The 72,089-nt window shown below is 42.7% G+C and overlaps 1 protein-coding gene and 1 pseudogene across 2 annotated transcripts in view; both read right to left on the bottom strand.

Annotated features, from left to right (window-relative positions):
• Positions 1-375: 375 nt before the first annotated feature.
• Positions 376-38,735, bottom strand: LOC137444756 (arylsulfatase D-like; annotated as a pseudogene).
• Positions 38,736-52,628: 13,893 nt separating this feature from the next.
• LOC137442651 (arylsulfatase H-like) overlaps positions 52,629-72,089 on the bottom strand; it is a 21,220-nt gene continuing 1,759 nt past the window's right edge. Inside the window, exons 2-11 of one of the 2 annotated variants that reach the window (XM_068141649.1) lie at positions 68,797-68,846; positions 68,139-68,288; positions 67,174-67,295; positions 65,793-65,915; positions 61,880-62,303; positions 60,893-61,029; positions 55,287-55,421; positions 54,511-54,673; positions 54,097-54,218; positions 52,629-53,465 (exon numbers count right to left, since the gene is read on the bottom strand). In XM_068141649.1, the coding sequence (XP_067997750.1) occupies positions 53,095-53,465; positions 54,097-54,218; positions 54,511-54,673; positions 55,287-55,421; positions 60,893-61,029; positions 61,880-62,303; positions 65,793-65,915; positions 67,174-67,295; positions 68,139-68,288; positions 68,797-68,822 (1,773 nt within the window). In that variant the 5' untranslated portion in view covers positions 68,823-68,846 and the 3' untranslated portion in view covers positions 52,629-53,094. Of the gene's footprint in view, positions 53,466-54,096; positions 54,219-54,510; positions 54,674-55,286; positions 55,422-60,892; positions 61,030-61,879; positions 62,304-65,792; positions 65,916-67,173; positions 67,296-68,138; positions 68,289-68,796; positions 68,895-72,089 lie in introns of both variants that reach the window. The other variant, XM_068141656.1, reaches the window with a different exon arrangement.

Below are 72,089 nucleotides of genomic sequence, written 5' to 3' on the forward strand. Positions count from 1 at the left end.
TCACTTAAATGTGCAATTGTGCCTTTAAACACAGGACAGCTTTTCCATTAAATGTAATAGGTCCGAATAGAGGTGCCCTCTTGGGCTCAGTTCTGTTGCCTCAACAAGCATATTACTTGTACAAACACCTGTAATTAAAGTTTGTTTTTTTAGAATTCATAATTTGCTTGAAAATTGGTCAGGAAAGAAAATTTGTTTTATTTGGGTATTGATTCTAGAATTATGTACTTGGATAAAGGAGAAGGTTGAATAAAAACAGCAATAGTGTCCATTTCAGTTATTCCAGTGTCATTTGACCCATATCTCTAGGACTGTGGTCATGTAAATGTGAAAACTGTAAGCTCTTTTAAAGAGAATTCTACTTTGATTTTGGTATTAAACAATGACATCTGCTTTGTTTTCTTCATCACATCAACAAAATGGGAATGTGCCACAGCATGGCTGCAGCCATGGCTTCCATATATTATTGTAAGGAGATAGCTGCTGTGAGACTGGAGTCGGTGTCTTGTGATGCTCTTCTACAGCTTTTCCTATTCTCCTCATTATAGTGTTGAACAAGGGCTCAATGTCAGCTGATGGAGAATTCTCCTCAGGTCAAACAGCAATGGAGGATCATGATGGGTTACACCATCCCTGAAACATGTGCAAATTCCTCTTCCAAAACAGGCCCCAGAGGCTTCTGGTTGGAATACTGGAGTAGCATAATGAGCTTTTGATATGGTGCCACCTGTCACAGAAGAGCCATGTTTGAACAGCTAAAGAGCAGTAGAAATCAGGGGAGACCCCTACAAGTTTGGTTCATATTTTAAGTGATCTGCTTTGTTGTTCCTATGTTGTGGTTGCCACACAGAGGGGAAAGCTCTTGGGAGCTGACAGAGATTCAGAATGGCTTTTGTGGCACATGGGTGTAGCTGGGCTCTGGATACATGCAGGTTCATACATGTTATGTGGATGATGAGGTGTAATATTCTGGGTGAAGAGGGAATCTCTGCTACTTTCTTGTGTCCCTTTAGAATTCTACATATCTTTTAGGGTGAAAAACAGAGTATGCAGCCCCCAGTTTCTGGGTGCAGGTTCTGGTAGGTTGTTCTTCTGTTGGCTCTGTACATCTGGGCCAAAAGCACCTGGGAAAAACCCATCACAGCTCATTTCCATGCTCACTCTCCAGCACACTTTCAAATAGAGTTGTGATAGCAGGCCATGAACACTGAAATCTGAAGTCTAGTTTTTAAATCATTATTATAAATTTTGCATCTTTAGCACTTGTAACTCTATCAAGCTCTCATACTGACCACTGGATAAGCACAGATATTTAACTTTCAATGAAGAAATGACAAATGACTATGACTAAATCTGAATGCAGTCCAACAGGAAATTGTCCTTCTTCCTCCCGCCCCCTTTTTCCCCTACTCCTGACTCCGTATTTACAAATCACTACACTGAACTTGGAGACAAGGATGTGCCCAACAAGAAGACAGCAATTAGATACTATGTCTGACAAAGGGAGAGAAGAAGAAAGGGAGCATTAAACACTTGGAGTCACTTCTGCAATACTGAACATAAATAACTGAAAACTGCATTGTCCTTACGTGACATTTTCTTTTTGGTTCAATGGAATCTGCTTAATAGTCTTTCCTTCTATTGCCCATGGAGCTGTTCTTCACAACTGGGAGTTTGAAGCTTTATTCTTCTGTCTTTATGTCACTATTGCTAGAATATATTTTGGTAATTAAAAAAAAGTAATTAAAATTTCTTAAAAGGTGAGGAGGAACAATAATCTTTTAGCTTAAATTCTTCAGTTGCTAGGTGGCTGGCTACGTATCTATTTCCACCTCAAGGTTTCCATGTCCCGCTAAGCCATGATACTGCATTTCTGTGGAGGGACGATGTCTCAATGTTCTGAAATGTTTTTGAATAATACATGTAGAAATGTTACCGATTTTAGATAACTCAGTTTCTGAAATTGTGAGATAAAAGATGCAGGAGGTGGATTTACTAAAGGAAATGGGCTCACTTCATGATAGCTTGCTAAGGGCAAGTATGCTTTAGCTCTGTTTGGATGTGTGCTTTGCTGCCGGTTGGGATGTGCTCCACATTCTTCTACATTTTCCTGTCTTGTGACTAAACCAGCATTTATCTCATGACAAAAACATAAACATTGTCTGTAACATCAGGGTCCACTGAGCATGGAATTTGGGTCTTAGGTCCGTTGGTTGGGGAGTATGGGTACTTGGTAGGAGTTAAATAAGTACTCTTTGGGCCATGTGCATTTTTCAGATTATCCGGCTTTAGTCAGAATGTTATTCTGACAGTGCTAAAATGACCGTTTAACAGATAAATATGAGGTGAGCAGGTAGATTTACCTAGCTATACATAAGAGTTTTTTGTGCGATTAGTGTTCAGAAAAAAAGGAACTAAATAGTCATTTTTTTCCATAAATGGTTGAGCTGAACTCCCCATAACTTTCACACTACAGGGCAGCTCAAGGAAGTAAATGCTGAGTGTCTGAGGAGGATTTGTTTTGATTCTGCAAAATTTTAACATTTGCGTTTTACAGCTGCAGATAGTAACTGTGATTGCAGAGAGCCAGCTCCTTACTTGTTCACTGGGAAGGATACAGTGAGGTTAATGGCAATTAACCTGTGTTGGTGAGCTGAGTAGACAGCCAGGTTATAGTGATCAAAAAATACAAAGGTGGTAGGAATCAGTGCTGATGGAAGCAGCAGGGGTTTCAGTCATCTCCACGAGGCAAAGAAGGATATGCAATTTGCTGCTGAAGCTGCTCTGACAGAATTTGAAAGATGTGTGTGAATTTTAGGGAAAGATGTTAATATAGTATGTCCAAAGGAAAGGGAACTGTTTCTTCAATCCAAACATCTCTCAAACCCACCTGGTAACAATCAATCAATTTAACAAGCTGAAATAAATGAACTGTTACTAATAAACTGTGGTAGAGGAAGGGACTGACATACAGACAGAGGATTCTTCTGGCTTCAGTGAAAGGCTTAATTGATGAGTCCTGCCTGGATGACATCAAGACAAAACAGCTTCGTATCTAGCCTGTCCAATAGATAGAAGTAAATAGATAATAAATATGTAATATGAATGTGATAGACTTCTCTTAAAAGTCTGTCAGCCCAGTCAGAATTAATGGCTTGGCTGAAAGTTGAGCATACTGTAATATTTGATTAGCCAGTCTTTCATGGGCTATGTCTCCAATGGTTTCTAATCCCCCTGCCATAAGCAGTTGTGGTTCAATGGACCAAAAAAAAAAAAAAAGTAAAAAAAGTAGAAAGGCAGACATAGGAGATCTGCTGTGCATTTGGCTTCACAGGAACACAAAATACAACAAAATACACTTTGCATGTTGTATCTCTGTCTCCCTGTCACTGTATAGGGAGAAAGGTGATGGCCAAAGCGATGAAAATAAATGCAAGCAGAGTATAGAGACAAAAGACTCTGTTTATTCTAGCAAGCAACACATATTTGTATGTATGTTAGGTTAGTGTGGCTGTGTCTGATTGGTTAACTAACTTTTCTCAAGATTCTTATTGGTTAGTGATAGCATTGCTACAGTTACTTGCTGAGCTAAGTCCTGGTTTCTTCTTGCAGTTTCTTAGCCTCAAACAAACTACACATTCATTTCAGGGACTTTCCAGATATTCTAAGGTACATGACAATGTATTCATTCACGGGTACATAACAATACTTTCTCATGGATACACAGCAATACAGTATCACAGTATCACAGTATAACTTAGGTTGGAAAGGACCTCGAGGATCATCGAGTCCAACCTATAAACACAGACCCCATGATGATTAACTTTAGAGGTTAATCTCTTCTTGGCACATCAAAGGGTTCACAGATTCATCACAGTTTCCCACAATTCCCCCTTTCTGTTTTTGTGCTAAAAATGTGGCTTTGATCATCTGCTGCAAAGGGCAACATGAGTAACATTAAAATCACAATTACCAAAATTAACAACCCAGTTTTAACAATCAAAAGAAGCCCACCAGAGAATCCCCATTCTTTAAACAATCCTTCAAACCATCCTTCATTATCAATCTGCAAATGCATTACTCCCTGTACCAGTTCTTGAATATGCCCTTCAGCCAGTTCCTAACCCAGCAGAGAGTGTTGCAGTCCAAGCCTCGAGCTGACAGCTTAGACAGCAGTTTACTGTGGGGGACGATGTCAAAGGCCTTGCTGAAGTCCAGGTAGACCACATCCACAGGCCTCCCCATGTCCACCAGATGGGTCACCTGATCATAGAAGGAGATCAGGTTGGAGAGGCAGGACCTGCCCTTCCTAAATCCATGTTGGCTGGACCTGAGCCCTTGGCCGTCCTTCAGGTGCGCAGTTATTGCCGCCAGGATAATCTGCTCCATCACTTTCCCTGGCACTGAGGTCAGGCTGACTGGCCTGTAGTTTCCAGGTTCCTCCATCCGACCCTTCTTGTGGATGGGGACCACATTGGCCAGTTTCCAGTCATCTGGGACCTCTCCAGTGAGCCAGGACTGGAGGAAAATGATGGAGAGTGGCTTGGCCAGCACATCTGCCAGCTCTCTCAGCACCCTAGCATGGATCCCATTTGGTCCCATGGACTTGTGAGTGTCCAAGTGGCTCAGCAGGTCCCGAACTAATTCCTCATGGATTTCCGGGGCATTACACTGCTCCCCGACCCCATCGCCTAGCTCAGGAGGCCACTCGTCCTGAACTCCTACCTTGCTCTTAAACATTGAGGCAAAGAAGGTATTCAGGACCTCAGCCTTTTCCTCGTCTTCAGTCATAGTGTTCCCCTCCAGGTCCAATAAGGAGTGGAGGTTCTTCTTGCCCTTCTTTTTACTGTTAATGTATTTGTAAAAATGCTTTTTATTGTCTTTGACAGAGGTGGCCAGCTTCAGTTCCAACTGGGTCTTTGCCTCTCTAATTTTGTTCCTACGTAATCTAACAATTTCCTTGAACATACCTCGAGAAGCCTTCCCCTCCTTCCAAAGGTGATACAGCCTCTTTTTTCCCCTTAAATCCTCCAGGAGATGCTTGCTCATCCAGACCAATCACCTTCCCCGCCGGCTCATCTTTTGGCACGTGGGAACTGCCAGTTCCTGTGCCTTCAGGAGCTCCTGTTTGAAGTAGGTCCAACCCTCCTGAACCCCTTGGTTCATGAGGGCTGGTACTCAGGGAACTTTACAAACAAGTTTCTTAAACAGGCTGAAGTTTGCCCTCTGGAAGTCCAAGGTGAGGGTTCTGTTGGTGCTCCTCCCTATCTCCCTGCATATTGAAAACTTCACTATCTCGTGGTCACTGCACCCTAGGCAGCCTCCCACGATCACATCTCCCACCAGCCCTTCCCTATTGGAGAACAGCAGGTCAAGCAGAGCCTGTCCCCTGGTAGGCTCGCTTAACAGCTGCATCAGGAAGCTGTCCTCCATGTGCTCCAGGAATTTTCTGGACTGCCTCCTCTCTGCTGAATTAAATTCCCAGCAGATATCTGGCAGGTTGAAGTCGCCGACAAGGACAAGATCTGATGATCTTGAGACAGCCTCCAATTGCTTATAGAATAATTCATCTGCCTCCTCATCCTGGTTGGGTGGTCTATAACAGACTCCAACCAGGATGTCAAATTTGTTAAGCTGCTCTCTGATTTTAACCCACAGGCTCTCAATCCCTTCATCTTCCACCTCAAGTTCTGTGGCAGAGAGTGACTCTCTAATATATAGAGCCACCCCTCCTCCTCTCCTCTCTCGCCTGTCTCTCCTAAAGAGCCTGTAAGCCCGCAGTGTAGCACTCCAATCATACATGTTATCCCACCATGTTTCTGAGATGGCGACTATATCATAGTCACCCTGGTGGACCAGGACTTCCAGCTCCTCTTGCTTATTGCCCATGCTGCATGCATTGGTGTACATGCACTTCAGCTGGGCTCACGACTTCCCAATTAACCCTAATTTGTGTTCCACTCTTTCCTCTTCAGAGGGACTGATTTCCTCACTCACCCCCATCAGACCTTGTTTAAAGCCCTCCTAATGAGCCCTGCCAACTCTAGTGCTAGGACTCTCTCACCCTTTCTAGATAAATGCACCCCATCAGGACCCAGCAGGTCGGGTGCAGTAAAAGTTGCCCCATGATCAAAGAAACCAAAATTCTGCTGCTGGCACCATCCCCTGAGCCAATTGTTGATGTCATGAGTTCTCCTGTTCCTCTCAGTGTACACCCCTGCCACTGAGGGAACTGAACAGAACACCACTTGAGCTCCTGCCCCATCAATCAATTGTCCCAGGGCCTTGAATTCTCTTTTAATTGCCCTGGTGCCTTTCTTGTCAATTTCGTCACTCCCTGCTTGTATTACCAGCATAGGGTAATAGTCAGTGGGCTGGATTAACTTTGGGAGTTTCCTTGTGATGTCCCTAACCCGCGCCCCGGGTACGGAGCAGACCTCCCTGTGGGATGGGTCGGGGCGACATATGGGTCCCTCCGTACCCTCCAGGAAAGAGTCCCCAACAACTATAACTCTTCTCCTTTTCTTTGTGGAGCTGGTCGTTATAGCTGGTGGGAACCACTTGGCCTTAGGCTCCTCTCCAGATGGCTGCTCCTCGGCCTTCTCAACCCCACTGCCCTTGGCCTGCAGGACCTCATACTTATTATGCAAGGACAGTGGAAGAGGATGAGAGGGCTGGCATGGATTTCCCTTGCCAACCCTGGCAAGGACCTGTATCCATCCCTCCCTGTTTCCAGGGACCCTTCTCTCAGTAGGGAAGATCTCCCTTTTGCTTCCCCTTATTGACCTGAGCCTAGATACCTCATCCTTCAGCTCGGCCACTTCATCCTTCAGCTCCGCCACCAGACTGGGGAGAAAGTTCACCTGGTCACACTTGACACAGGTGTTCTCTCCTTCCCCCTCTATTCCAACTGCCAGGCTGAAGCTCTCACTGCAGCTGGCAGCCTGGACTCCTGCATGCTGATACAGCAAGTCTGTCTGGGTAGATGCTGTTTTTCTACCCTTCATCTGACTGACAACCATGGTTCAACGTTTGACTGAAAAAAATTATTGTAATTTTTTTTTTAATGTGAGCTGCAGGAAGGCTAGCTCTCAAGCCAAAATGGCATCGTGCGCGCAGCCCGGGCTCAATTTAAACCTCCTGCGGCTGACATCACGCTCCGGATCCCAAGCAGGCTCATGAGAGGATGATCCTGCCAGACCTCCCTGCCAGCCAGGGGTCCTCCCGACCTGCAAAGCCCCAAAAGGAAAGCAAAAAGCCAAGCAGAAAGCTCACGATTCAAGCGGAGCAGTCCCAAATGCTGGTTCCGGTCGGCTCTCAAGCCAAAACGGCCTCTCGTACATGTGTGTGTAGTACATGTGTGTAGGTTGGACTTGATAATCTCTGAGGTCTTTTCCAACCTTATTGGTTCTATGATTCTATGATACTAGAGAGTGGACATTCACAGACATGACAATCAATGCAAAATATGGATCAGAATATCAGAGGATGGAATTGTTCCTCTTCTGCCAAAAATCCTTCATAGTGGGTTGCTGCATATACCACCCTAGAAAGGAGTGTAAAATAAAAATGTTAATAATACTTTCTTTTGAAGAACAGAATTTGCATTGTAGTCATTCTACTGATTTCCAGTTTTCTGTTTTAAAAGTTTTTAAATCTTTTATTATACATGCATAATAAGGATCTAATTTTTTTAAAAAAAAACCTTTTTCTCCCCTTTCTCAAACAGGTGGAAAAGGAATGGGAGGCTGGGAAGGAGGGATTCATGTCCCAGGAATAGTTAGAGTGCCAGGAGTGTTGCCTGCAGAGACAGTTATCAATGAATTGACAAGCCTCACGGACATTTTCCCAACAATGGTTCACCTGGCTGGAGAGGCAATTCCTAAGGACAGATACAAAGGTGGCTTCATAAACCATACTTGCTTCCCTTGCTTAGATAGATACTGACTATGTATGTCATGCATCCCAACAGCCACATGTAAAATTCTGTTTGTTTCTTAACTAGGGAATTTTCTAGCTTTGTGTGTAGCATTCCCCATCTTGTCTGCTTATGTGGAGAAGATAAAAGACAGCAGTATGTTTTAGCAAGCGTCTTTCATCTAATTCAATTTTTTTATCACTAAAAGGCCACCTGGTTCACTTGGGATACTGGGATTACTCAAAAAAAACCCAAACCAAAACAAAAGCCACACAAACAAAACCACCTATTTCAATCTTACCTTTTATAAAAAATCCACAGATATTTGCAAAGCTGGTTGGTCCTGTCAGAGTACTAGGGGCCCTTTCCAAGACTAGGAAGCCTGATTCTTCATGAGTAATAAGACGGAACAAATGGCATATGGACTGCATTTGGCTGCCAGTAAGGGAGAAGAAGCTTCTTCAATAGTAAACAATTTCTAGCATCTATATTAGACTCCTCTAAAGAACACAAGAAAGCATGAGTGTCTAAGGCATTTGAACAAAAAGCATAGAAGCACCAGTGACATGTAACTAAAACTAGCTGTTAGTCAATGCAGTTAGTTGCATTTCTTTTTCTGTATGAAGTCTTGAGCTCACAGGGCTCTTGGCAACTTCCATTTCAGGGAACAAAATCACAAACACTCAGGTTGTGTGCTGGGTTGAGGCAGCCCCCTTTTCCACCACTGGCAACAATAAACACTCAGACAAACGGATTGCAAAAGTGATAGAAAGTGGTGAACTTTCACAGAAAGCCAAAAGCGCAGTGACAAAGAAAGATCCCAAAACAGACCCAGAGAGATCCCATCCCCACCTGAGGGTACACCCAAGACCCCCAGGGCTCCTTCTTCCCCCTCTCACTGCTAGGCTAGTCTCAGCTGGCCAGATCTGAGACTGCCCATCCCCCCATGGCCTTGGGCCTAGCCAGGCCCAAAGCCAGGAGACATCTCCCCCAGTTACTGGCTGACGGAGGAGGAAGAAAAGAGAAAGTGCTAGACTCGGCACTGGATCTTATAGTGGTGCAAAGGATTGTGGTATGAAATACTACATAATTTCCTGTGTCCACCCCTCTGGGCTGGACTTCTGGACACAGGAAGTAAACATTGCAGGGGGGCACCCAGCTCAAACTGCAACAGGTTGGAAAAGACCCTCAGGATCACTAAGTCCAACTGATAAATCTAGTCTACAAGGCTCTCCCCTAAACCATATCCGAAGTACCACATCCAAATGACCTTTAAACACATCCAGGATTGGTGACACAACCCAAACTGGATAAAATACCCAAGGTGTGGCCTCACCAGAGCTGAGTACAACGGGGTGTTCATCTCTCTACTCCTTCCAGACACAGCACTTCTAATACAAGCCAGGATGCCATCGGCTTTCTTGGCCACCTGGGCACACTGCTTGATCATATTCAGTTGCTTCTCCATTAGAACCCCCAGGTCCCTTTCTGACAGACAGCTTTCCAGCCACACTTCTTGAAGCCTTTAGCACTTCTTGGGGTTGTTGTGACCCTCATGCAGGACCTGGAATTCACATTGGCCCATGTATCTAATCTATCCAAGTCCCTCTGTAGAGCCTCCCTACCCTCATGCAGATTAACACTCCCATCTAATTTGGTGTCATCTGCAAACTTACTGCTGACACACTCTGTCTTTATCAAGGTCATCAATAAAGATGTTAAACAGAAGTAGTCCCAACACTAAGCCCTCAGGAACACCACTTGTGACTGGCCACCAGCTGGATTTAAATCCATTGACCACCACTCTTTGGGCCTCTTTGCCCAGCCAGTGCTTTATCCAGCAGAGCCTGTGCTCATCCAAGCCATGAGCAGCCAGTTTGGCCATGAGAATTCTGTGGGAAACAGTGTCAAAGGCTTTTTGGAAGTCTAGGTAGACAATATCCAGTCTTTCCCTCATCCAGTAGTTGGGTCATCTTCTCATAGAAAGAAATGAAAAGCTGTGAACCATGCCTTCACTATGGTTATTGTTTACTTCCAGGAGAATTACAAGAATGGTACCTCAGGATGTCTGAACTACCTGTAATTGAAAATAACTGCTAATAACTGCTAATCACTGGTCTCCACACATCCATAAAATTAAAAATCCCAGGTCTCATTTTCTAAACATTAGCTTGGTTCAGAAATAACATTTGAAATCCTAATGCTACATACATGGAGAGTGAGTGCTGCTCATGCTCCAGCTGCAGTCTGAAATTCTTCAGCAGTCTGACAACTCCCATCCTGTCCACCAGGGTAATTGACAGGCACAACTTGCTGCCTTGCATTCAATCCTTTCATCCTCTACCTCACGTTCTGTGGCACAAGAGATTTCCTAATATACAGGGTCACCCCTCCTCCTCTTCTCCCTTGCCTGTCTCTCCTAAAGAGCTTGTAACCATCCAATGCAGTACTCCAATTGTGTGAATTGTCCCACCATGTTTCTGTAACGGCAACTACAAGAACCAAGACTTCCAGTCCCTCTTGTTTGTTACCTAGACTGCCTGCATTGGTGTACATGCTGCTGATTTCTCAACTAACTCTAGTTATGTCCCTCTCAATTGACAGATAAGGAAAGCAAACCAAAATTTAAAGCGGCTCATTCTAGTTTCTAAAATATGAGGAGATAAGTTGGCATAGCCTGCTCCATCAACTTCTGTTGTTGTATAGATGTTCAAATCACCCCGAGCATAGCTTCCAGGACAAAACATAAGCAGGTGAAGATGTTTATTATGTTATACAGCAAAATTATATAGTCTATCAGAAGGCACATCTTAATTGCTTATTTTCTACTGGCATGTGTGTAATTAAGACACACAAAAGGCTAAAATAACAAAACAATATTTTAACACATCCAACCAAATTCTGCCTAATTTCTCTCCTTCAGTTACAAGATGTTTACATTCTTTTCTGAGTCAAAGACTAATCATAGCCTTCTCTAATTCAAGCAAAGGCAAATCTTCCCCATAGCCTTCCAAAGCTATCCGAAAACAGACTTCTCCTACAGACTTCTGCTTTTTTTTCAGCTGTGTGGAATGAAAAATACTGAACAACTGAGCCCTGCAGCACCACAAATCCATCAACTTTACAGTTACTGTCACATATCTGGTCACAGAATGTGCAATTAATCTCAACTAACTATGAGAGTGATTTTTGTATTCAAGGTGATCTGTCTCAGCTCTCTTTTCAAGTTAGTGAAGTGAAACAGGTATGGTTGATCTAGTCCATTTGTGCTCATTAGAAGGAGGTGAATCTGCATTTCTTTAGTGACTATAGAAAAAACAGCTCAGCTCCAGGCACCTGAGTTTGGTCACACACATGCTGTCCCCCATTATCAGCAGACACAGGGACACAGCTATCTATCACTGGCTTGTTCTTTTTTATGCTGCAATTGAGCATGACATCAGCAATGATGGGGTGCTTGTTGAAAGCTCAGGAAAGCATTAGAGCTGCAGTCAGCTTGCCTGATACTGCAGCTTGGATTACCATCAATGGGTAATAGAGGGCTGGATTAGCTTGGGTAGTCTGCTGGTGATGTCCTTTACCTGGGCCCCAGGTAGGCAGCAGACTTCTCTGTGAGATGGGTGAGGATGACAGATAGGGCCCTCTGTTTCCCTCATGATAGAGTCACCAACAACAATTACCCTTCTCTTTTTCTTTATGGCACTAGTCCTGATGGTTTGTGGGGACTGATTTGCTTTAGGCATCCCCTCAGATGGTTTGTCTTCTGTCTTCTCATCCACATTGCCCTCAATCTGCAGGGCCTCATACTTACTATGCAAGGGCAATGGGGGAGGCAAAGAAGGCCGGGATAGATTCCCCATGCTTCTCCTAACAGGGACCTGTACCCACGCCCCCTGTTTCCAGGGGTGCCTCCCTCAACAGGGGAGGTCTGTAAAGCCTGCTCCCACATATCTAACTCCCTTTCGCATTCTCTTATAGTCCTGAGTCTTGATGCTTTGTCCTTTAGCTCGGCCACCGGATTGAGAAGATAATTCACTTGGTCACACCTCACACAGGTGTTGTCTCTTTCACCCTTCATTCCAAGTGCCAGGCTCCAGCACTCTCTGCATCTAGCCGCCTGGACACCTGTGTGCTTGTGCACTGGCTCTGTCTGGGTATCTACTGTTTTTCTAACAGCCTTTGGCTGAGTCATTACCATGGCTGGATCTCTTCAGGTAGGTGAGACATACTGCCGTCACCATACCAAGGCCGCCACCATACTGACAGGAAAAAAAAATCAGTTATTAATAATGAGCAAAATCCGACTTTGTGGTTGCAGCCCTACTTGGTGCCAGAGGAAGTATCAAAGGGCAGCTTGGTGGTCAGAAAGCTCATAAACAGGAGCAGCAGGGTCATTGTCAAATTATTTGCAGCCCTGGAGGGTAAGTGAGGAGAATTAGGATAATGTTTGATTGTCCTTTCAAAGTTTACAGTCCCAGGGATGCTCTGAGGTGGTCCCAAATAGAAGAGTGCAGAATTAATGCAGTAAATCAAGGAGTACTCTGAAAATGGTACAGTGATAAAGACTTCCCACCTACATTTCTGCTGAAGTTGTCATGAGGCAATCAAGTGAGTGTTTCTTAACTTGGTTTCTCTTGCATTCCTCCAGTCTTCTTCTAAGTTATCTCCTCCATGCATTGTCTCTCTTACAATTCATTATTATGAATAGTGTTTCAAAGTGAGAACCATTTATTAATTAAAGATATGAATTCTAGATGTCAAGGATGGGGATATTAATGAAACTCCAATTTGAGGGTCCAGTCAGAAAACAAAAATTTCAAAATGTTGAAGCTCTGGTACCTGTATGACCTTTGTTCTGTTGTTCCTCCTATCAAGGGCAGAAACAAGGCTTTGCTGGAAAGTGCTGTAGGAAAACTGGCAAACAGAACATGAAACTAGCTCATCAGCTCAGCAGTAAATCAGCAGCTGAATTGTAGTTTATAGTAGCCTCTGACTTTGCTAAGTAATGCCAGGTTTTGCTATGTAGGAGCTGTGGTCCTAGTTACAGCTGAGAGCCAAGGTTCCAGAGGCTGGTTTTAAAGGCTGACAGGGTGGCATGGCAGATTATAAGGACAAGTCCAACTGCTTGTGCAATAATCTGTGCTAGGTAAGACAATGGTATCTTGTGCTTTGTTATTCACTCACAGCTGTTTTAATGATTCATATGTGTAATTTACCCATCTTACTGTTTTTAACAACAGTGGTGAGTTCTCGAGATATTAATGAACAGACAAACAAACAAAAAAAACTAAAAAAAAAAAATTGAGCCATTGCTAGTTAGTTTCACTGGGATATCCCCTGTCTGCTCTGTGTGGACTTGAATGGGAATGCCTTTCTGTTATTACTATCTAAATTGATACTCTGTCCCCTCTTTCCTCCTCTCTAGGCAGGCATGATTTCTTCATTGTCCCCTCATGCTGAAATATCTGCTTAATCACATCCACCTTTCCTCTCCAGACTCTGCTGTTACTAACATACTTACGTTCGCCTAGTAGAAATGAATTTCCTAGGTTAGGTTTTGAGCTATTTATGTGAGCCTCTTGTGTTTTTTGCTTCTGTTACTGGTATAGAAAATTAATATTCAGAACTGAAGGCTAATTTAGCATTTAGGCCTGTTCCTGAATGAGATCCCAGCCATATCAAACATTGCTTGTGTAGCTCATTAAGTAACTTATTACTAGGCAATGCACATTTTGATGACGAGTAAAGGTCAAGGCACCTGAATCTTATTCTATAATTTCCTGTTAGTCATGGGGGCAGTTCTCAGGCTTCATTACACGATAAGTGCCAAGCTGCCCAAGCTGTCACAGTAACTTTTGAATCCTGAGAGTCTGCAGGGAGCACATACAAGAGATACTACAGAATTAAGATTTGTAGACTTTTGACACTGTGTTCCAAGACAGCCACATAAAAGGTCTAGAAGCATGTATATGATAAATGAGAAACTGGAAAACTCTATCAAGAAAAGAGTAATCATGATATCTGCCAGTCCTGACATAAATAATTGTCTAGTGTGAAAAGGGGAAGTGTTTCAAGTAAGACTCCAAACAGGGCATTCTGGATCGGTGTCAGTGAAACTCAGTTTGGACATAAGGAAAAGGCCCTTCACTGAGAGTGGCTGATCACTGGTAACAGTCTTCCCAGTGAAGTGACCATGGCACCCAGCCTGTCAGAGTTCAAGGCACTTCTGGATGATGCTCTTAGTCATAGGATTTAGTTTTAGGTAATTCTGCAAGGAACAGGGAGTTGGACTTCCTTATCCTTATGGGTGCCTTCCCACTTAAGATATTCAATGATTCTATGATGCTGCAACATTTTAAATAGTGCTTTGGTTTATGGATTAGATTAGATAAATTAGAATATTTAAAGACAAAATGAAACTAGAAGGGAGTAAAAGTATATTGGAGGAGTCTGCAGAAAGGATGAACAGGCTGTTGCAAACAGGAAAGGAAGAATCTTTGCTCTGTGGATTGGTGAATAGGGCAAGATCTGTTGCTTAAACTGCAGCAAGGAAGTTCAAACTAAGTACAAGGAAAAAGCCTTCAGTGAAATAAAAATGGAATATTTGAGTAATCACTGAAGGTCTTTAAGAATAGGTTAGCCAATATAGCTATGAGGGGTAGTTTTAGTGAAACTGATCCTGTCTGGGGGGGATGAAAACTGCCCTGAATTTACTCCAGACCTCAATCCAAGATTATCAACCCAGACTATATTTACTAAGATATATGCTATCTGGATATATTTTGTTTCATAATTTTCTTTTTAGGAAGTCTGCTACTGGAATTTTACCTTTATAGATCCCATTCCATCCACCCAATTGAGCATTTCCTCAACAAGCCTCCAAGAAGCCTCCATGATCAGATGCAAAATAAATGAATGTGTTATTCTTCAAGCCTTCTTTCACAATAACATCCAGACGCCTGCCTATATATAAAGGAAAACAACATAATTATGCCCAGAGTTGCAGTCATACTTTTTAGGTCTTCACTGAAAATTCAGCAAAGATGGAGTCTTTCCATTTAGCTAAACGAGTTCTGCATTACCAAAACAATGCAAGAGTAATCCCACATTATAGAAATAAGAGCCCAATGGAAAGCTCCTGAATGTGTCCAAAATTTTTGTGGTGTCTATAAATCAGGAAAATAAAAAATAAAACCATTTGAAAAATCATTTACATATATGATAGTTCAATTCAAGCTACTCAGAATACTCTGTCAGGTTTATCTGTAAATTCTCCAAGTTAAGGATTATCTCACTCCGTATTTAAGCTTTTGAAGCATCTTCAAATAATAGTGCTGCCTAGTTTTCTAATCATAGAAAATTGCTATGTCTCATCATAAATTGAGCAGAGGCTCTGAGAAACAGGCTGCATATATCAATGAAAAGTCATCTCCCAATGTCAATGGTGAAAGCTTCATGGATTGTAATTCAAACCTAACTTCATAAGGAATATTTTTGATACTGATAGCATATTTGATTGCTTGTCCTCATCACCTTCTGCATCGAATAAAATTTGCCAAGAACAGCATCCATAGTTACATAAGCAGCAGTGAAAGCTGAAGTATGTGAGGATAAAACATAAGCCACTGCTCAGCTCTTTAGATCAATCTCTTCTCTCATCCTGTTTGGCCTATACAGAGCACGTTCCTTTCACCGTTGGACTGTTATTCAGCTCTGCTTGCGCAGCCTGTGCCTGAAGGCTACTGGTGCCAAAAAATTGCAAAGAGAGCATGGCAGTCTTTTGGTTCAACTGGACCTTGCAGTAGTCCTTACTAACAGAAGCAAGCAGGCTCCCCTCAAAATATAATTTTACAAACATGGTTATTGGAAAAAGAAAAGGTTCAGGGGATCAGTTCTTGGCCTGAATAGGAGGTGAATGCTTTGTCAATAGGGTCTTCACTTTTGACTAAATACAAAGAGCAGCTATGTTCTGCCTCTACTGAAGCTGAAAGAAAGGACTAAGCAAGGGTTAGGTCTAAATCTAGACTCTTGAGTGTCAGTTTAGTTTAAAGACATAACTGGCACTCAGAGCTGAGATTTAGACCTAAGTCAGTCTTCATGACATCCTGGCTTTATACAATTTATTAAGTGAAAATCCACACCTTTTAACCTGGGCCTTTTGGCTGGAAAGGAATTCTAGTTTCTGCTCCAAGGATTATTCTTTGATATAAATCAACAAGTGCAAAAAACAACCACCATCTAATGTAATGTAATATTCGGGAGCAGCACTACTCAATCTTCTGAGACTAGACAGAGGTAGAGAATGTCACACATTGTAATTACCATGATCAAGCACATATCCGATTATTTGATTGCATTTAACAATGCGGCACAGAAGTGTGTCAATTAAAGAACAAATAAAAGTTTGATGTTTCACATAAAGAAAAGATCCTGTGGTGATGGTATGGCAATCTCTGTAGCTAACTGTGTATTTAAGACAAGTTCACTGATTTCTGACATGCGAAAAGGGAGTTCCTGCATTCAGCCCTTTAATTTTCTTTCTGTATTCAAACAAATTAATTTTTTCAAGAAGTCCACTTACCCACCATCCAGTCCATTTCCTCTGCATTATCTCCATATAGGTCATGCCTACTTCTTCCCTGAAACTTCTCTGTAGTAACGAGAGGGGTGTGAACATGTAAAAGGGAAACAAAGAAACTGGCTATGCTTGTTTCTGAAATAAATGAAAACAATAGTCACTTCTCTGCAAACTGTCACTCAGTCCAAATGTAACAGTGGTATTGTAGTCTCTATCTCAAAATTAATATTTTGGTCTAATTTTGGTGCTGTGGTTTTGGGTTTTGTTTTGTTTTTACATCTTTGCATTTTCAAGGTTTTGGGAGACAGAGGGGATGAAAACATCTCTGAAAGATTTTGTGGGGTTTTGGTTTGTGTTGTTTTTTTGGTTTTTTTTTTTCCCCATAAAGACCAGAATGGGCCCTTTCTTTTTCTGGTTCTAAAGTTCACAGCCAAAAGATTGACACACTCTCAAGGGCAAGGAGAACAGGACTTGTTTAAAGCTTAGCATGGATGCCACTGAGCATCTGAGATGTCCTCATGGAAGACACAGATATGACACTGCACCCACAAGGAAACCATATCCCTTTAACATCAGGTCAGGCAGGATATTCCATGAACCTGAGATTAGCTATATTCCAAGTTTTACAGAAGATATTTATTTTAGCTTCAATTTCCCTTAATAACCAAACAAGTAACCCCTAAATGCTGACAGAAAGTCTAACCTCATTCAAGAATGTGCCAGACTCGACACATGAACACTTATAAAAACTTAGTGGCTTGTTCAATTCCAGCTAAGGCTACTGATTGTAAATGAAAAACACCTCTGTAAAAACAATACTAAAATTCATGATCACCCTCTTCCTGTTTACAAAATGTTAATGTCAGATGACACTTTTTATGGCAGTTGATACATCAGGCTAAGATAATTTTTCTGTTCAAACTGGCAGGAGGCTGAGCCCTTGGCCAGCACCCCTTTTATTGGAAGAAGACAAACACACAAAATAATCAACCTCCTTTTCCTGAGGAACTGACTAGCTATGTACAAGATGAAGCATAGGCAACAGAATGCCAGAAAATAAATTACTGGCCAGTACCAGGATGGATAATTCAGCATGCCAGCCAGCTAATTTAGTGGTCTCTGACACAGTAAACACATTAAAATGCAGTATGATTTGTTTGTTACCTGGCAGTGAATGAAACTGCCTCTTTCGGCACATTAGTTTTTTCTAGATTCATCAGTTGTTCAGTGATACCATAGTTTCTCATTAAGATACTGTGGTGGTTTGAGCCTTAACTGGGACTTAAGAGCTCAGATGGGGGCAAGGCTGAGAATCCCTCCCCTGCTCCCCCCTCCTCTTTCCCAATAGAGAGGAAAAGAAAGGAAAGGAGCAAATCCATCAAGAAATAATTTGGATTCAGCTTGGAAGTAGAGAGGTAAAGAATTTTCTTTAAACAGTGTGTGTGTGTGTGTATATATATATATATATATATATATATATGTAACAATAAGATGTAGGGTTCACAAGGGTAAGAAACAAGGACAGATGGGAAAAAAGAAATACAAAACCAGTCCTTTGCAAAGGTGTGTGTGTAGCAAGGAGGACCATGTGGCAGAGAAGCAGGGAGCCAGCGGCAGTCCTCATACAGGCAAAGGCAGGGGCCAAGAGAGCTAATGGCTGCAGTATCCTCCTTCTTATAGGCTTGCTGGACAGTGGGACAGACTAACTTAGTTTCCCAGGAGGAAAACCCCCTGCAGGGAGGGCAATGCTCTCACAAGCCCTCTCCCCACTGCTTCCAGGATGGGCGTAACCCATCACAGATACAGTTCCAGTACTTGGTGAAGCCATACCTGGAGAACCAGGAGATGAAATACAGGAGACCACAGATAGCCAGACTGTGACAGTTTTAGGCGGTACCTTTAAGAAAGGGACAGTTACTGGAACACTCTGGCTGAATGTTTTGGTGTAAAATGAAAAGAAAGATATTCTAAACGAATTTCATTGATAGATTGGTAGAATGCAACTTTAAATTTTTAGCTTTAGTTCAGTTTGAATTTCAGTCATTTCAGTCTGTCTGTTTCAATCTCTCTGAGCAGCTGCTGTTTTTCCTCTGTGCTGGACAGAGTTGACCTTGAACTAACTGAGCTAACCAGATAAGAAACTAATTCTTGCATACGCTTTAAGCTAACAGAATTTCCTCCTTAATAATTACCTTTTTCTCGCTCTAACCCTTTTTGGGAAAAAAAGGGAGGTAGGGAAAGAAGGGGGTACAGATGGGGGGGACCCTCCTCTCTGGAAGAGGGAAAGATTTGCTGTGTTACATTCTTTGCTGTATATTTCTGTATATATTGTGAATACTGTATATTGTGTATATAATCACCTGCACTTCATCCTGCTTGTAAATATAGCTTATCCATTTTGCTTCTCTGAGTTAGCCGTGGTTTCTTTGTGTGTGGGGGGAGAACTGAACTTTCTCTCACCACCACACAGACACATGATTATTTTCCATTTTACTGAGAACAAATTGGTAAGTTTTCCAATCAAAAGAGTAAGCACTGCAAGGACGATGACCTGTGTGTAAAGCCAATATGTATCTTGTAAGGACTTGGCCAGTTCAGGGTCACCTGTGCCTTGACACTCGTTCAAAAGGGTGGAAAGCATGCCATAAAAATAATCAAATCCATGATTTAAAGGATGGTGGCAGTGATCAGTGACAGGATCTACAGTTCACACCTATATGCCACTTCCCTGAAAATATAAACCAAAGATTTTTAAACCCAGATTTTTAAACTTGCCTATTCGCACCTGTATTTCTAATAGGTTGGCTGCATTCCTCAGTTGAGGCCCAGCCAAGGGAGGAGCTGGTGTGGAATGGGGGCAGACTCTTAGGGAGCAATTATGCATTGGCATTTTATCTGCCTAGAACAGCTGGTTTTCCTCACCTATCTGTTAAAATTCCATAGAGGGCAATGGGTAAGCTCAGGTGCTTCCCTGAATAGTAACAAATAGGGTTCCAATGTTTGTTGCTTATTATTTTTCACATGATAAAGTTGCCATTCATTAATGGGTTGGCTTATGTGGAGAAACTCTTGTGACAGAAGAAACAGCTAAGCAAAAATAGGAACTAATTTACATACAAGTTCTAACTGACCTTTACAGTCCAAGAACAAATTTGAAGAAGGTGTACATATTGGCTCTGTGTGTCTAAGTTCATCCTAAAATGAGTAGTAAAATTAGATAATTCCAATTATCCAGTACAACTAGACACATCATAATGCCATACCCTGAAAATGAACCTTAGTGAAGTCATAGGACAGAGCAATGTAATTAACCTGACATTGATGGACAGTCAGTCTGTAACCATGGGCTTAGGGACTGTTAGTTAGACAAATAACTTACGAGAACAGCCAGACAGCTCTGTACTCATGTGTATGAATATAGTTTACACTACAAGCTATGCCAGACTGCACTGAGCTAGAGAAAGTTCATGCCTTTGCACAGGCTTGTGTGCAGTAAGTACATCACTGAGACTCACATCAGTTTAGGAAACCAGCAATACCTCAGTGTGCTAGAGCCAGGCAGATGTGTCAAACTCACAGTAATTACAATGAAGCACATGATGCCTTTGACCTCATCAAAGGGAGTTTAAAAATGAGAGGTGTTTGAAAGACATATCCTTTAATCAGTGTTCAGGCTAAAAGATAGCCAAGTTAATAGAATTTTCTTTCTTGAATGTATATTCTGATCCAAAATCCACTGAAGTCAATGGGACTCTCTCAGCTTTTTTTGCAGAGTTGCTCAGAGTTTTAACTGTGGTAGTAAGCAGGATGCATAACTAACAGAAAACCTAGCCATCAGGTATAACTAAGACTATCATAGTGCCTGGGTACCAACAGACAACATTTTACTGTTTTAATAGATAAGTGAATATCTCTGTTGGTTCTTCCTAAAACAGTCTGTACTGGGTAAACAGGATTCTTTCCTTTGTGGTTACTTCTGTTTGCCATGTACATCTATGCATTCCATACATCCTCATTTTGGATTTATCAGGTATGTTGCACTGACATTGAGGTTTGTGGGTGACATTCTAAAAGCTCTGTTGATTCAGATAGTTGTGCATGTAAGAAACTCTAACTAATCCTAGATGTTTTGACAAACAAAAATATGTACAGAAGTAGCCTTATTTGAATAACATGCAATGGAAGGGTGGCAGGTTGCTATGTCTCATACCTACAAGTGCTGTAGAATAACCTTGCTGCTGCGGTATTTTGGCAAAAGTAGTTTCATTTAGTGGGAGCCCACCAGCACACCCATTCCAAAACAGAACCTGCTGTTGAGTGCTGAATGCCATGCCTGGGGAAAAATAATAGTCTTTAAAATAAAACAAGCCAGATTTTCAAAAATCTTCATACAAGATTTTCAGTCTTCTCAGATTGTTCTTTCTAATGAATGGGAGTCAATTGCCTAACCTGGTCAGTTTCTAACCCGGTTAATTCTGTAAAAGCTAAGGTGGCCAGTGATGGTTATCCACCTGCATCTGGCTGCTGGTAAACTCCCACACTCAGGCCTTCCTGTGCACTTTGGTCTTGATGGATCAAATGCACCTCTGATGGTGGGTTGAGCTCTGCAGTCCTTCTGGAATTACTGCTTTGAGCTTTTGCTCAGGAAAGATTTTTGTGTCACTTCTCTCTTTTCTCCCCTTTCCCACAGAGGAAGAGAGAATGATCTCTTCTCATTTTGGGTTGCAATCACCAAACTGTGGCTGTCCTCCCCACTGCTGGACCTCTGAAGATAATCTAGCCAAATTCTCCTAGAGTATACTTCCTCCCCCCTTTCTGAATCAAAATTTATTTAGTCAGGCCACAAAATTAGACATGGATTACAGAATTTTCTTTCTAGAATCACAGAATCCACCAGGTTGGGAAAAACCTCAGAGATCAAGTCCAACCTATTCCCTAAGGCCTAACACCTCATGGCTCCAAGTGCAACATCCAATCATTTTTTTGAACACCAAGTCATCTAGGCCAACCCCCTTGCAGTAACCAGGAACAGCCCCAAATAAAATCATAGACTCAGTCAGGGTTGGAAGGGACCACAAATATCATCTAGTTCCAACCCCCCTGCCATGGGCAGGGACACCCCACACTATATCAGGCTGGACAGAGCCTCATGCAGCCTGCTCTTAAACACCCCCAGGGACGGGGCCTCGACCACCTCCCTGGACAACACATTCCAGGGCTTCACCACTCTCATGGGAAAGAACCTCCTCCTCACATCTAGCCTGAATCTCCCCACCTCCAGCTTCATTCCATTCCCCCTAGTCCTATCACTACCTGAGATCCTGAGAAGTCCTTCCCCAGCCTTCCTGTAGGCCCCCTTCAGATACTGGAAGGCCACAATTAGGTCACCTCGGAGCCTTCTCTTCTGCAGACTGAACAGCCCCAACTCCTTCAGTCTGCCCTCATAGGAGAGGTGCTCCAGCCCTCTGATCATCCTCATAGCCCTTCTCTGGACACGCTCCAGCACCTCCACATCCCCCTTGTAATAGGGGTTCCAGAACTGGACACAGTACTCCAGGTGGGGTCTGACCAGGACTGAGTAGAGGGGGAGGAACACCTCCCTCGACCTGCTAGCCACACTTCTCCTCATGCAGCCCAGGATCTGGTTAGCTTTGCAGGCTGCAAGAGCACACTGAGAGCTCATGTTGAGCTTTTTGTCCACCAGCACCCCCAAGTGTCTCTGCTCAGGGCTGCTTTCCAGCCAGTCACTCCCCAGCCTGGATTTGTGCCTGGGATTGCCTCGACCCAGATGCAGGACCCTGCACTTGCTCTTATTGAACTTCATGAGGTTGGCTTGTGCCCACCTCTCCAGCCTGTCAAGGTCCCTCTGGATGGCCTCCCTTCCCTCCAGCATGTCTGCTGCACCACACAGCTTGGTGTCATCAGCAAACCTGCTGAGGGTGCACTCAATGCCACTGTCCATGTCACCCACAAAGATGTTGAATAAGACAGGTCCCAGGACTGATCCCTGAGGGACTCTGCTTGTCACTGGCCTCCACTGGGACATGGAGCCATTGACAGCCACTCTTTGGGTGCGGCCCTGAAAGTCTCCATAGGAGACTCCACATCTCTGGGGAGCCTGTTTCAGTGGTCTGTAACCCCTACAGTAAAGAATTTCCCCCTTGTGTTGAGGTGGAACCTCCTGTGCTGGAGCTTACATCTATTGCTCCTTGTCCTATCACAAGGAACAAGAAAGGAGAGCCTGACCCCTCCCTCCTGATACCCAGACCTCAGATATTTATAAACATTTATTAAATCCCCTCTAAGTCTTCTCTTTTCCAGACTAAAAAGTCCCAGGTCCCTCAGCCTCTCCTCATAGAGCAGTGCTCCACTCCCCTAATCATCCTCATAGCCTTCCACTATGAGGACATCCCTGTCCCTGTTAAACTAGGGAGCCCAAAACTGAATGCAGTACTCAAGATGAGGTCTCACCAGGGGAGAGTAGAGAGGAAGGAGAACCTCCCCTGATCTGCTGGACACACTCTTCTTAATACATCCCAGGATCTCATTTGCCTTCTTGGCCACCAGGGCACACTGCTGTCCCATAGACATAGTAGAATGACATAAATACGTTGGTAAGACAACTGGTCTTTGAGTTATAAATTTACTTCAGTGTTTCCACTACTTACACTTCAGAGAGCTCCTGCTCCACACCCCACCCCCCTTCATCTTCCCAAAACAGCTCCTGCTCCCTCTACACCATCCTCCACCTTGCCTAAACAGCTCCTGCTCCACCACCATCATTTTTGCACCCACCCCAGAGACAGAGGCAAGACCCTCAACCAGCCAAAATATCACACAGAGGAGCTCAGCCCCAGTAAGGAGGCCCAGCCAGCATCTATGAATGATATTGAAGTGACCATCAACACTCTACCTACCTAAACCAGGGGGCCACCAGAGCCCCCAGCCTTTGTTGCCACCATCACCCAGCATGCACCATAGGGACTCACCAATGGTGAGAGGAGGATCCTCCAGCCCAGATGGGCTCAGCTTAGGGCTTCTGCCTTTCCTGGGGGGGGGGGTGGGGGGGGTGGGGGGGATTAAAAAGGGGAGTGGGTGGGGAGAGCCAAGTGGCCACACCTGGGGTGGGAAGAGACTGCAACAGGGCCCAGGTGCTCTGGGATTTGAGGGGAAAAAGGGGGAAAATGGGGTGGTTGAGGTGGAAAAGGGGCAGACTGTGAAACCAGTGTAATTGAGAAAGAGTAGATATTAAAATATTTAAATATAAATTATTGACTTTTAGTGATTGCTAGATGCTTAATATGGCTAGTTTCAGGATGTTCCACTACTCTCGGATATTAGATAATTTATTGGCAAACCCAAACATGATTTTGATAGGCCAATATCAAGTTCAATAAACAAAAAACCCCACACAACTTCTGTTAAGGTAATGTATAGCATTATTCTCAATGCAGAGGTCTCCTAGCATTCTTTCCTGCTTTCCTCTTTGTGGGTATACTTTGCTCCTGGGCACAGAGAAGGTGATCCTTGAGTAGTCACGAAGAAGGGCAACAGACTGCTGACCTTATTCCTGCTCCTTCCCTGTGTGTATCTCCAGGGTTTTGGATTGAAGGGCTGGTTTGGGACAAACTTCAGGGATTGATAGATTTGATCATGACAGTGGATAGCTGCATGGATACACTCCAAAACAGTTCAGAGGGTCTCCCTCTGCGCATCTTGACCAGAAGGTGATTCTTGCCTTCTGCTCTGATGAGACCTGGCCTGTAGTGTTGTGTCCAGCTCTGGAGCACAGGAAAGACATATAGCTGTTGGAGAAGACTTTGAGGAGGCCACCAAAACAATCAGAAGACTGGAACACCTGTGCAATGAGGACAGACTGAGACAGCTGGGGCTGTTCAGCCTGGAGAAAAGGCAGCTCCACGGACACCTTACTGTGCCCTTTCAGTACCTAAAAGGGGCCTATAAGAAAGATGGGGACAGACTTTTTAGCAGGACATGTTGTGACAGGAAAAATGGTGATGGTTTAATGCTAAAAGATGGGAGATTTACATTAGATAGAAGAAAGAAATTTTTCATAAGGAAGGTGGTGACACAGTGTTGGTATCACAGGTGGTATCACAGGTTGCCCAGAGATAGGGTAGACACCCCATCAATCCATGGAATGGAATCATTCCATGTCAGGTTGGACAGGGCTCTGAACAACCTGATGTAGTTGAAGATGTCCCTGCTCACTGCAGGGGGGGTGGGCTAGATAACCTTTAAAGGCCTCTTCCAATCCAAACCATTCTATGATTCTCTAAGCCTACCTAGTGTTTTTTTAAATAAGCCATTTAGTATGGTCTGGGATACTCTGACTGACCCCTAAAAGGATGCGTCCTCCAACTCCCTTGTCATTATCTGCTAGCCCAATACAGATGCTTCAGCTATGCTGGTGTGTCTACAAATGGCACTAAGATGGATATCAGGCAACCTTTTACAAGCAAAATTCTATCAAAATCTAATGTCTAAAAGGGGAGGTGGGGGAAATGAAAGATTTATATAGCACAAAGGGTTTTCAGAGACACGGGTACACACTTCTGACATGTACAGTTCATGATTACATTTCTCATTTAGCAAGTCAGAATCACAACAGCGGAGCTACACTGCTTATTACTGCTGTAAGCAGTGGCTGATATTTTCTATCTTTAATTTACATGGTTGAAGTCTATCTTAAAACATGAGAACTACTGAGATAGTGGAGAACTATTCCACAGTCTGACACCTTTCACTATGAAAAACTTCACTGGGATATTAAAAATATTGCATTTTACTTAATATAATCTTAATACCACTGAGCATACAGTATTTACACAATTTTCTTCTTTATATTACTACCTCTGGGTACTTTCTGCTGTTTGGATTGTCATCTTTTAATCTGTTGTCATTTAGCCACTTTAAATGTGCTTTATGTAGGGATTTTTGCATAGAAATTAATCACTACTTGTGGTGGTTTGGTCCTGGCCTGCAGGCCAGTTGCCCACCAAAGCCACTCTATCACTCCCCCTCTTAAGTGAACAGGGGAAGAAGAGGAAAAAAATAACAGAAGCCAGTAATAAGATAGGAGCAATTTTAATGACACTAATAAGCAAACAGCAATAGACTGTGCAGAAGCAAAAAAGCAGAGAGAGAGATGTTAGTCTCTACTTCCCATCAGCAGGACGATGCTCAGGCTCGGGAAGCAGGGCTCTCTAAGCTTGGTGGTTACTTGGGACGAATCCCCACCCTTCCTTCGTTCACTTCATTCTTATACCTGAGCTGACGTCATATGGTATGGAATACCTCTTTGCCCAGTCTGAATCAGCTGTTTCAGCCATGTCCTCTCCCAAGATTTTGCCCACCCCTCAATGTACTCTTGGGGCAGGGAGATGTTGAAAGGACACAGCCTGGATACTGGATTCAGCAGTAGCCAAAACACTGTTGTGTTATCAACTACTGCTGCAAAAAACCACAGCACTAGAAAGATGCTGTGAGGAAAATTAACTGCAGCTCAGTTCAACCTAATACACTACTCTAGTCATCTTTATTCTTGTCCATCTCACAGAGATCCCCAAATCCTTAGATTAAGTAGTCTTTAAAAGGGTTTACTTCTGGGGATTTTTAATAGCAATAATTGCTAAACATATTGCACTGAACCATTAGAGAGCAGTCCAACCTGATCTGATGGCTATCTTCCAGTCAGGAAAACTGCTCTGGAGTACAGACAGCTGCAGCAATGTGCTGAGTAAGTCTCACTCCTTCTGCCAGGCCATCAATATTTGGGGTCCTAAAGATAAAAATCCCATCTCTGAAAAAAAAAACATACAATACAGAATTCATGGTTGTGCCCAGTTTAGGCTGTGCCTTTAAGAAAGGGACAGTTACTGGAACACTCTGGCTGAATGTTTTGGTGTAATAAGGAAAACAAAGATAATTCTAAACTAATTTCATTGGTAGATTGGTAGAATGCAAGTTTAAATTTTAGTTTTAGTTCTGTTTGAATCTCAGTCAGTCTCTGGGAGTCTGAGTCTGAACAGCTGCTGTTTCTCTCTCTGAGCTTGGCTGATGACCTTCAATTAACAAGATAAGAAACTAATTTTTTTTTTCCTTTCCTTAGCATATGCTTTTAACTAACAGAATTTCCTCCTTGATAATTACTTCTCTCTCTCTAACCCTTATTGTTTTGAAAAAAGGGAGGAAAGGGGAGAAGGGGGAGTTGGGAGGACCCTCCTCTCTGGAGGAGGGAAGGTTTTCTGTGTTACTTTCTTTGCTGTATATTTCTGTATATATTGTAAATACTGTATATTGTGTATATGTTCACTGCATTTCATCCTGCTTGTAAAATATAGCCCTCCCATTGTTGCTTCTCTGACTCAGTTAGTTGTGGTTTTTGTGTGTGTGTGTGTGAGAACTGAACTTTCTCTCACCACCACAATGGTGCCCCCCTCCTCCTATTTTTGTCAAGGACGGCACCATCAAATTTACAAAACTCTCTATCTGCAGCTTAACTAGAAAAGCTCTGTGCTATGAATTTTTTAAAATACCTTGACTCCTTAGAAATGAACTTTCCATGGATGCATGTGTCATTATTGATAACTAAAAGAGTAAAAACATAAAGAAAAAAAAGATAGGTATTTCAAGTGTACTCCATATTCTGCCTGCTGTGTAAGAAAAAGGCTTATATGGGTGTCGAGGGTTGAGGGGAAGGCCTCGAGCCTTCTCCCCCCCTGTAAGTGAAGGGAAGAAAAATGAAAGAAAGGGAAAAAAAAACCACAGCCAGATTAGCAAGGGAATGTGCTATATTTACAAGCGGGGCTGCAGGAGATATATATATGTACACAATTTACAGTATTTACAATATGTACACAGAAATATACAACAAAGTAACACAGGAATGAGATTCCCCTCCCATGCCAGGAGGAAGGGTTTCCCCCTGTACCCCCTTCTCTCCCCTTTTTCCCCAAAGAGGGTTAGAAAGAGAGAAAAAGGAATAATTGTTAATTAAAAGCAGTTACATGGTTAGAGCAAATGTGTTAGTAGAGGCCTTATCTGTTCCAGGGTCAGTCTGGCTGAAAGCCCAGAAGCTGTGAGATGCAGAAGGAGGGGGAGAAAGTGCAAGACTGAGACTAGTCCCACTGGGAATCAAAACTTAAGGCAGTGCTCTGCTTCTCCACCAATGAAATTAGTTTAGACCTGTCTTGTTTATAAAACATTTGGCCATGGTGTCCCTTTGTTAAAGGCACCGCCTCAAACAGTCACATATGGGAAAAGGTGGGGCCACTTTGAGTTTGTGACTGTGATCTGGCAATTCTTTTTTTTGCTTTATTCCTCTTTTTCCAGTGAGAGGACTTGACTGAGGTGTGTTGCAGTATCTCTTTGAATACAAAGAGATGTTCTACTAAACTCTCTTTATCTCAAGTCACAGGACTTTGTGGCTTTTCTTTTCCTCTTGATTCTCATTCCCATTCCACTGTGCATGTGTGTTTGTGTTGTGTGAGGTGATGCATGCAGTTCTGCTGCTGTCTAGGCCTGAACCACAATAATATATACAGTCAATCTATATACAGCTTGATAAGTGCACCAGGGATAAATATATCACATAGACTAAGCTGTCATTTCAAAATAAGCCTACTAGGGTTGTTAGCTGATACTAAATCCTAATCTTGATCTTAGACATTTTAATCCTTGAGTTGTGAAAATTTAAAGTTTATACACATGCCTGCACAAATACAGTACATGGACACATTTCTGAAGTTCTGACTGTATACACTGAAAAAAGGTTGCTCAAGCATGCCTGTATAATTATCATTTCAGTAGGAATTACTGTAGAATATTTACACTTAGTTAAAATAATGTAGAATTTATCTAGATGAATTACACCATTAATGATTTTTCCAGTTCTGTCATCAGAGTTGCAGCAGGAAGGGATAATTTATTTTGTAGAATACATTCTTACCTTATTGTCTCATTGCCATAGCAATCCACATCTCCAATACCAGGATCATCAGCCAGTATCAGTACAAAATTGGGGTTTGAAGGATTTGATACAAAGGATCTTGGAAACAAGTATAGAATTAGCCAAATGCTTAGGCAGATCCTGAAATGACAAGTAAAGAGGTAATACTACAAAAGCATTTGTACGCTTTATAATAGACTTTACACTATTATTACAGTTTATGACAGCTCAGTATAGATGTAAACAGCTGCCAAATACTGTCAGCAGATGGAGCTCCTGAATATTTAGAAAAGTCCTTGCATTTTCTAAAACCAGTGGCATTTTCCTTTTACTCACACAAGAATTCTGTGTGTGCATTTCTGTGTTGTGATTTCACTGATTTTAACATATTTCCAGTAGAAAGAGTGGTTGGATGCATGCAAGTCTCCTGAAGTAACCGTTGTACAGGGGTGTGGGACATTACTGTTGAGGCTTCTGGAATGAGCATGACAGAAGTATGGAGGTGGCTGATGCAGAGGTACACTGGATATGACTGCAATAGCTTGACTATTGCACTTACTGCTCCTGGTGCTACACACAGCATCTGCAAAGTGCTCTTTCACTCATGGGACCATCTGCAAAAGCAAGGCTGCAGCAACAGACTTAACCTTGGTTATTTTCCTAGAAGACCTTAAGAACACTTTAGCAAATGTCTTAGTTGCTCAGAGTGTTTGCAAAAGGCTGCTCACTGATGTTCACCTGAAGCGAAATACATATGCTAGACCACATGTACTGACTGCTAGTTTATTAACAGATACTGCAATCTGACACATGCATAGTAAACATACTATACTCCTAATCTTTCATGTGCTATAAAACTATGGTAAAATGTCTTGAAATATCAACAGATCTAAACCTGCACTAGATGCTGTTACATTCTCAATGAGTTTTGGGGGGCTGGGGTGTGAGAGATCTGTTTACATTATCTTAAGCATAACACTTAAAAGCCAGGAAAGACAGTCAGCAGATGTCTTGTCTTTCCATTGTTTTCCCAGGTAAACTTCATGGTTTCCCCTTGCATGAAAAAGGTATATAGCTGGTCACATAAATTCTGATGAAAAAGGAAAAAAAGGAAATCAGAGCCTAGATGCCCTGGTGATCTTGTCTGTGAGGTTGTTCAAGAATTTCCCTGCATTACCACACTCATACTGCCATTGCTTGTGGGTGGCTACAACAGAGGAGGACTGAACTACTAGGGCTTGATTATGCAGTCCCCACATTCCTGCACTTGCAGAGCCCTGTTGAACTGACATTGCAAAGCAGAAAGAGCACTTCTGAGGACAGATGAGGTCAGAGAGCACAGTGTGTAGTTTCACAAGATCTAAACTGTTCCCAGCTGCACATATCTTCATGAGTGGAAAGAAAGTTAAATGGCCAAGTCTTTAAAAAAGTATTAAAGGTGCCTGTTGCTCAATACATGCACAGAACTGTTGGTGTCCACTGAAAGGAAGCTTTTCACCAATTTATAGACAAGGTAATGGTAAGTGAAACTAGTATCTCACTTTTAATTTAACCTCAAGTTATCTTTAAGGTCCAGGGGGAAAAAAAATCTAATCCTTACTGTGTGCTTAGAAACGACAAAAAATGTCTCAAAGGGAAGCTGTTCTGGGAACTAACATTTGGAGTGAAATTCTTAGGGACGGGACTGTAATGTTCTGGGTTTTGGAAGCCATCCAGTATATACAAGGATGTGTTTCTATCTGAGTGTTACTAAAAGCTATCTCCAGAAACACAAATATCATTATTTCTATAAAGGATTTTGTGAGAAACTGGTTATAATCTTTCGCAAGGGTAATTACTGGGGACCGTGGGGCTCGGTTGTTGGGCTGGATCGTTGGGCTGATGGTCTGTATTGTGTGGGGTATTGGGAGAGAAAGGTGAGTCGCCAACAGGTCTAAAGACTGGCCAGGTCAAAAGTGCAGGTTTTGTCTCAGTCCTGATGGAGAGGGGTGGGAGTGTGTTGGGGAATATATTAATATGTATGTTTGCCCTCTATATAAGTTCAACTTGTGTTGTTAGGGCCTGCCTCTAGCAAACTCGCTATGCGCCCAGCGCTGTGTTGCCTTTATTTTATAATAAACTGGTTATAAATTTCAGCAATGAGTTTGTTTCTCACAATTTCAAAACTTAATGCTATTTATAAATTGACCAGGCAAGGTTTTCTACCTGCCAACTCTAAGAAAACAACTTGGACTTAGAAACCCAGAAGTAATCTTTAAGTTTCTAAATCTATTTTGTCTGACAGGGCAAATTTTATTAGTTGAAGCAATTTCCTATGCTTGCTGAAATAGAGAGCACATCTAGTTGCATTAGACAAAGAATGGCATGAGAAATGCACTCCTTGTGAATGGCCACAGGTCTGCATAAAATGTTGCACTTGAATCATGCAAACAGTCATGAAGAAGTACAGGGCAAACTGGCTCCGTGAAGGACTGGCATACATTTGTTTTCATGTTGTACACTGAAATAAACTAGAGATGACATTCATTCCTTTGCTGTGAAAAGAGATACAAATTTGAAATATCCCATACATGCAAAATTTCTGCTTTTCAATGATTCTTTCCATTCCAAACAAGCACAAGAACAAAGATGTTGTTAGCTCCACTAAGGAACAGATTGAAGCTACTAGGAATATTTACTTTCAATAACAGAGAACTAAAAAGTTCCATCTTGACTAAAGGAAAACTTGTGCAATGTATTGTTGTTGTTATTGCTTGTTTCTCTGGGTGGGTTTGTTTTTTTTTTTTTTGTGTGTCTTGTTTTCTCTTTCAAAATGAACATGTTCTGCAGTGGAAAAATACAGCATTTTCTTAGAGAACTTTTTTCTCTCTTTTTGGTACACAACAGCATTACTGTTTCCTTGGATGTCTGAGGAATACTAAATGAGCCAGAGCAGAGTATAATCCTGTCCTCTTTATTTCAAAGGATAAGCTAAAAATTCTGAGGCAGTATTTTCTCCAAAGAATTGGTGAACTATGACCCCAAAGAGCTGAGGTGACAATCAGGCAAGTTCAGAAAGGCATTAACATGTAAGAAGGAAAACCCAACGAAGGCTTTGGTCCTTATCTATAATGAGAACAACTTTAGAGTGCTTTCAGATCAGAGGCAGAGTTCTGCCTTCCCAGCAACTGGTAGGCAGCATTGTGTTTAAAGGGCTTGGTGTACATAATTAAACCAAAACCACTCCAACAAAACCGTTTTCAGTCTGTGCTGAGTAGCTGAGGATCATCACAGCCCTGGTGAGCTTAGTGGAGCAAAGGGACCAGACAGATCTGGACATCTGACAAACCTTGATTTCCTGTGGGCCTTGATAATCTTTCTGAACTGATACAACTCTGCTCCTGTTCGGTGGGAAGCCCTCTCGGGACAGCACTGGGACCAGCAGCCGCCAGGGACCGTCCGCTGCTCTCCTTTTTGGGCTACGGGAATTGCCGGCACCGTGGAGATTCCTGCACACGCTATGAGGCTAGGAGGAGCTGTCTTTTCACGTGGCTGAGGCTCGTGATCCCAGCATCGGGAGTTTTATCTCTACACCGACTCATGGACGGTAGCCAATGATCTGTGGGGTTGGCTAAAGAACTGGAAGAAGAATGGTTGGCAGAGAAAAGGAAAGCCTATTTGGGCTGCTGATCTGTGGCAGGACATTGCTGCTCAAATTGAGAGAATTCCAGTGAAGGTGAGACACATTGATGCTCACATTCCTAAGAGCAAAGCTACTGGGGAACAGCAACACAACCATCAGGCAGATCTAGCTGCAAGTTTCTCAAGTAGACATGGACTCTGATCTTGATCTTGACTGGAAACACTGAAGTGAGGTGTTCCTAGCTTGATGGGCTCACGATTCATCAGGACATCAAGACAGAGATGCAACCTACCAGTGGGTTTGTGACAGATACATAGACATTCCCATGGGTGCTATCACATAAGTAATCCATGAATGTGACATTTGTGCTGCTATTAAGCAGGCAAAGCAAATCAAGCCCTTGTGGTATGGTGACAGATGGTCCAAGTACAAGTATGGTGAAGCCTAGCAGATTGACTGCATCACTCTACCTCATTCTCAATCTGGTAAGCAATGTGTGCTTACTATGGTAGAGGCAAACACTGGAGTTTCGAAACTTATCCAGTTCCACATGCAACTGCATGCAACGCCATTCTTGGTCTGGAGAGACAAATCCTGTGGAGACACGGAACTTCAGAGAGGATTGGGTCAGACAATGGAACTCATTTCAAAAACAATCTTGTGAAAAACTAGTCCAAAGAGCACGGCATCAAGTGGATATTCCACATCCCCTACTATGCACCAGCTTCAGGGAAGATTGAATACTACAATGGTTTGCTGAAGACCACTCTCAAAGCCATTGAGGTGGATCTCTGAAAAAATGGGAGAAACATCTAGCACAAGCAACCTGGCTGGTAAATAGTAGAGGTTCATTGAATCAAGCTGGATGCGCACGCTCAGATTTGCTACAAAAGGTAGAAGGTGATAGAGTTCCTGTTGTTAGAGAAAAGAGTCTGTTAGGTGTGACTGTTTTAGGCTGTGCCTTTAAGAAAGGGACATTTGCTGGAACATTCTGGCTGAATATTTTGAAAACATTCAGATATTCTAAATGAATTTCATTGGTAGATTGGTAGAATGCAACTTTAAGTTTTAGTTCAGTTTGAATCTCATTCTGTTCCAGTCTGTTCTGCCTTTCCAGCCTGTCTGCTTCTGAGCAACTAGCCGGAATGACCTTGGATAACAGATAAGAGGACTAATCCCTGCATGTGCTTTGAGGCCTAACAAAATTTCATCCTTATTAATTACCTTTTCTCTCTCTCTAGCCCTTCTTGGGAAAAAAGGGAGGTAGGGGGAGAGAGGGGGTACAGAGGGGGAACCCTCCTCTGTCCGGAGGAGGGAGTTTTGTTCTGATTATTTTCTTTGCTGTGTATTTCTGCATATATATTGTAAATACTGTATATTGTGTATATATATAACCTGCATTTCATCTTGCTTGTGAATACAGCTCTACCCTTTGCTTCTCTGACTGAGTCAGCCGTGGTTTCTTTCTTTGTGGGGGAGGGAGAGCTGGGCCTTCTCTCACCACCACATTAGGCAAAACTGTTTGGGTATTTTCTCCTTCAGGAGAGGCCAAACCTGTCCGAGGGGTGGTTTCTGCTGAAGGTCCTGGTCACACTTACTGGGTAATGCAAGAGAATGGTGAAATTCAGTGTGTTCCAAAAAGAAATCTAACTTTAGCTGAGAAAGTTTAAATTCAGAGTGTTGTACAGATACAACATCATGCCCAAAGGAAGAGTCCATGAGGAATCTATGGTGCACGAACCCTAAGAACCCTGAGAGCCCTGAGTCAACTGAGAGTCCCTGTTCCTTTTCTTCGACTCGTCTGTGGAGAGTCAAACTGTTTTCTGTTTCCTTGTTTCCTATTTTTTGGACCTCTGAATCATCATGGATAGTATCAAAAGCCAATGAAATTGTTTAGAAGGGGTGGATTGTGGCAGTTTGTCAAGGGTTGAGGGGAAGGCTTCAGCCTTCTCCCTCCCTGCACGTGAAGGGGAAAAAAAATGAAAGAAAACCACAGCCGGATAAGCAAAGGAAATGTGCTGTATTTACAAGCAGGGCAGCAGGATATATCATTTAGACCTGTCCTTTGTTTATACAACATTCAGTCACAGTATCCCTTTCTTAAAGGCACAGCCTCAAATGGTCACAGTCCACCCCTTCTAAACAATTTCATTGGCTGTCCATACTCTTCATCCAATCCAAGACGATATTTACAGTTCGTAAGTAAAGTTCATAGTCCATTCTGGCTACACTCAGATGTAGATGATTCAAAAGTCCAAGAAAACCAGAAAATGAGAAAAATGGAAAACAGTTTATTTTTTTTCTTGCCGACAAAGTGAAGAAAAGGGAAACAGGGATTCTCAGGGTCTCTTAGTTGACTCAGGGCTCTCAGGGTTCTCAGGGTTCGTGCACCGTAGATTCCTCATTGACTCTTCCTTTGGACGCGATGTAGCTGTACAACAGTTTGAAATTAAACTCTTTCAGCTAAAGTTAAATTTCTCTGTGGAATACACTGAATTTCACCATTCTCTTGCATTACCCAATAAGTGTGACCCAGACCTTCAGCTGAAACCACCCCTTGGACAGGTTTAGCCTCTCCCGGGGGTGAAAATACCCAAACAGTTTTACCTAGCAGATTCCTTTCTCTAACAACAGGAACTCTATCACCTTCTACTTTCTCTAGCAAATCTGATTGTGCAGGTCCAGCTCGGTTCACTGAACCTCTACTATTTACCAGCCAGGTTGCTTATGCTAAATGTTTTTCCCAGTTTTGCAAAGATCCACCCCCCATGGCTTTGAGAGTGGTCTTCAACAAACCGTTGTAGTGTTCAATCTTCCCTGAAGCTGGTGCATAGTAGGGAATATGGAATATCCACCGTGCTCTTTTGCCCAGCTCTTTACAAGGTTGTTCTTGAAATGAGTTCCGTTGTTTGACTCAATCCTCTCTGGAGTTCCATGTCTCCACAGGATCTGTCTCTCCAGACCAAGAATGGTGTTGCATGCAGTTGCATGTGGAACTGGATAAGTTTCCAACCATCCAGTATTTGCTCCACCACAGTAAGCATGTATTGCTTACCAGAATGAGAATGTGGTAGAGTGATGTCAATCTGCCAAGCTTCACCATACTTGTACTTGGACCATCTGTCACCATACCACAAGGGCTTAATTCGTTTTGTCTGCTTAATAGCAGCACAAATGTCACAGTCATGGGTGACTTGTGTGATAGCATCCATGGAAATGTCTATGGATCTGTCACAAGCCCACCCGTATGTTGCACCTCTGCCTTGATGTCCTGATGAATCGTGAGCCCACCGAGCTAAGAATATCTCACCTCGGTGTTTCCAGTCAAGATCAAGATTAAAGTCCATGTCTACTTGAGAAACTCTTGCAGCTAGATCTGCATGATGGTTGTGTTGCTGTTCCCCAGTAGCTTTGCTCTTAGGAATGTGAGCATCAATGTGTCTCACTTTCACTGGAATTCTCTCGACTCGACCAGCAATGTCCTGCCACAGGTCAGCTGCCCAAATGGGTTTTCCTTTCCTCTGCCAACCACTCTTCTTCAGTTCTTTAGCCAACCCCATAGAGCATTGGCTACCATCCATGAGTCGGTGTAGAGATAAAGCTTTGGCCATCTCTCACGTTCTGCTACACCAAGAGCTATCTGGACAGCTTTTACCTCTGCGAACTGACTGGATTCTCCTTCTCCATCCTTCGCTTCTGCAACTCGGCGTGTTGGACTCCACACTGCAGACTTCCACCTTCGCTTATTTCCAACAAGACGACAGGAACCGTCTGTGAACAAAGCATATTTCTTTTCATCATCAGAAAGGTCATTGTAAGGAGGAGCTTCCTCAGCACGAGTTACTTTCGCCTCTGGAGGTTTAGCACAGTTGGTACCTTCAGGCCAACTTAAGATCACCATCACTAGACCAGGCCTTTCAAGATTTCCCATTCGAGCTCTCTGTGTTATCAGAGCCATCCACTTAGACCATGTTGAGTCTGTGGCATGATGTGGTGTGGAGCCTTTGCCTTTGAACATCCAATTCAAAACTGGTAATCTGGGAGCTAAAAGAAGTTGTGATTCAGTTCCAATTACTTCAGAAGATGCTTTTACTCCTTCATAGGCAGCTAGAATCTCTTTTTCTGTTGGTGTATAATTAGCCTCTGAACCTCTGTAACCTCGACTCCAGAAACCAAGAGGTCATCCACGTGTCTCACCTGGAGCTTTTTGCCACAAGCACCAGGTTGGACCATTGTCACTTGTAGCCGGGTACAAAATGTTCTTAATGTCTGGACCATCTCGGACAGGTCCCAGACCCATTGCTTGAACTACCTCTTGTTTTATCTGATCAAAGGCTGCTTGCTGTTCAGGTCCCCAGTGGAAATTGTTTCTCTTTCAAGTCACATCATACAGAGGTTTCACAATCTGACTGTATCCAGGAATGTGCAGTCTCCAAAATCCCACTATACCCAAGAAACATAGGGTTTCTTGCTTGTTTGTGGGATTTGCCATGGTAGAGACTCTATTTACCACATCAACTGGAATGTGTCGGCGTCCATCCTGCCACCGCACTCCCAGAAACTGGATTTCTGTGGTAGGTCCTTTCACCTTGTCTTGCTTGATGGCAAAACCTGCATCCAGAGGAATGTCAATGGTTTTGTTACCTTTCTTGAAGACTTCCTCAGCAGTTTTACCCCAGACAATGATATCATCGATGAACTGGATGTGTTCTGGAGCACCGCCTTTCTCCAGAGCATCATGGATTACTGCATGACAGATGCTTGAGCTGTGGATGCAGCCCATTGGCAATCTGTTGAAAGTGTACTGGATTCCTCTCCAGGTGAAAGCAAATTGAGGCCTGCATTCCTCTGCTATGGGAATAGAGAAAAATGCATTAGCAATGTCTATGGTAGCATACCATTTGGCCTCTTTGGATTCCAGCTCATACTGGAGTTCCATCATGTCTGGTACTGCTGTACTCATAGGTGGTTTTACTTCATTCAGGGCTCGGTAGTCTACTGTCAGATGCCAGTCTCCATTCTGCTTCCACACAGGCCACACTGGACTGTTGAAAGGTGAATGAGTTTTGCTGACTACTTTCTGACTCTCCAACTGACGAATCAGATTCTGAATGGGCAACAAAGATTCATGGTTAGTTCTGTATTGTCTGTGATGCACAGTCTGAGAAGCAACTGGCAATTGAATGTCCTGTATCTTGTGTTGTCCCACAACTGCAGACTCATTAGAAAGCTCAGGCCTAGCAGACAGCTTTAGTTTTTGTCCATCAATTTCTACAGAAGCTACTCCAAAAGCCCATTTGTAACTTCTAGAGTCTTTGAAACGCCCTTCTCTCAGAAAATCAATTCCCAAAATACAAGGTGTGTCGGGTCCGGTCACAACTGTATGCTTCCTCCATTGTTTACCAGTTAAACTTATATTAACCTCTACCTTACTTAACTCTTGAGATCCAGCAGTGACTCCCAGAATAGTTATAGACTCTGATCCCTGATAATTTAATGGTATTATGGTGCACTGAGCTCCTGTGTCAACCAAGGCCCTGTACTTCTGAATTGGCCAACCGTAGGAGGAGCTCCACCATAATTTCTTGACACAATTCTGTTTGCCAGAATGGTTGCATAATTAGAAGGAGCAAGTTTGATGATCTTTTTAGCAAGACCAGTACCCACAGGAATGTCATCAGGATTCAGAGTTTCATGTTCACCATAGAGTATCACTCTAACAGCAAATTCTCTCAGGCACTTAATTCCCTCATCTATGGTAGTCCAGGGTTTAGGATTCCATGGAAGATCATCTCGGGAAGGGTATCTCAGGGCAACTGCAAATAAAAGGCGTACCCACAGATTAACCTTACTGAGACTCTTGGCTATATGTCTATCTATTATCCCTCGAGAGATTTCCTAGTTGAGCTGCTGACTTGTCTCCAACTATTAGAGTTGGAGCACCTGTATCATAACATCTATTAAGCCAAGTTAGAATTGGCTCCTTATCTGCTCTGGCATAATCTTTGCGGACATTTCTCAGCTCTTCCCTTGGTGATGGACAGCTTGACAGATCATCATCTTCTTCATCTACCACATCTTCCTGAACTGGTTGTCCCCATAATCCTGCTGTCACTCTCCTAAGGATCTCTCTAAGCTGAGACGCACCCTTAGCTGCTGTCCTGGCTGCATCTCTTTCTGGTGTTGATCTCAATAATTCAGCTAGATCTTTAAAACAAATCTTCTCTTCCTCCTCAGTAGGATCTTTTCTAGTAGAGGGTCCCTCACCAGGATCAGTCTCCTGCTCTTCTCCTCCATTAGCTCCTAGATCAGCTTTGGTCTTTCCACTTCTAGTCTTTAAAACAGCCACTTTAACTGGAGCTGTGTTTGAATTTACAGCCACCTTAACAGAAGCTGACAGGTTCTCAGACAAATCAGCTGCTGGGGCAGTGGCTTCCAGTCCTGCCGAGAGAGTGGGCGGAAATGACCTTGCCCCATTAATGGCCGAAGATGAAGCAGAAGGAGGAGACGCCATATTGGCAGTTGCTGCCACCCCTGGCAGCTTGCCAGAATCAGTGGCAAAACCGTTCAAAACAGCTTTTCCAATAGACTTTTTAGCCTTCTTTTTAACTGACACAGATTCTCCACACTCCTCATCACTAGACATCTCTGGGACTCACCCAGAGCCACGCTGCTTTCTCTTTGATCTATTCTTAATAACAAAACACGTTTTCGACACCCTTCTCTCCCGACGCAAGGAAAAACAGCAAATATGCAATCACCATCACCAGCAGCAGATTCACACACATCAAATAAATCACCTTTGGATCCCAGTCATCACTTAAAGTTACTCTTTCTCCTACTGGGATCTTAAACCCCTTTATCTCAATCGGGAGAGTGCTAGAGGTCACATTCCTGTATCTCGCTGGCCAGAAGAAATTTACGCAGCGTGCATACAGAAGTCTGACCCGATACATACACCACAAATAAATTGTCTGCATCAAATATTTACCCAGGTAATCCAGGATCAAACTCAAACAATATCTGTAGACCAGAGCCCCAAAAATTAAAAAAAAACAAGCACTCCAAAATCCACAGCACCTTCGTGTTTTGCTAATCCGGCTATAACGCAATAAATCAATAAAGCAATAAAGAAATAAATCAAGCTAATTATCTGCCCCACGTTGGGCGCTAAGAAAAATGTTGAGGGTTGAGGGGAAGGCCTCAGCCTTCTCCCCCCCTGCACGTGAAGGGGAAAAAAAAGGAAAGAAAACCACGGCCAGATAAGCAAAGGAACTGTGCTGTATTTACAAGCGGGGCTGCAGAATATATATATATATATATATATATATACACAATTTAAAGTATTTACAGTATTTACAATATATACACAGAAATATACAACAAAGTAACACAGGAATGAGATTCCCCTCCCCCGCCAGGAGGAAGGGTTTTCCCCCCTCTACCCGCTTCTCTCCCCCTTTTCCCCAGCGAGGGTTAGAAAGAGAGAAAAGATAATAATTGTTAATTAAAAGCAGTTATAATTAGAGCAAATGTGTTAGTAAGTTTTGTGCAGGCCTCATGCTTTATCAGTTCCAAGGTCAGTCTGGTAGAAAGCCCAGAATCCGCAAGCGTGAAAGGAGGAAAAAGTGCAAGACTGAGACAAGTCTCTCTGGGAATCACAACTTAAGGCAGTACTCTGCCAATCCACCAATGAAATTAGTTTAGACCTGTCCTTTGTTTATAAAACATTCAGTCACAGGGTCTCTTTCTTAAAGGCACAGCCTCAAATGATCACACAGTTTCAGGCTATGCTAAAGCATGCTATTAGGCCCAATAGGCTATCATTTAAATATAAATAATTCACTATTGGATGTAAAAAGAAAAACAAAATATTATTCTAAATAAATGTCATTGGACAGAATGTCTGGCATAGAAGCAGTTGTTCTATAAACATCTTGCACATTTCACTTCCATTCCTTCTTTTTCTTCTCTGGTCTGGCTGTTCTGCTGGGAAGATAATGCTTCTGGCTGACCTTGCAGATAAGACTAACATTCCTCCTAATGGCTCCTCTTTTATTCTATTACAGGGGGAAGGAAAAGGTTTGGTGGGGGGGGGGGAGTAAAACAGCTTTCCTGCTTCTCTGGGAAGACCCCAGAGTGGGGACAGGGGGGTTTCCATGCTATTTTCTGATTGTAAATACTGTATAATATTGTAAATACTGTATATTTTGTACATATTCATTGCATTCCATTGTAGAGTGTAGGTTTTGCTTTGTAAATACAGTTTCCAATTGTTTCCAACAGTCAGTCATATTTAGTTAATGTAATGGGAAATTTCAACCCACTGCACTAAGTTATTCTGAACAATATCTTTCCAAACAAAGAATCACTGGAGGCAACCGTGGATTTCCCAGAATCTAATAGAGATGGTTAATTTTAATCTGATAGTGAATAAAGTCTTGCATTTTATCACTGCTGTAACTACTTAATTTCAAGTAATGAACTCTCAAATGTCATTATTAACTGAAAACATTATTTTTTCATTTACAACCATAAGTACACAAAATCAGTCACTTAGGATAGTACCTCCACATTAAGAGTCATTTGACTCTATAATAATTCAGTCTGAACAGAACTGAACAGAACTGGCCAGCATAATTTTATGTGAAATTACTTTAATTGTCTGTAGACTTTAGAGAAAACATACTGTCTCCTGCAGCTGATACTACACAAGGCTGCTCTACCCCTTCCTTCTCCAAATTTGTCAGCCATTAACAAATGTTTAATTAATTTACAGTACAATTCATCCCATCTGCCAAGAATGCCATGAAGTCTTCAGCTGCCTTAACAGTCACTTGAAGCCACTGAGTAAAAGAAGCTTTTGCTTGATTAAGCACTTGAATTAGGTGGACCTAACTCATATGAATGTGTAACAATTCCAAGTACTGATACATAGCTTTTCCTAGCCAGCTGTCTTGTGCAGACCCCAGTTTGGTTTTTTTGTTTGGTTGAAATTTTTTAATCTTTGCTTTACAGGAAGTAAGCTCCAAACCTAAAACCACTAGATAATTAGTCTCTTCTTTCCCACTGCAGCTTGGCTCGAGGTAGTGTTCCTATCTTCCAAATATTTAACTTGTTGAATAGATTTCCAGATTAAAGTCTATCCTTGAAGTCTTACACAGAAGAAAAAAAGACAAACCTCCATTTAAAGAATATCTACCATATCCAAAATACTTATGGAAACCAGGCACATCTCATCTTTCACCATCATCCCCAGAAGACTGGCAACACCACCTCTTGCTCTGGGAATTCACTGGAGTTGAAAAGAACTTCTCATTCTTGAAAATGTTAGGAGAGGTACGCCTCCAACAGAAACACCTGCAATAAGCTCTTATTACAAATTTATATTAAAAAAAATTAATTAAGCTAAAAGTCAGTTATCAGACACAGCAAAGTAATTAGCTTTCTCATTGTTTGCCTAACTTCAGATACTGAAATTATTTGCAGTGATGCAAAATACAAACAAAAGAAAACAACAAACAAAACCCACCCAAACCCTGCCACCAAACCACTTACTACTTATTTAAATATAACAAAAGCTAATTAGAATTATTAGAACAGTTTTCAAATAATGTGTGGAGATACACTGCTGCTTATCTGTTAGCAAAACCAAATACCACTTGCTTTCTGCCTCCTATACAAACATACCACACAAGAGGTTAATCACTTTCAGTGGAAAGTGATTAACAATGGCAGGTAATTAAAAATGCCAACTTCAGCTTGCATTATGGCTCTGGAAGAAACACATGTAATATACCATATACAACATGCTCTTCCTCCTTGTTGTCCCTTTCCTGTCTCCCTGCCATAGCTTCTAGGCATTCAGGAGGAAGAGACAGTACCTGAGGAAAGTGTGAAATGAAGAAATAAAAGCTTCCAGCTGGTGCAAATACAGTCACTTGCTCAATGCTTGCAGCTTATGAGTCTGGAACAGGTGCTGTTCAACCATAAAAACAAGGGGTGTCCTTGCAAAAAAGGTAGAAGCCAAAACCCAGGAGATTCTCAGTGGTCTACCTTTTTTCCTATCCATTCTGCACTCTCAGAATCAATTGCAATAGCACTCACTGATAGGGAAATAGCTCTTACCAACATAAATTATATCAATACTTGTTGTCTGTTACCAGGATTAGCACTGTATTAGTACTTACCATTAAGTATTTTCAGCAATCAAACCTCTCATGGCAAACAAGTCAGACTGGTTAATTATGGCTACCCTGTTCTGTCCTTTCTGCTGTACAGTAGCATCCTGTCTTCATAACAAAAGCAAATGGAGATGTACTGGCCCTAGGCTTTAAATTAGCTTAGACAATTTTACATAATAATTAGCAGTTCCTGGTATAAATGATCTAATTGTGACTTCTGGCCTCAAACTACTCATCTAGGAATGTGCAGCTTTCCTTAGAGCTGGGATGAGCAACATAAAGGTGGAAAACTGGAGACTGAAACAGGACAGAGAAATGAGATAGAGCAGAAACTCGGAGTGCAGCTGCTAGAGTGACAGTGAAGACCACATGGAAGCTATATGAAGGCAAGTTGTGCTTTCTGTATGGCACTGTAAAGCTGCAGTATAACTCTAGCAATACTAATAACAAAAGCAGAATACCTTCTATTCACCACCTAACTCTCCCAAAACTATAGCTTGTTTAGAAATGCTAAAGAAAGGAGGAAAAGAGAGATTGTGAATAGTTGCAATTCCCTCTCCTCCCCCCATACGCACCTGCTGACTCAGCTCACAAGCTGGTTTTGCTCTCTCTGATCTGGCAGACTTGTCCTGGCCATGCTGCCCTCTTGGCTGAGGTTAGCAATGGAAGAGGCAAGCAGCAGCCAGGCAGAACGCTGTCCAAGGGAAGCACAGCTCTGTGGGGCAAGGTTCACTGTCTTCTAAGGTAGGCATAGCTTCCCAAACAGGCCTAGCAGGCCATGAGTAGGTTGGAGGCTTTCAGAAAGGCTCCTGCCCCCGTGGCTGCTCCTGCCCCAGGCATTGCCAACAGGGTTTAGCAGTGGCAAAGGCTAATTCACTTCCTGCTCAGAAGAAATGCCATCTTTGTGGAAGGGATGGAGGAAAAAACCCTGCCTTGAGGGAAAAAATTGAGATAACTTTATTTTTTATTATTAATATTTAATTTTTCCTTCAATAAAATAGCAGATATTTTACTTACTCCATACCCACTCACTCACTTACTGAAGAGGCTTTGCTCTGAACTTCCTCTTAGTCTCAGGCTGTCTGATTTTTGCTTCTAAAGAGAGGTGTTCAAAAGCATGGATTCTATATTTATATCAGAGACACTGAATAGAATAGAATAATCCAGGTTGGAAGAGACCTTCAAGATCATCGCGTCCAACCTATCATCCAACACCACCTAATCAACTAACCCATGCAACCAAGCACCCTGTCAAGTCTCCTCCTGAACACCTCCAGTGATGGCGATTCCACCACCTCCCCAGGCAGCCCATTCCAGTAGGCAATCACTCTGTGTAAAACTTCCTCCTGACCTCCAGCCTAAACCTTCCCTGGTGCAGCCTGAGACTGTGTCCTCTTGTTCTGGTGCTGGCTGCCTGGGAGAAGAGACCAACCTCTGCCTGTCTACAACCCCTCTTCAGGTAGATGTAGAGAGCAATAAGGTCACTCCTGAGTCTCCTCTTCTCCAGGCTAAGCAGCCCCAGCTCCCTCAGCCTCTCCTCATAGGGCTTGTGTTCCAAGCCCCTCACCAACTTTGTGAGGGGCCCAGAATTGGACACAGTACTCGAGGTATGGCCTAACCAGTGCAGTATACAGGGGCAGAATGATCTCCCTGCTCCTGCTGGCCACACTGTTCTTGATGCAGACCAGGATGCCATTGGCCCTCCTGGCTGCCTGGGCACACTGCAGGCTCATGTTCAGCCTACCATCAACCAGCACCCCAGGTCCCTCTCTACCTGGCCGCTCTCCAGCCACTCTGACCCTAGCCTGTAGCACTGCATAGGGTTGTTGTGGCCGATGTGCAGAACCCGGCACTTGGATGGGTTAAATCTCATGCCATTGGACTCTGCCCATCTGTCCAGCCTGTCGAGGTCTCTCTGCAGAGCTTCTCTACCCTCCAGCAGATCAACTGCTGTCCTCAGCTTGGTGTCATCAGAAAATTTACTGATGATGGACTCAATGCCCCCATCCAAGTTATTGATGAAGATATTAGAAAGCATGAGGCCCACACTGACCCTTGGGGCACACCACTACTGACTGGCCGCCAGCTGAATGTGGCACCATTCACCACCACTCTCTGGGTTCGGCCATCCAGCCAGTTCCTAACCCAGCTCAGAGTGCTGCTGTCCAAGCCATGGGCTGACAGCTTGGCCAGGAGTTTGCTATGGGGGACGGTGTCAAAGGCCTTGATGAAGTCCAGGTAGACTACATCCACAGGCCTCCCCACGTCCACCAGGCGGGTCACCTGCTCGTAGAAGGAGATCAGGTTGTTGAAGCAGGACCTGCCCTTCCTAAATCCATGCTGGCTGGGCCTGATCCCTTTGCCATCCTCTAAGTGCTGTGTGATTACACTCAAGATGACCTGTTCCATGATCTTGCCTGGCACTGAGGTCAGGCTGACAGGTCTGTAATTCCCTGGCTCATCCAACCGGCCCTTCTTGTGGATGGGCACCACATTGGCCAGCTTCCAGTCTTCTGGGACATCTCCAGTGAGCCAGGACTGCTAAAAAATGATGGAGAGTGGCTTGGCCAGCTCCTCTGCCAGCTCTCTCAGCACCCTAGGATGGATCCCATCTGGTCCCATGGACTTGTGGGGATGCAAGCAGCTGAGCAGATCACTAACTACCCCACTCTGGAACAGAGGAAAACTATGCTGCTCCCTGGGTCCTTCTGCCAGCTCTGCAGGCCAGCTGTCTGGAAGACATTCTGTCCTGCTAGTAAAAATTGAGGCAAAGAAGGTGTTAAGTATCTCTGCCTTTTCCTCATCCTTTGTTACGACGTTCCCCTGTGTGTCCACCAAGGAGTGGAGGTTGTCCTTGCCTTTCCTCTTGCTATTAATGTATTTATAGAAGGACTTTTTTGTTGTCCTTCACAGCTGAGGCCAGTCTAAGCTCCAAATGCACTTTTGCCTCCCTAATCTTCTTCCTGCATGATTTGGCTACATCCTTAAATTTTTCATGGGTTGCCTCACCTTTCTTCCAAAGATGATACACCCTCTTTTTTTCCCTTAGTTCTATTAAAAGTTCCTTACCCATCCAGGCTGGCCGTCTGCCCTGGCGGCTCATCTTCTGGCATATTGGCACAGCCTGTCCCTGCGCCTTCAACAATTCTTCCTTGAAGCAGGTCCAGATCTCCTGGACCCCTTTGTTTTTAAGGGCTTTATCCCAAGGAACCCTCTGAATTAGTTCCTTGAGTAGCCTGAAGTCCGCCCTCCAGAAATCCAGAGTCGAGGTCTTCTTGCTGCCCCTCTTAGCTTGACCAAATACTGAGAGTTCAATTATCTCATGGTCACTGGCCCCTAAGCACCCTCCGACCACCACATCACCCACCAGCCCTTCCCTATTGGTGAAGAGGAGGTCAAGCATAGCCTTACCCCTGGTAGGCTCACACAGCACCTGGGATAAGAAGCTGTCCTCCATGCATTCTAAGAACCTCCTAGATTGCCTCTTCTCTGCTATGTTAAGATCCCAGCACATATAAGGCAAGTTGAGAACAAGGTCAGGCAATCTTGAGACAGCCTTAAGCTGCCTATAGAATGCTTCATCAACATCTTCTTCCTGGTTGGGTGATCTATAACAGACTCCAACCAGGATGTCAGCCGTGTTGGCCTTCCCTCTAATTCTCACCCACAGGCACTCAACCTGATGGTCCCTGATCTCCAGCTCAATGGCATCTAGTGCCTTCCTGATGTAAAGGGCCACCCCTCCACCCCTTCTTCCTTGCCTATCTCTTCTGATGAGCCTGTAGCCATCAATTGCAGCGCTCCAGTCATGTGAGTCGTCCCACCACGTCTCTGTGATGGCAACTACATCATAACTTTCCTGCTGCAGCAGGACATCTGTCTCCTTTAAAAAAGTCTAAGGCATTTATTTCACCCTGCCTGCTGCAGGGAAACGATTTCCTGCTTGCTCTTGGTAGCAAGTGCTGAGTAAGAAAGAACTGTTCTAAACCAGAAGCTGGAAATGCAGCTTCTGTTACAGCCAAGGCCAACAGAAAGAGCTTTAGTGGCAACCAAGTAAAAGGCCCTAAACCATCTGGGATGAGGCTGTAGACTGCATCATGCCTGTGGTGCTAAGGCTTAGTACCAGAACTGTCAGAATTAGATGCTGCTTGGGCTCAAGGATCTTAAAGGTCTTTTCCAACTAAAATGATTCAGAGATTCTGTGTTATGTGGAGAACCACTCTATGGATTCAACCAGGATAGCCATGGCTAATGCAAAGGATGAGCCAACTAGACCCATAAGTTTGAAGAAAGTCATTCACCACAGCATCACATTGGTGTATGCATACTAACTCTGGCAGCTTGGCTAATGCCCCATTATGTTGTAATAGCTCCTCTGTCTGTGAGTTCTCTCCTGTGACAGTGCTAATACTCGTGTGCACAGTACGGCTTGCCATGTAACCTCACAGGCCCTTGGGGAAAGGGACTTCTCTCTTGACTGGCTACATAGAATCATATAGAATCATAGAACTGTTTCAGTTGGAAAAGGCCTCTAGGATCATGGAGTCCAACTGTCAACCCTGGCCATTAAACCATGTTCTGAAGTGCCATGTCCACAAGTTTCTTGAATACCTCCAGAGACAGTGGCTCCACCACCTCCCTGGGCAGCCTGTTCCAATGCCCGAGCACTTTCTTTGAGTAAAGAAATTTTTCCTAACATCCAATCTAAACCTTCCCTTGTCAAATTCTTTCATACAGATTGAAAATGAACTTTTAAAAATACTTGCTATTTTGACATCTTAATCTTGTGTTAATATTTTAGTATTTTTGTTGATTTAACCAATTTCAGCTAGCTTACATTATACATATCTGGTTTTTGGTGGTTTAGGTGTGGGTTTGTTGGGTTTGTTTTTTTTTCTTGTTTGTTCTGTTGTTTGGTTGAAATTTAAAATTTTCTTTAGGATTATTTGTCACTTCTTTATAGTTTATTTTGGAATTTTTGTAACTGTAATACCATTAGCTTGGGGTTTACAATAAGGTTTTTTAAGCCAATCTGTTTGGCAAACTGACCGACATAGTATACAGAATGACATGTGGAGCCCCAACATACAGGAATAACCAATGAGAGCAGCTTTAAATTCAGCCCCCAAGTAATTCAAATGTAATGGATGAGTCTGTTGCACAGAGCCTAAACATTGTTGTTTGCAGAAAATATCTTTTCAATCACAGAAAAAGCCTGTGGGTGCCAAGAAGCACTTTGTGGAGGGAGCTCCTTGTTAGCAGTGTAATTACTCCTGTATGTAAAGTTCCAGACCAAGACCCTGCCAGCAGTGTGGAGACAGGGCTGTGCCTGGAAACATAAGATGTTACAATTTGAAAATGTTCAACAGTCAAAGCTCTTTTGAATATTGAAGACTTACAGGTAATAAAAATGTTAAAATGACATCTGTTGATTATTTGTATCAAGTATTTGAAGTGTTCCTTCTAGCACTGTTTAAAATCAGTCTGCTGAGTATACTTATCTTGGTACACTTGCATTCTGTAACAACTAAATAGTCATTGCACTTAAAGACACTAATTTATGATATTAGGTACTTTAAACACAAATTATTAATTATACTCAAAATCTGATAAAATACTAGACCATAGACACTGGAAGAGTGAAAGCTGCAAGAAGCTGTTTGGTCTCAGTGAATAATAGAACAGAAGGAGAGCAGCCAGAGAGAAGTTACAGGTGACTTGTTAAACACTTCGCTTTTTCTCTTCCTTGTTCTTTTATAAGCAACTGCATTTTTTCCTACATATTTTTACCTGCATAGTAGGAATTTGAAGACATGCTTATCTGACATGCTAGTTTAATCATCTTGTCCCATTTAAACTTCTGCTGCTCCTCTTGAGAAATTTATAACTGGTTGTGGATGTATAAAGGATATTAAAAGGGAAAAAATGGCTGCACTGGTTTCAAAATAAAAAAAAATATCAAAAGAGAAAATATCTTAGTTTGCATACCTATTGCTTCATTTGATAGTCTTCTTCAAGGAGAGAGTTTAAATTATTAATTGTATTATAGTGGCAAATAAATCTCTTCAGCAGATCTGTGCTGTTTTTTCTGTTATGATTTAAAATGCTGTGGTAACATTTCTTGATATGTGACTGGAAAAAAAGCTTAAAACTTCATATATGTGTGATTTGCACATCAGGGTAGATTCTCTGGCTTTTGATCCCTTACAGAGATCAGTGAGATTATAACACCTGCCCTAAGCAGCACTGCCAGAAGTGCAAAGACTGAAAGTTATGATGAGTCTTTCCTGCTGAGAAGTTCTGGGCAGAGAACAGAAAAAGCCTCCTTGTAGTTTTTACATGGGTTAGTAGCTCAAATACAATCAGATGCAACCAATTATTGGGCCCATGACCGAAGTGAGCATGAAATACTTGCCAGAGGATGTGCTATTCTGGAAGGCCAGTTTGCTCCTGTTTTTGGTTGCAATCCTTTTAAAAGTTTTGGTTTCCTGAGCAAAAAATATGTATTTATTTAAGTGTATTCCGAGCAATTTTTTTCCAAAATGTGAAAATTCTGCAAAATTTTCAATGCTTGAAAAGAGCTATCAGTTGTGGGAAAATCACTGCTACCTTATCTTTTGCAATGAAGGCATAATACTTATCACTAATATAGAGTCAGTCTTACTTTTGAAAGCTTTGCTTAAAGCAATTAATATATTGGTCACTTATTTCTCAGATATTCCATAAGACAAGCAAGATGCCCCAGATAAAAACGGTGTATTTTTAGGGAAATGTAATTTAACTTTCAGTTGGTGATACTGCCTCCCTCAAGGTAAGAAATTAAATCCTTTCTATTACCACTGGTTTTGCTGTAATTTCATGGGCTATTATTAACACACTGCTTCTGTGTTTTAAAAATCAATGAGAAGTAGGCGGAAAAGTACAAGACATCCAGCCCAGCAAGGCAGACAGTTTTCCAGCAGACTAAAATTAAGCCAGTAAATCATCCAAAGGGGAAAGTGATGACACAATTGTCTGATTATAAAGCCAAAGTTTAACACTGAAGGTTCCATCACTCCTGGAGGCTGTTATCTGACAGCTGAAAAGGCATTACAGAAAACAACCAAACCCATCATTTAAAGGGTAACTGGTCATTGTGGACTTCACAGTAAGCACCTCGATGAAAATATGTATGGGTTTAGATGTTAAGAAATTATACTTAAAATCAAGCTTTCTCATTTAGAATCTGCTAGCTGTGACAGCCAGAGGTGGGACGTGGCTGCCATGAAGGGAGTCGCTGAGGGCCATCTGTGCCTCTGTGGGCTAGAAGGTAGACGCTGGAGCAGAAGGTGCAGTACTGCCTCCCAGAAAACATGAGAACTTTTGTTGTCCAATGGCTCATCACCACCTCCATACGTGTGTGCAGCAGGTACATCCGCAGGCACCTGGCCCTGCAGGAACCACGCACTGCTGGAGAGGAAGAGGACGGCAGCCCTACAGGCAGCCCCAGCTCCACCAGCATCCGCAGTAGCACTCCCAGCCTAGTTTAGCCTCCTGCAGCAGCCCTGCAGGCTCCAACATGGAAGAAGCCGTGGGGTCGCGGCCGCCCCTGCGGAGGAGGAGCAGACCCAGCAGAAGCCGGGCGAGTGTCAGCGGCAGGCCTGTCCGTCTGCCTGCTTCCGGCCAGGGCTGGGACTGGTCGCGCAGGGGGACCCACAAAGAGAAGGTTTCCGAGCCCCCACGTCTCTCCCAGCCCTGCAAGAGGGACCCGCCGGCAGCACTACCATGGCTCCAGCAGCCCTTTAGGAAACAAAAAGGAAACAAATTCCCATTCCCCTGACACAGACGCTGGGTACTGCTGTCTCCCCCTTCTCCTGGTGCCGTTTGCTGCCCCTTCGCCCCACAATGGGAGGCACCACCCTGCTGGGTGACAGGGCCGTTGTCCCTTGGAGCCTCGGGGCTGTGTCAGGCACCTCTCCATCATCAGGAAACTCACTGCAGCCACGCCCCCTTTGTTAGGAGGGGGGAACTGCCTTTGTCCCAGGGCCAATTCCCTCAGCCTGCCTCCAGGCCCGGCCTCTGCCCTGCCACCAGCACTTCCGCTGCGCTTTGGATGTCAGCCCTTATTGTAGCCAGTTTCTAAATACAACAGTTTTGTAAGATACATAAAATTACTGTTTTTATAATGCTAATGATGGGATTAAAAGTAACTGGTGTCTTTACAAAAGAAGAATTATTGAGGGGGGTCGGAAGAAGGGAGAGGAACCAGACAGTTCCCTTTATCTATGTGTATAAACAACAAAGCAGCAGCTGCAAAAAGCCTTTATCTTAAACTCAAGGTAAATGAGTGGGAGTCTGTCAGAAGGATGACAAGACACTGAACACAGCCTGGACTTCTGAACCTTTAGGATCAGAGCACAGGCTTAATAGACTACTAAATACTAACTTCTCCACCCAGAGTCATGAAGAACCTAATTTAAATGGACATACAATGTATGTAGTAGGTGGGTTGCATGTGATGGGGGGACACGTAGTAGGCATTTTGGCAAAGAATGTAAATCCTGAGTACCTTAGCCAATAGGGAAAGGGAGAGGGAAATTTGTGTCTGGGAATTTAGGATAAAAGGGGAGCTGCAACTCCCAGCAATTTGAGAGACCCCACCAGGAATTGTCCTGTGGACTCTCCTGTTACTCAAATAAAGCTTTACTACACTCCTCTGTCTCTGTTGTGAACAGGAACTTCTCAGTAGCAAGATAATTTTCCTTACACTAATATTGTATAGCTGTTCCATCACCGTGAGTGTCCAGCTTGTCTAGATGATCTCCAATCCAGTCCTCTCTAAGGAAGAGTCTTTCTTCCTCCAGACTTTCTCTTTTAACTGCAGGTACTGAGGGCTGACCTTAGCATCCAAAAAAATAGAATAGAATAAACCAGATTGGAAGAGACCTTCAAGATCATTGCCTCCAACCCATCAACCAATCCAACCCACCTAAACAACTAAACCAGGCACCAAGCACCCCATCAAGTCTCCTCCTGAACGCCTCCAATGACGGTGACTCCACCACCTCCCCAGGCAGCCCATTCCAATGGGCAATCACTCTCTCTGTATAGAACTTCTTCCTAACATCCAACCTAAACCTCCCCTGGTGCAGCCTGAGACTGTGTCCTCTTGTTCTGGTAGTGGCTGCCTGGGAAAAGAGACCAACATCCTTCTGTCTATAACCTCCCTTCAGGTAGTTGTATACAGCAATAAGGTCACCCCTGAGTCTCCTCCTCTCCAGGCTAAGCAACCCCAGTTCCCTCAGTCTCTCCTCATAGGGCTTGTGTTCCAAACCCCTCACCAACTTCGTTGCCCTTCTCTGGACATGTTTCAGCAAGTCAACATCCTTCCTAAATGGAGGGGCCCAGAACTGGACACAGTACTCGAGGTGCGGCCTAACCAGTGCTGATTACAGGGCCAAAATGACCTCCCGGCTCCTGCTGGCCACACTGTTCTTGATGCAGGCCAGGATGCCATTGGCCCTCTTGGCTGCCAATGGGCACACTGCAGGCTCATGTTCAGCCTACCATCGACCAGTACCCCCAGGCCCCTCTCTACCTGGCCACTCTCCAGCCACTCTGACCCCAGCCTGTAGCACTGCATGAAGCATGAAAGGCCTTCAGTAACTGCCTTCTCTGCATCGTCTGGCACCAGGTCACCCATCTCATTCAGAAGAGGGCCCACATTTTGCCTGGTTTTCCTTTTCCTGCTCATGTATTGGAAAAAAAGCCTTTCTTGTTATTTTTTACATATTTTGATGAATAAAGAGATCTAAATAACTGTAGAATTTTGGTGGGAACAAGGTGTAACTTGTGAAGCAAGAAATACCTTAAATATGCATTACTTTTTTTCATAGTAAATTAGAGTTTATTTGGTATCATAATTAATATTTGGCATATTTCAATGAGCTTTTTCTGAACCTACTACTTGTAACCAGGAGCCAGTTATTACTGAAATATGGGCAGTAGGGTAATTCTTGCAATTCTGTGCCCAAACTCATTATTATTATGGCACTCTTTGGTCATCAAGGCTACTGTGCTCTTGCCAGTGCTGCTTAGGGAGCTGGGTGCAATGGGAGCTTTGGAAAGGGAAAATCCTTTGCCTTTTGCATATTCCATCCAAAGAAATTTATTCTGATTAAAGGAGTCTCATCTTTCTCTGAAAACACAGACAGCCTCTACCCAGCTTATCATGTTTCCAAACTTTATGCCTCACCTGAACAATTTCTTCTGATCCAGAAGTCCCAGGCTAATCAGCTGCCATCATCAATGCTTCTGGAGTGACTAGGTACAAGGGAAGAAGGAAGGTACTTTTCAAATGAGATTTTGTGAGGGACTGTGGTCAAAATTACTTTTTAATTATTTTAGAAGTGATAGTCTGCAAAAAATTTATTATAGGGATATTGTATGCATTGCTAGAAATGCTAAACTAAATTAAGGGAGTCCTCAGTCCAGGAATCACTTAGAAATTCAAAACAAAACAAACAAAAAAACCAAAGCAAAACTTCTTAGCATACATTCATAAACAACAAAACGTAAGTTATATAATTACTTGTGCAGCTCTAATCTTGTCGTGCTTTGGTGCATTTGAACTGTTCCTTCAGTTGTGAGCAAGTTAAATCGTGCTCTTCAGATGATTCTGTCTTGATGTCTCCTAAGAATGTCCATCCTAAAGCCACCTTTACCAAATACTGTGCCATTCACTGGAGTAATTGTCATATAAAGGCTCCATTAAAACAAACAACTCAATCAACAATACTAAAGAAAACACTCTTGATCTAAAACCTTTTTTTTTTTTTTTCTTTATAGGTGGGTAAATTTATTGTCATCTTCCTTATCACACCAACAAAATGGGAATGTCCCACAGCATGGCTGCAGCCATGGCTTCCACACCACATTGTACACAGAGAGCTGCTCTGGGACTGGAGTCAGTGTCCTGCGATGTTCTTCTACTGCTCTTCCAATCTTCTTTATTACAACATCAAAGAGGGGCTCAGTGTCAGCTGATAGAGGTTTGGCTTCAGAAGGGTCTTCTGAGAGATTAAACAGCAGTGGAGGGTCATGATGGGTCACACCTTCCCCAAAACATGGGCAAAATCCTCTATCATAACAAGCTCCAGCTCCAAAAGGATGGAAGACAGGGGTCACATAATGAGCCTTCCAGATGGCTCCACCTGGCAGTGAAAGATAGCAAGCTTACAATGGTGGTGGTTATCACAAGACATTAATAGAGTGAATGTTTTTCTAGAGTTCATGTCTGGTTGAGCTTCAGCTCTACACTTATTAGCTGATATAATTAATGTTCTAGTTCCATTTAAAACTAAGTGCCACAGAATTAAAACAATAAAGTGATTTCTGACATTTTGAAATTTCACCAAAGTTTTCAGCAAGTAATAACTTATCATTCTGTTTTTTAAATGAAGACATGAAAAAAGATTTGGGACTTCTACAGCTTGCCTCCTTGTTAAGATAGAAGAAGTACAGTCAAAAGGCTGAGGCAAAGATTGTTCCATGAGACAAGGAGGGCATGAAATCCCCACGCCTTGCAAAGGTAGAGAGGTGGCTGAGACCTATCCTGAGCTCCAGTAGCCTGCCTGGCATGCCACGTGCCTTGAAGCAATGAATGAACTCTTTGAAGCCATGAATAAACTCTTTGTGGTATACAATACATGCAATACTACTAAGTTCTCTACCACCTTACACCTGGAACTATTTGGAAGTCTTCAATCCCAGAAAAAATACAGTAGACAAATGTGCCCTCCAATAGATTCAATCTGATTCTTGGGAAAGAAGTTCTATACTCACTGTCTTTCTGGTGCCACCGCACAGCATGTAAGTGAACGCCACAGTAATGAAACAGGAACTCATGCTCTGAGTGCTCAACTGCTCCTTGTAGTAAAGGCATCAGATCCCGGCCATCAATTACCCTAGCAGAAAAAATGGAGATTATCAGACTGATGTAAGCTGTACCGGGCTGCATTCCTTCTGCACACCTCTTGTTGGAAATTGCAACTCTGAATGAGGAAGATGCTTGTAGAAGATTGCAGGCAGATGCTGAATCTCAAATGTAGAGAAGAGGTGACTGAGCTGTGGCAACATTTATGTCAAGGAAAGGAGCAGGAGTGAAAAAGAATATGTCAGGCTCTTTGAATGTGTTCCCAACCCAAATTTTCCTTTGATTTGGGAAAGAAGAAGGAATAAAGATGCTTGTGTTTGTACCTGTCTTGGGGTAGTACCCCTCCAGCCAGATGAACTACTGTAGGATAAATGTCCATAAGGCTTGTAGGTTCATTGATAACTGTGCCTGCAGGTAACATTCCTGGCCATCTAAATATCCCTGGGACACGGATTCCTCCTTCCCAGCCTCCCATAGCTTTTCCACCTTTCATTTAAAAAAAAGCAATTAGAAGTTTTCATTTAAAATATACATTTTTGACAAATGTTATTGTATTATCGTAAGCTAACATTACCTTTATGAGCCTTCCTTACCCCTTCTCCTCAGCATTAGGGAAATGTGTTCACTATATCAGATCCTTCAAGAGAACTTCTATGTTTACTCCCTTCTATTGTTTTTACAAAGACATTGCCCCATCAGAACTTGGTGCAGATAAATTTTTCAGACACAAAGCACTTACCCAGCCTAGTTCTACCTTTTCTTTTACAATCTTGTAACATACTTAATGTAGGTAAAGCAAGGGTTCAGATGTGAGGTGCAACTAGTATTTAGTGAGAAGTTGCATGATCTTAATAAAAATTAACTTGTGATTCAGTTGCCTCATGAAGAAATGACAGATTGAGAGTTCATGCTTACGAAGAACAACTGCACAGGCTAGAAGTGCTTGCATTTTTAAACGCCTTATTAGAAAGAGAAAAATTTGCTTCTCAGTGATTAACCGCTGCTGCTATTTGAGTATACAATCTTACCCAAGCTTTAGGAGTGTCCTGAGTACTCTAGTAATTGTTACTGAGTTGTTACTGTCCCTGACAGCTCTTACCTCTGTATTTTCCATTCCAGCCACCCAGCTGCCTTTCACCTTCTTGTCTTTCCAGCCATCCGCCATGATCAGAGGCAAAGTAAACTAGTGTAGTATTTTGCAAGCCTTCCTTATCAATAGCATCCAGAACCTGGCCTGTAAATATAGGGATATGTGTGTATTAAAAAGCAAAAAAATTATTTATACTACAGTATAAATACAGTATAAACTACAGTTTGAGTTCCGCTGTTTCAGGTTCTGCGAGGGGGGAGGCGCAGTGGATCTGGCGCGGTGGATCTGGCTGGTGAAGGATAGAAAAAGCTGTGGTATTCGCGAGTAGGAATTATTTGGATTATTGCACTTTCATGATTATTTGTGGTACTGTTCCACTTGCATGAGTATTTGTGGTAGGCAGGAATAGCATTCATGAGGAGGAATTGTTTGGACTGTTCCACTTGTATGAGTATTTGTGATAGCCAGGAATAGTATTTGTGAGTAGGAATTGTTTGGACTGTTCCACTTGCACGATTATTTGTGGTAGCCAGGAGCCAAGTTAATAGTTTTTGTGAGTAGGAATTATTTGGATTATCCCACTTGTATGAATATTTGTGGTAGTTAGGAAAATGGGACAAAAGAAGCGTAAGTCAGAACAGAAAGGAGGGAGGGCTTTACCTCCTATTCCTCCAGAGTCCACTAGGATTGCTCATCCAATATTGGGAAGATGATGAGATAAGGGAAATCTAAGGAAAAAATGATCCACTACTGTATGGAGGTATGTCCAAAAAAGGCCATTAAGACCATATGTGTTTTGGCCCATATTTGGATCTTTTGAGGATTGGATTTGCCAAGCTTTGAACCATCATGTGAATTCTAAAAAGTGTTTTAGTAAGGAAGAAGCTGAATATGCTGCTATTTGGATTAGGATCTCATGTGCCTCTCCTGTTCCAGTATTAAAAACTGAGGCTAAGGACAAAGACATGGAGAAGGAAAAATGGGAACCCCTGGATAACCTACCACCACCTTTTCACCATAACAAGGGTCAAGGTCCCCCAAATCCAATAGCCTCACAACCAACCTCTCCTTCACCTGCCCGATCAAGAAGCAGAGTGAGGGATGACAGGAATGAACAAGAGGGAGACAGTGTAGAATTACATCCACTCAGGGAAGTGCCTATGGGGGGGCAGCAAGGAGGAATAGGGTTTGTGACTGTACCTCTCAGTACATCAGATGCTCGCAATTTTAATAAAGAGATGGGTACCTTGCTGGATGATCCCTTAGGTGTAGCTGAGAGACTGGACCAAATTTTGGGTCCCAATACATATACTTGGAAAGAGATGCAGTCTGTTTTGAGTATTCTATTCACTGCAGAGGAAAGAAACATGATTAGACCAGGCTGGTATGAGAATATGGGAGAGGCAGAATCAGGGGGTGCCACCAGGAGATCAGAAGTGGCCTAATCAAGATCCTGGGTGGGATCAGCAGCAGCTTCAAGGGAGACAGAATATGGGAGACCAGAGGACTATAATAATAGAAGGAATCAAACTGTACTGAGGGGCCAGAATTTTGATAAAGCTTTTAGAAAGCAACAGAGGAAAGATGAATCTCCCATGGAGTGGATGGGAAGATTAAAGAAAGATTTGCAGATGTACTCTGGAATAGACCCCAATTCTGCAGTTGGAGTGATACTTCTCAGGACACAGTTTGTGGCAAAATCATGGGGAGATATTAGAAAGAAATTGGAAAAGATTGAGGATTGGCAAGACAGGGGATTAGAGGAGTTACTATGGGAAGCTCAGAAAGTATATGTAAGGAGGGATGAAGAAAAAAAGCAGAGGCTAAACTGTTTGTAACTGCTGTAAGGGAAAGTCAGAAATCAGGCAGCTGCTTGAACCTTTGGGGTGCTATTGATCATGGATAGAGGTGTCAGGGGCTGTATATTTTGGGGACAAGAATATCAAATAAGTCCCCAGAAGGAGGAAGTAATTTTTTTTGGTAGATACGGGAGCAGAAAAGTCGACTATACAAAAGACTCCTAAGAGGGTTGAGAAAGAAAATAACTCAGTAACAGTAATTGGAGCTAAAGGGGAACCTTTTAAGGTACCCCTGCTTGAAAATATAGAAATAGAATCTGAAAAGCGATTTGTTTAAATGATTTGTTAGTTGTTTCAGAGACTGAATACACTCTCTTGGGAGAGATCTTTTTTTGTTTTATCAAAAACAGATTACAGCTGTCCTAACTGCAGAAAAAGGGTGGACGCATGTGTCACGAGTAAAAGGACAGCCTGAGCCTGGAGAGATTAGAGTGACTCTATGGAGAAAGCAAAACTGGCCTCAGCATGAATTCCATGCCACTTATACAGATGATTTGAAGCATCTCCATGACTGTAACTAGTGCTGACAGATAAGTACTCAAATAAATGTAACACTGTAACACCTCAGTCTAAGGCTCCAGAGTTTACAAGACAGCCCCACCTCCTGAAATATATGCAATAGCACGTGACATTGAATCTGTGTTGCAAGAGAACATTGAAGAATATCCCCATTTCATTCTGTGTATAAAGCATCCTAGAACTCATGAGGGATGGGTAACTTGTAAATGTTTTAAATGTTATAAGAAATGGTCTTGTATTTCTTATAATTGAGAAGTATTTTGTCCTGAATGCTGTAACTGTAAAACTGTAAAACTAGGCCTGAAAATAGGCAGCCTGGATTGATAGAGACCTTATTTTGTGGTGAAGAAAAAGGATTTAAATCCCCTTGGAAAATCCTTGAAAGGGATTGGCATAAGTGGGAAATAAAGGCTAGAGAAATTTGAATTAGGGAATACGAAGAACAATTGAAAGGGTTGGTACAAGGAAACAATAAGGATTTGAGAACAGCAGGTCAAGCGGGGCCTGACCTCTGGTAGGCTCACTTAACAGCTGCATCAGGAAGCTGTCCTGCATACACTCTAGGAACCTTCTGAACTGCCTCCTCTCTGCTGAGTTAAGTTCCCAGCAGATGTCTGGCAGGTTAAAGTCACCCATAAGGACAACCTCTGATGATCTTGAGACAGCCTCCAGTTGCTTGTAGAATATTTCGTCTGCCTCCTCATCCTGGTTGGGTGGTCTATAACAGACTCCAACCAGGATGTCAGTTTTGTTAGTCCTCCCTCTGACCTTAACCCACAGGCACTCAATCCTTTCTTCTGCAACCTCAAGTTCTGAGGCATCAAGCAATTCCCTAATATACAGGGCCACCCCTCCTCCTCTTCTCCCTCTCCTGTCTCTCCTAAAAAGCCTGTAACCCCGCAGTGCAGTACTCCAATTATGTGAATCATCCCACCATGTTTCTGTAATAGCAACTATATCATAGTCTTCCTGGTGGACCAAGACTTCCAGTTCCTCTTGTTTGTTACCCATACTGCATGCATTGGTGTACATGCACTTCAGCTGGGCTATTGATTTCTCAATTAACCCTAATTTATGTCCCTCTCTCTCCTCTCCAGAGAGACTGGTTTCCTCACCCACCCCCTTCAAACCTAGTTTAAAGCCCTTCCAATGAGCCCTGCCAACTCCAAAGGTAATACCCTCTTGCCCTTTCTAGATAAATTTACCCCATCAGGGTCCCGCAGGTCGGGTGCAGTAAAAGTTGTCCTTTGATCAAAGAACCCAAAATTCTACTGCTGCCACCATCCCTCGAGCCATTTCTTGATGGCATGGGTTCTCCTGTGCCTCTCAGTGTACACCCCTGCCACTAAGGGAACTGAGCAGAACACCACTTGTGCTCCCACCTCATCAATCAATTGTCTGAGGGCCCTGAATTCCTCTTTAATCGTCCTGGTGCACTTCTTATTAATCTCATTGCTTCCAGCTTGGATTACCACCAATAGGTAATAGTCAATGGGCTGGATTAGCTTTGGGAGTCTCTTTGTGATGTCCCTTATCTGGGCCCCAGGTAGACAGCACACTTCCCTATCGGATATGCATATAACATATAGGTCTCTCTGTTCCCCTCAGGAGAGAGTCTCCAACAACTATAACCCTTCTCTTTATGGTGCTGGTCCTTATAGTTGACTGCTTTGCCTTAGGCATCTCCTTAGATGGTTCCTCTTCTGCCCTCTCATCCACATTGCTCTCAGCCTGCAGGGCCTCACACTTACTGTGCAAGGGCAATGGGGGAGGGGAAGAGGGCCGGGATGGGTTCCCCTTGCTTTCCCTAACAGGCACCTATATCCATCCCTCCCTGTTTCTGGGGACACCTCCCTCAACAAAGGAGGTCTGCAAAGCCTGCTCCCACATGTCTAACTCCCTTTCACATTCCCATATAGTCCTGAGCCTAGATACTTCATCCTTTAGCTCAGCCACTTCATCCTTAATCTCAGCCACCAGGTTCAGAAGAAAATTCACCTGGTCAGACCTGACACAGGTGTTGTCTCCTTCCCCCTCCATTCCTAGTGCCAGGCTCCAGCACTCTCTGCAGCTAGTAGCCTGGACACCTGCGTGCTTATGCACCAGTTCTGATTTTCTAATAGCCTTTGGCCAAGTTGTTACCATGGTTCAGGGGTTTTGTTGTTGTTAAAAATATATATTCCACCTAACTACTATAATTTATCTGAGCTACCACAGAGGCTTCTGTACTCTGTCAACTGCCCCAGCATGTGCAGTTGGGCAAGAAGGCTCTCCAGCCAAAATGGCATTGCGTGTTTAGCCCTGCCGGGTTTTAAAAATCCTGCAGCTGATGTCACGATCCTGAGCAGGCATGCCAGAAGTCAGCCCTGCTGGTCCTTGCCGTCTGCCAGGGGTCCTTCTGACCCTCAAAGCCCCAAAAAGAAACCAAAAGAGAAAGATCTCAGCTCAAGCGCACTGGTCCTGGTGCTGGTCCAAATCAGTTCTCCAGCCAAAATGGCCTGTACCCTCATCTTATATTGTCTAGATCACACTTAAAGTACTGGACATATGCATTAATACAATAGTTCTTTTTTATTTAAAAGTTATTCTTGACCTGTTTCTGATGTTCTTAATTATATTTATGATGTGTATGGGTTTGACAGGTAGGTTTGATTCTGTATATGCACCCTTTTACAAATGACTGGGTGATAAATAATTCTCCTTCACTTCAAAACAAAACAAACAAACAAACAAAAAAAACCCCAAAACAAGGTGAAAAATAACATGAATGTAATTTATGAATAGTGCTAAAAAATCTTCAGTACTCTGCAGAATGCAGCAAAGGGAAATGGGCTGAAGTTGATTATTGCTTTTATCACCTTTTGATGTGTCCAACTTACGGATAAAACATGAACATAAAGCTGAAATAACCTGATCTGTAATAATCAGAGAAAACAAAATAATTCTCACTTATTTAGTAAGAAGAGCATGTAGAATCATAGAATCATGAACAACTTGACAGGAGCCATGGGGACATGGTTAAAAACAGTAAACAGTAGAACAAAAAATACGAATGAAGAGAAAGGCTCATTTAGTCCAAAAATATATAAAGTAAAAGGCCAACACTGTAAGGCAATTGTGCTCATACAAGATTAACTGATGTTCATGGAAAGCTTAGGATGGTTTTCCTTTTTTTTTTTTTAATTATCTTAATTATCTTTAATTATCTTAACAACCACCACATGGGTGATGACTTACCCACCATCCAGTCCATCTCCTCTACATTGTCTCCATATAAACCATGGCTGCTAGTCCCAAGAAACTTCTTTGTGGTGAGGAGAGGAGTGTGGGTGTGTAAAAAGGAAAGAAAGAGGAGGAATGGCTTGTGTTTATTTCTGGAAAATAGAAACAAGACATGGATATTGTGGAATAAGGTGTTCAGTACTTACAGAGGTGTGTTGTAATGGAAAAAAATCACATCATAATCTGCATATAAACCCTTCAACAATAACTTCAGACACATTTTTGTAAGGTGTTAAAACTCAGTGATTCAGATCTGTTTGATAAAATAGTGTTTGGCTTCTATAAAATTATTGTCTTTTCCCCCAAATTATAGATTAAAAAAATAGGTAGGGAAAGAAAAGAAAAGAAAAAGAAAAGAAAAGAAAAGAAAAGAAAAGAAAAGAAAAGAAAAGAAAAGAAAAGAAAAGAAAAGAAAAGAAAAGAAAAGAAAAGAAAAGAAAAGAAAAGAAAAGAAAAGAAAAGAAAAGAAAGATGAATAGAAAAGTTCCAGATTGAAGCTTCACTTTCTGCTATTGTAAACCACAAATGTACTACTGAAATGAAGGCAGCAGGTTAATCTACTGCCAGCTGTTGACCATGTATCAGTTCTTACAGTAAGAATACATCACAGCTCTACTTCTCCTTTCCCAGCCCACACGGGCATTTCTGCCATCCCTTAAAGCTGCAGTATTGGTCTCATTGATAGAAGTAAGTGGTTTTTTGTCAATATAACCTAGAAATATTTAATCCAATTCATGGAAATTTGGATGAAAGCAGCAGCTAATTTGTTTTGTGTCATCACATGACATTGTTATTAACAGTATTAATGATTAATAGGGATAGTACTACTTATAATCCAATACATTATTAGGGGAGAAAAAGGTTCATAATGGAAAGTGCCTTTTAAAAGTCACAATACATGCAAGAACCAGAAAAATTGTGATCAAAGGAAACACACTTTACCTTTCAATAAATGCAATGGACTCGCTCAAGATAAGGGATGTAGTCCTGTCTGTCACCATTGGCTGCTCAGTAACTTCATGGTTTCTCATCATGATGCAGTTCCAGTATCGTACAAACCCATAACTTGAGAACCAGGATATGAAATACAGCAGACTGAACACAGCAAGGCAGATCACCATTTTCCAGTGAGCTGAAATCAATCCCGTAAGTCTTCCCAGTGCAGCAGTGAGTGTAATGAGGCAAATCATCTGAGTGGAAAGCCATAGTTTCCTTCTAAAGGCTCTGTCCATCTCTGGTGTTTCTGTTGGTTGGCAGTCACTTATTAGAGTAAAAGGCATCCCATAAAAATAGTCAAAGCCATGGTTTAAAGGGTGATGACAATGGTCATTGCGGGATTCACAGTTAACACCTTGATGCCACTTTCCTGAAAATACAGATTATTAAACTGTAAAGTGATTATGTTTAACAATGGACTTCAACACATACAAAACATTTATCAAAAAATGGTTCATTTGTTTTCTATTTGTGATAACTTCTTCATTCTACACATATAAACTGAGTATGTAGTGATAAAAAGGGGTGTAACTTACAGCTGATGAAAGTAAATTTTCACCAACTATAAATTTCTGACAGTTATCAGTTGTCTGTACACATATTCATGCCCTGCAGGTTTGATTAAATGTAAAAGACTGGACTATAAATGGAACTAGAGAATGAGAAAGGCTCAGGTTTTTCAGAACTGATGGCCTTCCTGGAGACCTATCAGGTATGAAATAAAAGAAAGAAGTCCTTTTGTAACCATGGGACAAAATAAGATTGTTTTGTTGTCTCTTTATTTTCCAGCTACTGGGCAGACTAGTTTCTGTAAAGGTTTGAATAGCTTGATTTCAGAAGGATGGCAACATTTTAGTGCAAGACTTATAAGGGAAGCTATGGTTAGTGTAGTCGAGTAACATGAAACTCAGCAGTGACTTTGGCAGACAAACCACCAGTTTCAGAAGAACTTAAGCTCAGAAGATCAGGATTTCTTGTGAAGCCGTATGTATGTAAGTAACTTTGCTGATAATAGTATCTCCACAAATAAAAGGCTTTGTTTTATAAATAATTTTGTTATTTATGGTTATTTCATCAAATTTTAAAAAGTTAAAGCTGCCTTCTTTTAAATACAGAAGTCTTCATATCTCAAAAGGAATGTCTCTTGACTTTTTGCAATACAATTTGTTCTTTATTGTGAACATATGCCTGCTATCATGATGAATGGCACACGAAAACTATGCTTTAGCTGTGCTTCTAGTCTATTCAAACAGACAGGTTAGACAGACATAACAAGTTGGTTGATTTGGCTCAAACAGTGAGGCTTGTGAATATCTGAATCAAGTAACCAAAAAATATCTCTCTCATCAGAGAGATGCAGTCTAATTGCATTTTATGGTCTCTGGTGTAACACAGGCCTGAGATACCAGATCTATAAATCAAAGTGAAGATTTAAAATTTTACTTGAAAGCTAGTTCTTATTGTGGAGTAAGAAACTGTGTTCTTACAGAAGGATGTTATCATAAACAAATGGTTCACTGTGGTACCAAAACATCTATCAGCAGCAAACTCTGAGTTGGCTTCAACAGAACTGCCGTGCATTCCAACAAAAGCAGAAAAAAATAGTTCAGAAGAAAAAAAAATGCTGCTCTTGGGATATAAATACAATGAAAGACTGAAAGTTCTGTTCTAGGTGGATGAATCACTTTCAGCTAAAATCTCTACTTAGTTTACCTTTTGACATATTTAGATCCAGCTGTAGAATGAAACAGGTTTGTAATCAATACATAGATGCATTGGTTATAAATACAGGTGCAGCTAAACTATCCTTGTACTTTAGATACAGTACAACACCTAAATCTCCAGCTGAGGTTGATAAAGGTTTCTGACATCCTGCAAAAGACTCAAATCTCCAGAAGATAAACTAAGTGTACAATTATAATAAATTAATCTTTAAGGGCATATGTTGTACAGTGTTGGCTTTCTGACTACAAAGAATCTGCAAAGCATATCCCAACAAGTATCATTATCACATCAAGCCACAGGTTACTAATAGGATTTAACTTTACAATTAAGCTGGCTGTGCTCAGAGCAAAACAATCACAGACTGTTCAGGTGAGACAATTTAGTGCTCATTCAGCCATGGTGGTGTGGGTAGATGCGTAAGATTTCTTGCTTGATGACTTCAATGTAGAGTGGTTCTTTTGGGTATTTTGTTTCATTTGTCACCAGTGCTTTCTGTTATCCCCTATGATACAATTCATCAGAGGTTGTCAATCCAGTTGAACTAAGAGATATTCTTGGTGTCTATAGTGTGATTATAACTGAGATTCCCACAGGGAAAATGCCAGCCTATTTTGCTAGCTAGCTTTTAGAAGGTATGCGACACAACCGCCCAGCAGGACAATTCCTTCGGCAAAGTGGAGACAAATCTAATTGTTTTGTTAGTGATTACATGCTGGAACCAAGCTGGAGCATGTGGCTAACAGACACAGACTTTGTGAGCTAATTAAAATAATATCACTACAAAAGTAACAGGAGAAAAGGATTCAGTAATACAGAACTTAAAATGCCTGGAGGGTTTCATTTAGCATTGTCCTGTATGGTTTGGATTAATTGATACAAATCCATTCCTGCAGACACTTTTATTAGTAAATTCAGTTGATTTGTGCAGCCAATATTTTTATGTCAGACATAGATTTTCAATATTAACATTTAGCTGCTAAGATAAAGTAAGGCAAGTAGCTGAAACTTCCTCTCAGAAATGTTTGTCATATATCATTGTCGTAGTTTGGGCTGGGTGCCCTCTGCTACAGGGGTGTTTCCTGTGTCCAGAAGTCCAGCCCAGTGGGTGGACACAGGAAATTAGGTTATTTCCTACCATGATCCCTTGCACCACTATAAGTTTCACGGTGGGGTCTGGCACTTCCTCTTCTCTTCCTCTTCACCACCCGGTAACTGGGGGAGAGATCTCCCGGCCATGGGCCTGGTTAGGCCCAAGGCCACAGGGGGATGGGCAGTCTCAGATCTGGCCAACTGAGACTAGCCTAGCAGTGGGGGGGGAAGGAGGAGCCCTGGGGGTTTTGGGTGCACCCTCAGGTGGGGATGGGATCTTTCTGGGTCTGTTTTGGGGTTCTTCTTGTCACTGTGTTTCTAGCTCTCTGCACGCACTCACTGTTCTCTATTTAAACTTTCCATCACTTTTGCAATCTGTTTGTCTGAGTCGTTATTTCTGTGTGTGGTGGGGAGGAGGTTTGCCCCAACCCATTACAATCATTCTTTGAAACAGTGTGACATATCTAAGATAAATAATTATTTGAATCTGAATCATGACCAAAAGTTACAACTTTATTAAAAAAAAAAGGTATATAAAATATAAAGTGAAATGGAATTTGTATTGCTGGTGAATTGGGCAGTGTTTTGTGAGCTATACTGAAATCTTAGTGAACTATAGTTGGCATACTGTAATTAAAGAAAAAAATAATTGTTTCTGGTTTTGAAAGGCTAAATCTTGTGGTATTATGAACTGGCTCTCTTCTTTAAAGTAGCAGCTTTCCTCTTTTGTTGTGAAGCTGCTGTGAACTGTGTAAACCATGCATATTTAAATGGCACTCATTTTTGTCATTAATTAACATTGGAATGATTACCACACATCTGGTAGAACAGTATTCGAGAAATAGTAACATATTTTCCATCATATATTTAACAACTACAAGATATGCCTGAAAGCAGGTCAACAGTAAAGATTGTTCTCTTTATCAGATGCTTGTTCTTTTAAGAGAACAACTGAGGTATAAGTAGTTGCTAATTAAAACAAATGTTTTGAGTGAGATGTGCAGGTGAAATGCATTATAGGCCATTTTCAGGCATATCCCCATACCTATGAGTCCTGTGCTGTAGCCTTGATGCTGCAGTATTTTGGCAAAAGTGGTTTCATTTGGAGGAAGCCCTCCTGAGCCACCATTCCAAAAAATAACACGGTAATTGTTTACAGCATCCATCCCTAAAAAAAAAATACAGCAATAAACCAACTTAGTAAGTACAACTGATAAAGTACTTCATTGATGTTATGTTGCTAAACATTTATTGTAATGCTATTGGTTTGGGGAAATGAATCTAGGACTCTGGACAAGCTTAAGAAATAATTAAGTCCTCCAGTGCATAATACCTATTATTCTTTGTATCTTATTTGGAATGGCATAGTTGTACCCAGGCTCTATGAAATGCACTGAATTGCTACTCTGGCTATAGTTAGGAAGGTAGAAGCACCAGCCCTGTGTGAGCATCAAACTCCAGCTTGCATAAGGTGGCACAATTTTCCTCTGACCTGCAGTTTTACACTCTGTTATTTAGCATTGCATGTTGGCATAACCCCATCACAGAACAGCATGTGAAGTACAATCTGTTGTGGAAGCATTGAATGTCTCTGGCCCTATTGTTAGAGTGGGGCAGAGTCTGTACAAGTTCAAGCTATCTATCCTAAAGGAAACTGTCATGATAAAAGTAGGACAACATGTCAGCTTCAAAATGCTGGAAGGCACTGAAGATCATTTGCAATAGAATGCGTGATAGAGAGCTGCTGTTAGAAACATATCAAGCTATTTGGTTTTCATACCTCTTCATCTCAGGGATGCAGTTTGACAGCATAGTATTTTTCCTTAAAAAACAGAACCAGGAGAAATAATATAGCTGTCAAACTGTTATTTCATAGAATAGATGAATTCTGACAGATAGCTTTCCTGTAAATGGATGATTCTGCACTTCCACTGGAGGTAACAGACACACATCTGCATAAATCTGCTCTGCTTTCTGCAGGGCTGAGCTGTTCTTTGGTACTTGAGGAGTCACCCATAACAGAAATTAATGTAACTTGGGTTTTCAAAATGTGTTATTATTATTCATGTTCTGTGTAATGACCTTTTAGGATGTAACAATTTGTACTAACTCTATTCTGGCTACAATCTGTGCAATGGAGCACCAAAAGGCAACTGAAGTTTCAAGCCACGAGGTGAGGTGGAAGCTGCTCTGCAGAGCTGGGTCTTCTGTACTCTGCTTCCCTCCAGGTTGGCTCCTTGTACCCCATATACACAGATGCCACCTCAGAGGTACTAGACCTAGCTGGTGTGTCTTTGTGTGCCTCAGTGAAGGATGATACATTTGTGGCTCCTCTTCTATTGGTACACCCCCATTTCTTTTGTATGACATTGTCCCCTTCAACAATACAGCAATGTTTAAAAGTTGCTTAGTTTTGCAAGGCAAACCTGATCGGAGCGGGTATCTGCCAGTGAGGAAAGCTGCTCTGCTGGGGGTACAAAGTGGAGCTGCAGCGATGTGTTGAGTTAGCTTCACTCCTTCTTTTGCCAAACGATCAATGTTTGGGGTCCTAAAAATGCAGCCAGCACTGTCAGGTATCATTCAGAAAGTCTTCAAGGAAATGAGGATGAGCAGTAATATATATATATCTTTAATTTGAGAAGTTTCCTCTATTTTTTATTTTAATTTTCTTAAAAGATGGGACAAATATTGTTATTTATTTATTTTCCCTCCCTTCATTAACAATTGCTATCTGGATAAATTTCAAGCCTTCTTGTTTTTGAAGTCCTAAGAATAACCTTGCAGAAATGTACCATGTTGCTCTTGTAAAGAATACTCATTCCTTGGGGATAATATTATCCTGAAGTGGAGGTCCAGCCATGTAGAGACCCATGAGCTACCTATGATCTTCAGCTACCTATCAGGATCATGCTGGCCAGTGCCAAGCAGGGTGAAATTCTGACAGCTTTGCTTGATGAGGGACATGCTGGTAGCCAGCAGGCAATATGCCAAGAAAAGGCAAATTCTATGTCCTTGGTTCTGAAAATATATGTATTTCCTGGTAATATAGCTTGTTGCAGTGTTTTGATGTAAGAGTGGGAAAGAATGCCAAAATAAAAGCAAGTGATATAATGAGGCCTGATGTGTTGAAAGAGAGGACAATATTTCTATCTTAATCTGTTTCTCAGTGTTGGGGAATTAAGGAATACACAAGAACAGCTGATGTGTTCTCACACTGAAGCAGCTCTGGATAGCAGAGCTGGTCCTGGGAACGTCCTTTAGGCTGTGAGGTAATCCTGGTAGCGTTTTACATTTGCCATTAAATGCATCTACCAGATGATGACAGGCAGAGGCTTTCAGTCTTATATTAAATAACACATCAGCTCTGTCCCCTTTTATGCAGTTTCCTTACCTGATAGTATCATTCCCGTAGCAACCTACATCCCCTATGCCAAGATCATCAGCCATCAATAGGACAATGTTTGGCTGTGTGATGGTGGAAAGCTGTGCAAGTGGCGGCTGCAGAAGCAGACCAAAAATCAGAGTTCTGCAAAGGGATATCCTGAAAGATAGAAGGAAAGAAACCAGTGGCTTGGATGTTTGTCACTCCCAGTGCACTTGGCTGCAGACCAGAAGCAGAGGGTGTGTCAAATTTTGATCATTGACTAAACATATGTTATGAAAAGGAAAATACCAGGACTATAACTTTAAAATCTCCTTTTCTGATTGTTTTGAAACTTCATGTAGGTAGTCTCACTTGGGAAGCCACATGTGACAGATGACACAAGTGATTTTGCTTTGGTGGCTTGGGATGTTTTTTAGAAATTGGTCTTGGAAACTGAGAATGGGAACAATTCTTATGACATCCTTCTCACCCAGAGTGGGACCTTTGTATTGTAAAAGAGTAAAGAACAAAAAAAACCCTCACCCCATCAACCAGTAAATTATGCACATTGTGAGTATACTTTATAGAAAACACTACTCTTCTATAATACAGTAATATGTCACTGAACTTCACTCACTTTAGATCTAAGTGTGATATAACAATAATTCATGAACTTTTTTCTTACCAATAGGATGTTAGTTGGCAAGTCATTTCTGCGTTTGGACTGTTGAGATTCTGTAAAACCAAGAAAGCCTTGTCATGTTTGCATCTTCCTACTAGTCACTGCAATAAAATCAGGTAAAAAATATGATCAAAGCCTACCAACTTTCTCTACTTTATTTACATCAGTACACCTCAGCACCGACCCTACACGAAGAAGAATAAATACATTAATGTTACTTATATTGCCAGAGTGTCTTTACTTCTTAGAGGAAATTTTCTTTTTGTGTATTGAAGTTTCTCTTTAAAACAGCAAAATAATTTTCTTCTGTTACTTGACTCAGCTGTATGAGAACTACTTACTATTCAGAAAGAAGAGAAGAAGGTTTTAGTATCAAGTCTTCAATATAATTAATTTTTCTGTAATCACAGAGACAGTAGCAGCCTGATGCTTCTTCACATAATGTGCTGAGTTTTACTTTCAGGCTTGTAACAGATATCTCTAGTTGTAGAAACTCAAAGTATCCTGTTTCAACAATCACATTTTCTTAGAATAGACTAAGTTGTATGACTCTGAGCTGAGCCTTTTCCGTCTTTGTATATGTAAGATGTGTAGATGTACTGGTCTCTTACTCCACACAACTTTCTGTCAATGATTCCTCTAGGGTTTTCTCTTTCATTGCCATGCCAAGAACTATTCAAAGGCTTTGAAGTAAGGCCCTGTGCTGGGTTGAGGCAGCCCCCTTGTCCACCACTGGCAACAATAAACACTCAGACAAACGGATTTCAAAAGTGATGGAAAGTTTAAATAGAAAGCAGTGAACATTTACAGAAAACCAAAAGCGCAGTGACAAAGAAAAATCCCAAAAACAGACCCAGAGAGATCCCATCCCCACCTGAGGGTACACCCAAAACCCTCAGGGCTCCTTCTTCCCCCTCCCCCCCCCCCCCCCCCCCCCGCTAGGCTAGTCTCAGCCAGGAGGCATCTCCCCCAGTTACCGGCTGACGGAGGAGGAAGAGAAGAGGAAGTGCTAGACTCGGCACTGGATCTTATAGTGGTGCAGAGAATTGTGGTAGGAAATACTACATAATTTCCTGTGTCCACCCCTCTAGGCTGGACTTCTGGACACAGGAAGTAAACATTGCAGGGGGCACCCAGCTCAAACTGTAACATGCCACCCCTTATTTCATATCATAATCTTTGCACCCAAACACATCATTAAGTCAGAAATCTTCCGATGACATGTTCGGCAAAGTCCATATCTTCATCTGGGTGTCCACCCAAACAGTCTCTCATTCAGGCTCAAGTATCAGTCCATTCCAGTTCTTCTTCCCTCATCTAATGGAACCTCCCAGCGATGCAGAGTTCACTCTTCTGCGGTGCAAGCTCTTCATGGATCCGTTGGACATCCTGGTCACCTGGAAAGAACCTCACAACTTCTCAACCAAACCTTTATTCCCATCTCTATTTACTCAGCGGCATATTTCCAGCCCTGGGGCAAGCCAGTCAGAACAATCAGGCTCTAACTGCTTCTTCACCCCTCCAGGAAAACAGCACGCTGAGCCTTTCACAACCTTGCACAGACCTATCCCAAGCCCAGCGTTGACTGCTTCCAGCCGCAGCCCGAGGCTATACAGATGCATGTCATAGTACACCGCCTTCCCACTAGGTGTTTGCGTACCAAGACATGACAGCATCCAACAACACAACCCTCCCCCGGAAGAGGGAGGGACTACACCACAACCTACTGAGAAGACGGGAGGTGGAGCCAGGTGCTAGGCGCCATTTTCAGAACTCATCTGAAAAGTTGGGGAAGAGACTAGGGCTGGCCCCGCTGCAGCCTGAGCACACAGCCAGGTCTGCCGTCGCCGCTCCGAGTGCATGGCCGGGTCCGCCGCCACTGCAGCCTGAGTGGACGGCCGGGGACCGCTGCCACTGCAGCCCAAGTGGACAGCTGGGCCCGCCGCTGCTGCAGCCTGACCATACAGAAGGGATCTGGCCACCTCTACCATCGCGGTACAGAATCAAAATGGCCTCCACCCCTCAGGCATTCAAACGGCTCCTCCAGCAAAAGCCATAAGCACGTCCTCAGGGGCCTTTGAGAACAGCTTTCCAGCTGGAGTCCCCGTTCGCCCATAGGGAGCCAGGCTTGCCTGCTCGCCGCGGCTGGCCCTGCCACGCAGCGAGAACGGACCTGACTTTGATCTGCTCACCACTGCCCCACCCCCACTTCACTCCCTGCCGCTTCTGCCGCTCCTCAGAGAATAAAGGTGGAGGAAGGGCAGGTCCCGCATTCTCAAGCGGTGCCCCAATTCCGATGGTTAAGAACCACCCGTGCTTGAAACAGCAGGAGGGACTCTGTGCCACCGGCCATGCACCAGGTGTCCCTCTGCAATCCACAAGAACTCGCACAATCACCCCAACAACAACTCTTGAGCCCCAACTGCCAAAAAAACCAAAATGACGCCCAGAACTAAATTTAAACTCTCTTATCTTTTGCAGTCCGATCTACAGAGTAATCACAATAACCAACTCCTACTCCTGGCTGGCTCCGCCAAGAATGTAAAGGGGTTGGGGGCAGACCCCCTGCCCACCATAACCATCCTCTGCTATCAAGAATGTGCTGGGTTGAGGCAGCCCCCTTCTCCACCCCTGGCAACAATAAACACTCAGACAAACGGATTGCAAAAGTGATGGAAAGTTTAAATAGAAAGCAGTGAACATTTACAGAAAACCAAAAGTGCAGTGACAAAGAAGGATCCCAAAAACAGACCCAGAGAGATTCCATCCCCACCTGAGGGTACACCCAAAACCCTCAGGGCTCCTTCTTCCCCCCCCCCCACTGCTAGGCTAGTCTCAGCTGGCCAGGTCTGAGACTACCCATCCCCCCGTGGCCTTGGGCCTAGCCAGGCCCAAAGCCAGGAGGCATCTCCCTCAGTTACCAGCTGACAGAGGAGGAAGAGAAGAGGAAGTGCTAGACTCGGCACTGGATCTTATAGTGGTGCAGAGAATTGTGGTAGGAAATACTACATAATTTCCTGTGTCCACCCCTCTGGGCTGGACTTCTGGACACAGGAAGTAAACATTGCAGGGGCACCCAGCTCAAACTGCAACAGGGCCAAATAATCTTGGATCAAAGACTATGAAAAAAACTCCTTTCAAATTTATCTCATGTCTGGCTCAACTAGTCCAAGTGTCTCAATTTTAAAAATTATGTTAATTTCACTTTTTTTCCCCCAGAAGTGATAGTATTTAGCACCTTAGTTATTATCCATAGTTCTTCCATTTTATTCATCAACACTACAAGCCTCAAAGGG

This window comes from Melanerpes formicivorus, unplaced genomic scaffold, assembly GCF_026170545.1.
Source record: "Melanerpes formicivorus ecotype bairdi unplaced genomic scaffold, bMelFor1.0.p_v2 SCAF_1, whole genome shotgun sequence".
Taxonomy (NCBI): Eukaryota; Metazoa; Chordata; class Aves; order Piciformes; family Picidae; genus Melanerpes; species Melanerpes formicivorus.